General features: G+C 36.9%; 4 protein-coding genes across 6 annotated transcripts; 2 read left to right on the top strand and 2 right to left on the bottom strand.

The window, feature by feature from the left end:
• The first annotated feature begins 4,949 nt into the window (after nt 1-4,949).
• LOC110681523 (small nuclear ribonucleoprotein F) lies at nt 4,950-5,539 on the top strand. The gene is made up of 2 exons (XM_021857492.1): nt 4,950-5,081; nt 5,166-5,539. Exon 2 carries the CDS (start codon nt 5,189-5,191, stop codon nt 5,453-5,455), a length of 267 nt encoding a protein of 88 aa, XP_021713184.1. The 5' UTR covers nt 4,950-5,081; nt 5,166-5,188; the 3' UTR covers nt 5,456-5,539.
• Nucleotides 5,540-5,551: 12 nt separating this feature from the next.
• LOC5576286 (ileal sodium/bile acid cotransporter) lies at nt 5,552-35,693 on the bottom strand. 3 transcript variants are annotated; one of them, XM_001662526.2, is made up of 3 exons: nt 35,092-35,692; nt 18,669-20,036; nt 5,552-5,773 (listed from the first exon to the last, which is right to left on the bottom strand). In XM_001662526.2, exons 2-3 carry the CDS (start codon nt 19,979-19,981, stop codon nt 5,692-5,694), a joined length of 1,395 nt encoding a protein of 464 aa, XP_001662576.2. In that variant the 5' UTR covers nt 19,982-20,036; nt 35,092-35,692; the 3' UTR covers nt 5,552-5,691. The 3 variants fall into 3 exon arrangements, with proteins under 3 accessions (XP_001662576.2, XP_021713182.1, XP_021713183.1); XM_021857490.1 differs by having other exon boundaries at nt 5,623-5,808; nt 35,092-35,693; XM_021857491.1 differs by lacking the exon at nt 5,552-5,773 and having other exon boundaries at nt 18,665-20,036; nt 35,092-35,693.
• A 2,904-nt stretch (nt 35,694-38,597) lies between these two features.
• LOC5576287 (delta(3,5)-Delta(2,4)-dienoyl-CoA isomerase, mitochondrial) lies at nt 38,598-48,692 on the top strand. The gene is made up of 3 exons (XM_001662527.2): nt 38,598-38,859; nt 38,914-38,958; nt 47,762-48,692. The coding sequence occupies exons 1-3, from the start codon at nt 38,811-38,813 to the stop codon at nt 48,619-48,621; spliced, it is 954 nt and encodes a 317-aa protein (XP_001662577.2). The 5' UTR covers nt 38,598-38,810; the 3' UTR covers nt 48,622-48,692.
• Nucleotides 48,693-48,726: 34 nt separating this feature from the next.
• On the bottom strand, nt 48,727-61,708 carry LOC5576288 (transcriptional adapter 1). The gene is made up of 2 exons (XM_001662528.2): nt 60,803-61,708; nt 48,727-48,946 (listed from the first exon to the last, which is right to left on the bottom strand). The coding sequence occupies exons 1-2, from the start codon at nt 61,597-61,599 to the stop codon at nt 48,820-48,822; spliced, it is 924 nt and encodes a 307-aa protein (XP_001662578.1). The 5' UTR covers nt 61,600-61,708; the 3' UTR covers nt 48,727-48,819.
• Between the last annotated feature and the right edge of the window lie 3,750 nt (nt 61,709-65,458).

The raw sequence follows: 65,458 nt of genomic DNA, 5'->3' as shown, positions 1-65,458 counted from the left end.
CCTGATGCAATCCATTTGGATATTTAAAGAGGATTTTATCAAAAAATGTACGACTCTACTAGAAATTCTTCGAGAATTCCTCCGAAAATAACTCTAGATTTTTATCCGGAAATACTTCTGGTATTCTTATGAGAATGCCTCTGGTATTCTTCCAAAAATGACTTGAGATGCTTTCGGAAATCTTTCTGAAATTCTTCAAGAAATTCCACTGAGATTTTTACGCCAATATCTTTGAAATACTCCTGGGACTCTTTCAAAAATCCTGTTGGAGTTTTTTTCGGATATCTTTCTATTCTAAATTTTTCAATAAATTTTGCTGGGATTGTGCTGTAAAACCTGCTAAGATTCATCCAAAAATACGACTGTCATTCTTCCGGATATCATTCAAGAATTCCACCGGAAGTTTTCGTGAGATTCAACCGTAAATCGTTCTGGTATTTTTCAGAAATTCCATTGAGATTCTTAAAAATATCCTTCTGAAAAAATTCTGAGAATTGTTTTGGGATTATAGAAGGATTTCCAGAAGAATTCCAAGGCGATTCACAGAAACATCACTTCTGTATGAAGGATTATCGTTAATATCTGAAATAATCCCATGAGAATTCTAAATCCAAATTACAGTGATATTCAAAAGAATCCCAGAAGTTATTTCGCCAGAATCCCTGAAAGATTTAAAGGATATTCACAGACATCCAGAAGATTTCATGAATATTTTCCAGAATAATTCCGATGTCCAGATGAACTGCAGAAAGATTCATGGAATAATTTCAAACGGGATTTTCGGAATCATTTGAAAGTAACTTTTAGAAGATCCTCAGAAAAAGAAATCAGTAATCAAAGTAATCGAAAAAATCTCATTATTTCAAGCAATGCTCGTTGGTTCATGTCGAAGGATCAACATGTTCGGCTTAACGAATCTTATTTTAAATATTGAATGACACCACATACAATTAAACTAGTATGTGATTACAATTCTGAATCACCGCAAAAAAAAAAATTTAGAATCATAATCCTTCTGAGAGGGATGATGTGGTGGATGCACATTCTAATTAAAATTGTCGTTCAATTATGGCGATAAATTAAAATTGTTATTGTTCCATAAATACTTGTTTATTATAATTACTTGTAAATATTGATACAGCATATAAAAAGACATTGGTCCAGAAATTACTCCAGAATTCTATGGAATTTCCCTCCTGGGATTCTTCCTTAAATCACTTATGAATCCTTTAAAACCTCTCTGGGATTGTTCTGGAAATCTAAAGATTATTTCTGATTTTTCTCTAAGTTCTTCTGGAAATCACAGAATACTTACAGATATCGCTTTTGAACTCATCTAAAAAAATCGTTAGCATTCCGGTACTATATCTGAGATTCTTTCGGATATCCTTTGTGATTCAAATAATGGAAATCAAATTCGAATCGAAATTCTCGAAGATTCTTTCGGAAATTCAATGGAAGATTCTAACAAAAATCCTGATGCAATTCTTCTGGATATTTTTAGAGGATTTTGCCAAAAAATGTACTACGACTCTACTACAAATTCGTCGAGAATTCCTCCGAAAATAACTCTGGCCTTTTTCCGGAAATACTTCTGGGATTATTATGAGAATACCTCTGGTATTCTTCCGGAAATCACCTGAGATGCTTTCGGAATCCCTTTAGAATACTTTCGATGATGCTTCCGAAAATCTTTCTGAAATTATTCTAGAAATGCCACTGAGATTTTTACGTCCATATTCTTGAAATTTGTATGGGACTCTTCCAAAAATCCAGTAGGAAATCTTCCAGATATCTTTCTAGCATTCTTTCGGGAAGCCTTCTGGGATAGTTTCGAAAATCTTTCTGAGGATCCTTCAAATCCTTCTGTTAAGGATTCTTGCAGAAACTCTTCTACCTCTAGACTCTGGGAGTTTCCTGAATTTTTCAAGAAAACTGTTATTATTTCGACTATCTCTCTAGGATTCTTTCGGAAATTCTTCTACAATACCCCCAGATTTCTTTCTGTTATCCTGCTGGAGGACTTCAAAACATCTTTCAAAGATTCTTCCAGAAATTTTACTGGAATTTTTCAAGAAATTCTGCTGGGATTCTTCCGTAAAACCTGCCGAAATTCATCCGGAAAAACGATTGGAATTCTGCTTGAATGATAAGCATTCAAGAATTCCACCGGAAGTTTTTGTGGGATTGAACCGTAAATTGTCCTGGTATTTTGTTTAAATATATTGAGATTCTTAGGGAAAAATATACAGGATTCTTAAAAATATCCTTCTGGAAATTGCTTTGGAATTAAAGGAGGATTTCCGGAAGAATCCCAGGTCGATTTACAGAAGAACCACAGAGAAATCACTAAAATATTATCAGGGAGATTTCTAAAGGAATTATTTTAAGGATTCTCGTATATTCCTGAAACAATCTCAGGAGAATTTCAAATGGATTTTGAATGTTTTTTACAGTGATGTCCAAAAGAATCCCAGAAGTTATTTCGCAAGAACCCCTGAAGATTCAATGAAAAGTCACAGACATCCAGACGATTTCATGAATATTTTCCAGAATAATTACGATGTCCAGAAGAGCTCCAGAAAAATTTACGGAATAATTTCAAATTGAATTTCCAGAACCATTTAAAAGTCACTTTCAAAAGATGCTCAGAAAAAGAAATCAGTAATCAAAGAATCTCATAGGTATTTTTTTAAAGTCCCAGTGACTGTCCGGTAGTTTTCTAGGAGGATTTCCATTTGAAGTAAAGAGGGATTTTCAGAAAATTCTGCCAAGGATTTAAGAAAATTTTCAAGGAAAATCAATGATAAATCACGAAAAAAATCGAAACACTTCCTTATGAATTTCCAGAAGAATCACAGTTTTTTTTTCTCAAAAAATCTTAGAAAAAAATTCTAAAGAATCACGAAGGAATTTTCGGAATAATTCTGGATATACAAAATTATCTCAGGCAGAAACAATAAAATCAATAGCAATAAATCTGTAAGAATATAAGGAGGATTTACAAACAATTACAGAGGAATTTTCGGATGATTTCCATAAATGAAGATTTAAAAAAATCCCCGTCATCTGGAAGATTCTTAGCAGGATTTTCGGAAGTATTCCACAGGGATTTCTGGGAGAATTCCATTGGGATTTACAAAAGAATTCCAGAGGAATTTCCGAAAGAATCCCAAGAATTTGCACGGAAGAAAGTGAAGTGAAATAATAGATTTTTTTGATTATAGTCTCAGGCGTCTTTCCGAGAGTATTCTAGAATAATAGGTATAATCTAAGACATTTTTCGAAAAGAATCTCAAAGGGATTTTGAAGAACTTTCAAAGAGTTTCACGGAAGAAATACTGAAGAATTACGAGGAAAATATCAGAATTTAAATAATAATTTCGTTTATATTTCCAGAAGAAATCCCGAGAAATTTTGTGAGAATTCCCGAACCCAGATTTTTAAAATAGATCCCATTACACTGGAAAGCAATCATTAAATCATTTTCGGCAGAATTCCAGAATTTTACGGCAGAATTCCAGAATTTTACAGCAGAATCCTGAAAGGATTTCCATAATAATCAAAGATGGGTTTCTGGGATAGTCCAATAGGAAGTCCCAAGGAGGTTATTGGAAAAATCAGAGCGATCAAAGAAATAACTACATATAACAATTTCAGAAGGGTTTCTGAAAGAATCTCAGTGAATTTTCAAGATGTCCTCTAGCAACATAACTAATATATACTAATATTTACAACTCAATACTTAATTATAAATTGCGTTAAGGTGATTATAGAACAAAGCCACACCTCAAATTTTCAAAAGCACAAGACTTGAGAACCAAACAGCTCTCACCGTTGAAAATTTATCCCATTAGTCACCAACAGCAAGCAAGCAGATTGATTGGTATTCAACGCAAACTGTTGTTTGATTCTCCAGTCTTGTGCCCTTGTTTGGCTTCGTTTTATAATCACCTTAAGCTGAGTGTACGCCATCCAGTTTGGGGGCGGATTGACGGTATCGAAGTGGATTAAAAACAATTATAGGAGAACGTGTGGAAAATACATATGAACTGCGCAGAATACATCAGACCGATTTAGCATTGCTGCGCACTTCTAAAAGCATTTTATTTTTATTAAAATGTTTGATAATAGTAGAACGACAATGATCATCAGTTGATTTTCCGCTACTGTTTTTTTTTTTAAATCACAATTGTTATTTCTTTCCGTGCACGCGCTCGGTAAATGAATCTGGCCATGGTGCAACAACCGCGCTACATTCGATGAATCCTATGCGACAAAAATTGTCGGCGCTATCCGTCAAATTCGCTCACCAAAGCTATTTTGGTGACTTTAACATCACAGCTAAAGCTATTTTGGTGACTTTAACATCACAGCTATGGTCACATAAATAACACGGCACCGCTCAAACGTCAGATAGTGAACTCGTGCATCGGTCCATTCGGCACCGCTCAAACGTCAAATTAGTGAACCCGTGCATAGGTCCATTGTACATTAATGATTTATTTCATTCACTGAATGGTACGTTCCGGGCGAGGCTTGGGCCCATTCACAAATTTCAAAACGCTTGGAGTGGGTGGGTGTCCGAACGTTGTTACGGCTCATACGAAAATTGTAGAGTATCAAAACAAAAAGCGTCACAAGAGGGTTGGTGGGTGTCTAAAATGGCTAATTTAAGCGTTATGAAATATATGAACAAGCCCCTTCATTATTTTGATAAAATGTTAGTTGAAGCCTTTTGCCCCTGAGAATCCCCATAGGCCAGGAGAAGTGGATGAACTTGTCATTCATTTTTCTGTCAAATCTCATACAAAATCTACTTTTTCTTTGACATAAATTCACTCTAGGTGAACCACTTCCCCTGGCCTATTCCTTTCAGACACTTCTGGTAATTTAAATTCATTTTGAACTTGTGCTTCATCTAACAGGTAGTTCACTAATGAATTTAATTTTGCAAGCAAACTGTCAAAACGTTTTGTTGACATCTTTCGCTGGAGACGCGTTTGTTTCTTTCGTAAATTATTTTTCTCCGAAAATTGCGTGAAATACGTACCTAAAATCGTTGAATTTCATTCCAGTTGGTAAGTGGCTTATAAATATTTTACAGAATATGAGTACCCAATAAAATAACCCATATTTCAACTAAAATTCGCACCCAATTTCAGCTAACCTCAAATCATCCGCCAAAATGACGACGGCTATGCCCATCAACCCGAAGCCGTTCCTAAATGGCCTGACCGGTAAGCCAGTCATCATCAAGCTCAAGTGGGGTCACGAGTACAAAGGATTCCTAGTGTCTGTGGACGGATACATGAACATGCAGCTGGCCAACACCGAAGAGTTCGTCGACGGACAGAACACCGGTCACCTGGGGGAGGTTCTGATCCGGTGTAACAACGTTCTGTACATTCGGGGCATAGACGACGATGACGAGGAAGGCGAAATGAGGGACTAGTAGAGTGTACAAAAGTGAAGCAACTTTAGGTTTAAGGTAACTTACGTGAGTAATAAACCGGAGAAGGAATTTCGGATGATCGAATTGAACATTGGGTTAATTTATATCACAAAAAATATTCTTTTGTTTCCTCTAGAATCGGTACAAAATCGACGTCTTTGATGAAGGTGTTTGTACAGATGCAGAAACGTTTAACAAATAGGTATATTCTAATATCTAGCTGAATCAACAGTTAGTTAGGGGGTTTCATCCTCGGCGGTTGCCAGCGCGTGACGGCTTTGTCCCTTGGGTATCAGTTCATCCTTCCGTACCGAACACCTGGAAAGGAACGTGACATGGAGTGGGAAGATTGACTTCCGGAGAAACACACATGCACATTCAGAGCGGTAATGATTAACGACAACACAATTGACAATGAGTTAATGAGTGATTAATGATTAAATTCAATTTGATCATGATTAACCTTCTTTCTGTCTGTGCCGGAAAAAAGTTACGTTGTCTGTTTCTTGGGGTCAAACATGATTGATTATTCCGAGTGATCCCTCAATTGCTTGTCACTTTCCTTATAGCAAATTTTCTACACAACTCCCTTCATGGGAAGATTGGACGTCTGGCTATTTGCAAAGGAATATGTCAGATAATCTGCCTGCTTTAAAAGCTCATGCTTCGGCCAATTCAGGGTCTAAGCTTGTTATCGCATGTCGAACTCAATTTGAGGAATTGCATTTAGTGAACTCTGTAAACCTTGTATGGGTCCTGGCTATTCTTCCATTGCTGGGAATAAAGTGAATAATGAACTAGCTCGCATTGGAGCATCGCATTACTTCATATGCCTTCAGGCAGCTATTCCAATTTCTATGAGCTGGGTGAAGATTCAGGAATTCTTGGGCGGCAACTCAGCACACGCAAAGCCACCAAAGGTGGCTAAGTATTTAACAAAACTGTCAATTGCAGTCTATTGGTTACAACCTTGACCGGCCACTGTCGACTCAACTATCACATGGGAGCAATTCTCGCTGAAACCAGGCCGCCATCGGCACCCATCGGTAGAATTCCAATTTTATGTCACTGATCGCCAGTTTTCGATAAAACTTAAGGGTGGTTCTTTCGGTTTTTTTTTTCAAATTGGTGGACCCCTCGTACACCAGCTAGCTGAACAGTTTGCGAAAAAGCCCATTTATTGATAAATATAGGGTATTTCTTCACGTGATATGTCTCATATTTCGCTTGGAACACAGCAAACTTAGTGGCATCGTATAGAGAAAGGGTATAGCTTTCATTTAGAGTTAAACAAATTTTGGCGGCAATTTTGAATTTGACCGCCATCTTGAATTTTGTTAGAAAAATCGTTTTTTCACCATTAGCGCACGTTTTGAATTCTGAGATCACCATCAGAAAGCTGAGGAAAAATTGCGTAAGATAGGCTACAGAAACTAGGTGAGCAATGGAATTAACCCTATGAAATGTACGATTTTATAAATCATGTTCTACGATTTTGACGTATATGGCGAGTGCAATCAATGCAAACATTATCTTTTGACCAACAAAGAAACAAGTTTCCAATCGTTGGTGTTTTAAAAGACACGGACACCGTCTTCAGCCATTTAGCTGCACAGACTGTAACTTAACACTTGACAACGGACAAGCATGCTCCAGTGGCACAGCCGAGAAACATTCGTGACGAAAAGTTTCAATGGCTGCAGCGGGAATTGAACCCACACCCCATGACACGGTGCGCTTAAATGCCTGACGACACTAACCGCACGGCCACGAGGCCCACATTGTTTATTCGAGTCAAGTGAAGAATAAGAGTATTATTTTCAGCGAAAAAATCTGGCGGCCATCTTAGATTTTAACGCCATTTTGGTTTTAAGCTGAGAGAGACTCGCGAAGAGGAAAAATATCAACGTCATATGCAGCCCAGATTCCGCTGTCACGAAACGTCAAATGCAGCCCGCCGTGAAAAAGTGAAAAGTATAGGCCAGGGGAAGTGGTTCACCTAGAGTGAATTTATGTCAAAGAAAAAGTAGATTTTGTATGAGATTTGACAGAAAAATGAATGACAAGTTCATCCACTTCTCCTGGCCTATGGACCGATGCACGAGTTCATTATTTTGACGTTTTAGCGGTGCCGAATTCACTGGTTGCTATGGTAGCATAAATAACACGGCACCGCTAAAACGTCAAATAATGAACCCGTGCATTGGTCCATTGTATTTAAAATATATCTCGATTACTTTTTCAAATCGACGTAAGTAACTTTCATACACTGAAACAAGCGTTGCAGTAATGAGAACCATGAACGTGTTTTAAAATTTACTATTCCAACCACGATTGAGCAATAATGAACGCTTTTTATTTGCGTTTTGTTCCCTCTCAATCCAACCGCGTGGATAGCCGAGCGGCTAGCGTTCGCGCTTGACAATCGCCAGATCCTCTGTTCGATTCTGGTCTGCTGCAAGTTTTTAACCACGACATAGTAATTTTTACTATACAAATGGTGCCATGGTAAAATTGAATGCACAAAAAATTCTAAATAAATGCGAATTCAGTCTGCACAAATCAAGTGGCGTTGTATATTTAATTTAACCCTCTGATATAGTATTTTCAACCGCAACGCTGTTCTCAGTGTAAGGTTTTGAGAAAATTAATTAAGAAGAATCACAACAGGTCTTCTAAAACCGTTTTAAAATTAATCACCTCTTTAACATTTTTTCGCCGTGTACATCGCTTAAATTTTGCATACAATCAGCTCGCGTTCAAAAACTAGGTAGTTTTTATTATTTCCCACAAAAATAATTAGAACAAAATGATAAGCCGTTTCATTCAACTACTTTCGACGTTTTTCTACCAGTGTAAAATCGGCTTAAGTAGTGTTTTGTTTCGATTCGTGGTTAAGTCACTTTGTCTCTCCATACAACGTAGCGGTGAAAGTAGCGGTTGGGTTGCGAAAATTGAAGTTCTTACTTACGCCGTTTTGTAATTCCGGAATTAAACGTTCTAAATGTGAAAAATTTAGTTGGGTGAGAGCGGAACTTGTGGAATTTCATCTGCGAAACACGTAGGATCGATAAAGTCAGTTTGTTCACTTTTCTGACTTGAGACTATTTGAATAAGTTTTCGAGATATAATTATTAAAAACCTCAATCAGTGAAGCAGTTTTTGCAAAGATGCTTATAAATCTAAACACAAGACTAGTTATTTGTAATGTCTGCTACGCATGCTGACATGGAATTTCACTCAAAATGCCGTTTATGCTTCGGTGTAATTCAAACGCAATAGTTTTTTGCTGCGGTGGTCATGCGAGAGCTTGAACGGCTTGCTCAAGATTGATGTAAATAATGAGGGGAACAAGAAAAAAACTCAGCAATCGCAGAAAAAGAAGACCGTCTCCGCGAGTCTCGTCTCAGGTTTTAAGTAGTAGAATGAGTTTTGACCTTGTAAGCACTCAGCGTATCGAATTTAGCCTCTAAATAAAAACAATAAAACAAGGTTACGTATACTCTTCTTCTTATTCTTTATTTTCTTGACGTTACGTCCCTACCGGAACCGAGCCTGATATTCAGTTTTATTAGTTATGAATGCAGGTTATTAAATATGAATTTTCTTCGATTTTTAATAACAGAATAATTCTTCAACATATTTTTGTATTCAGTAATAATGAATACACAAATTTAATAAATAAAAACCGTCCAAAAACATTGATTGAAATAAGCAAACATTTTTTACCATATGCATTTTTGTCATTGAATGAAGTTTATAAATTGTAAGTATTGTGGTAATATCTGTAGTTTTAACGTAAAACATTGCTAAAAGCGCATTTATTAAAAATCTAGATCTAAATTTTTTAAGCAAAAAAAAATTTTCTGAACCATAAAGTATTGTTTTTACTACCGCCCAACATACATGTGAAAAATAGCGCTATTGAAATATGGGAAGCAGGCTTTGTTCTAATGTGGACGTAATGCCGAAACGCAGGTGTATTATTTTGAGGTTGGAAAATCTGGTGGCCATCTTGGATTTAGACGCCATCTTAGTTTTTATCAGTTGAATGATTTTTTACCATCTCAGTTAATTGAATTATAAGGCTTCCCTTTAACCCTTTGGGGCCTAATTTTTTCCAAGAACTATTATACAGTTTTTTGAACGCCTTTCAATAGTTTTGGTGCTCAAAATGCTAAACATAACAAGAAAAGATGACAAATATTTTTTGGGAGGTGCTAGGTCTTCCAAACTGCTCTTGAGTTCATAACTTGAAGTCTATGCTTGTAATAACAACCTTGTTCATCATACAAAGTGATGAACTGTAATCTACCGTATATTCTGAACCCTCTGAGTGTTCAGCAAATATTATCAGATCATTTCGAATGTTCTAGATTATCTAACTTGTCGGGATGTTCAGTACATAAGATCTACAACTCGATGAGAGTCAGGATTTAGTGGTAATAAATTAAGAATCACGAAACGAAGCACTTCCGAAACATGGTGTATTCGACAAAGTTTCCAGTCATAATTAGCGACATCTATTAGGAAGCATCCATAAATTATGTCACGTAAAAATATACTATTTTCAACCCCCCTGCTTTTCACCTTTTGTTTGAGAACAATTTGTGAAAACGTCAGTAGAGTCTAAATGCGTAAACGAATAGAAACACGTTTTGAATATGTGTTTGTCGACGAATCTTCTTCTTTTTTCTTGGCATATCGTTCCCACTGGGAGGAAGCTGGCTTCTCAGCTTAGTGTTAGTTTAGCACTTCCACATTTATTACCTGAGATCTTTCTCAGCTAATGACCTTTTTGCATGGATATATCGTGTGGCAGGCATGCGCCCATACTCTGTGCCCAAGGAAGTCAAGACTCTTTCCTTTACGAAAAGATCCGGTAATCGTCATACAAATCTCGAGCTCTACTTCTTTTTTGCAATCGTGCAACATGACTATCCGTGTAGAGGCGTCATTACTGTACTGTCACAGACAAACAGACATAACACTCTTGAGAAGCTCATGGTACATCCGACCGGGAATCGAACCCAGAACCCTCAGCATGGTCATGATGAATACCCGCGTCTTTACAGCTTCGGCTATGGGGGCCCTATATAACCTGGTAGATTATATAACTGAACTCTATTTAGCGAAAAAAAAAACACTGCCACAAGGGCAGATTTGAAGTTCTGAGCTCCAGGATAGTTTGGAAAAGCTTTTGAGGTTCTCAGAGGTCAATAGATTCCGTTTGAGTTGAAAATATTATTATTTGCAGCGTTGCCAGATCTACGGAAATTTCCGTAGATCTACGGAATTGAGCACTTTCTACGGATCCCTAAGATAATTCTACGGAAAATGTATATTTTCTACCGAAAGCTACGGAAATTCTCATTATTCTACGGTAATTTACGTATTTTTCCAACAGAAATCTACGGAATTGCAATGTCGGGGATCTCTCCCCCCCCCCCCCCCGCTTATAACTTTTCGTCTACGGAATGATTTCCAAAGAAATCTGGCATCGCTGATTATTTCTAGCGCAAGCAACTACTGCTGTAAATTTCGAGAATTGAGCTTCGGGATAGTCTGAACGTCGTAGAATATCCCAGGACATGAAAAGGCAAGTAAAGCAGCGTTTTTCTTGACATAATAGGTATGTATTACCAAGTACGAACATCAATTGTATTTACAAAAGGCATTTTAAGCTACTTATATACTAATTATTATATTCGTCAGACTTCTGCATGTTCAGGATGTTCTAGGTTGCCAAGTAGGACATTAAGGCATACACCTAAAATTTTTCGCTGACAGGGAAGTATATTTGCAAGGACTTTTCCGAAGACAGTAAATTTTATTCATTGGTTTTTTTATACAGCCATTTTTCGACTGCGGTCATAAATGACCGTGCCGGCCCCAAAGGGAAAACTTTGATCATTTTAGCGAGAAATTGGGTAAATTGGAGGGCCTGGAATATCACCAACGTTCCTTGAAATAGCCAATTGGTCTGTGAGAAGGTTCAATGAACATGGTAGATTATATAACTTCACTCAGTTTAGAAGGAAATATTACTGGAAAAATAGTAGACTTGAAGTTCTGAAGTCCTGGGGAAATTTTGAAAGATCTGCAATACCTCAATCGTTCCTTGAAACAGCATATTGATCCATGAGAAGGTTCAGTAACATAGTAGATTATATAACTTCACTCAGTTTAGAAAGAAAAATTACTGGAACAAGGGAAGACCTGTAGTTCTGAACTCCAGGGTAATTTGGAGGGCCTGGAATACTCCAAACGTTCCTTGAAATATCTTTTTGATTCGTGAGAAAGCTCAGTGAACATTAAATAACTTCATCGTTTAGTAAGAAAAATTACTAGAACAATTGTAGATCTGAATTTCTGAACTCCGGGGTAATCTGGGTGGCCCGGAATACCCCAAACGTTCCTTGAAACAGCTAATTGATCCGTGAGAAAATTCAGTGAACATGTTAGATTTTATAACTTCACTCAGTTTAGCGAGATAAATTACTTGAACAAGTGCAGACCTGAAGCTCTGAACTCCAGGGTAATTTGGAGGGCCTGGAATATCCCAAACGTTCCTTGAAAGAGCTAATTGATCCATGAGATGGTTTAGTGAGCATGTTAGATTATATAACTTCACTCACTTTAGTGAGATAAATTACTGAAACAAATGTAAACCTGAAGTTACGAACACTAGGGTAATTTGGTAAACGTTCCTTGAATTAGCCTATTGATCCGTGACAAGGTTCAGTAAACTTGGTAAGTTATATATCTTTACTCAGTTTAGCAAGAAAAAATACGGAAATAAGTGTAGACCTGAAGTTCTGAACTCCAGGGTAATTCGGAGCACCTATAATATCCCAAACGTTCCTTGAAACAGCCTATTGATGCATGAGAAGGTTAAGTGATTTTATAAATTCACTCAGTTTAGCGAGATAAATTTCTGGAATAAGTGTAGCCCTGAAGTTCTGAACTCCAGGGTAATTTGGAGGGCCCAGAATACTCCAAACGTTCTTTAAAACATCCTATTGATACGTGCGAAAGTTCAGTGAACATGGTAGATTATATAACTTCACCCAGTTTAGCAAGAAATACTACTGGAATAAATGTAGACATGAAATTCAGATTTCCAGGGTAATTTGGAGGGCCTGGAATACCTCAAACGTTTCTTGAAGTAGCCTTTTGATCCGTGACAAGGTTCAGTAAACATTGTAGATTATATAACATTACTCAGTTTAGCGAGAATAACTGCTGGAACAAGTGTAGACCTGAAGTTCTGAACTCCAGGGTAATTTGGAGGGCCTGGAATATCCCAAACGTTCCTTGAAATAGCTCATGAGATTCTCAGAGGTTGGTAGATTCTATTTGAATTTGTAATGTTATTGTTTTTAACCCAAACAATTACTGTTACGGTTGTAGATTTCAAAGAGTGTGCTTCAGGACAGTTTGGACGTCCTAGAACATCCCAGGACATAGCAAAGCAAGTGAAATAGTGTTTTCGTTAAAAGAGTAATTCTGTATTATCTAGCCTGAACATCATTTATGTTCACAAACAGCATTTCACGCTTCGTATGTACTTATAGTTCAATTTTCCAAACTTCAGGATGTTCAGGATGTTCTAGGTTGTCAATTAGGTCATAAAGGCATATACTTCATATTTTTTTCTGATAAAAGAGTATATTTGGGACAACTTTGCCGAAGACAGTATATGCATTTGTTCATTGGTTCTTTTTTTACAGCCTTTTTTGTACTGTGGTCATATACGACCGCGCCGGCCCCAAAGGGTTAATACAGGGTGTCTACTACCTGTAAAAACCTGGAAAACCTGGAATCATCAGGGAATTTTATTCAATCTGGAAAAAACCTGGAATTCTCAGATAATTTCGGACATATTCAGGGAAATTATTTTGCATCTGTAATACAAGGTAGCATATGTACTTTTCGTGACAGAAAATCATTTCAATCATAAAAATTGTCGGCTGCGCCGCTATCAAGACGCTACTACAAATATACAGTCCTCTTTTTTTTAATGATTTTTATTTATCCAACATAAAACATAAACTTAAGATTGGAAAGTTGGTAAAGGCAAGTACAGTTCCCATTTACAGTTGGGTGTCGTTCATGAGCATATGAAACTTGGTGGAAAACAGTCCAAATTTATTTACAAACATGTTTTTCGACTATTCCACGAGTTCTGAAGGAAATTTCAAGGAATGCTTCAGGTATTCTAGTCATCTTTTCTGAAATACCTTTATGAGCTTCTCCAGGGATGCTGACAGCAATTTTTCAAGGGACGCTTAAATGAATTCCTTCACAAATTTTGTCAACAAAATCGTAGAGCACTGCAACATTATTACCTCCAGTAATTTTCACAAAGATTACTCTGAAAAAAATGACAGCGATTCTTCTATGATTTCCTCCAGATGTTTTTCCACTGATTCATACATCGATTTTTTCCAGTTGTTAGTTTTAGGAGATTCACCACATATTCCTTCTTTTCACAAAGGTTCCAAGGTCATTCCATAGTTTCGATATTTTCGCGAGAAATCCTACAATAATCCCTACGCTGGTTTTTCATTTTTCACATGGATTCTTTAAAAAAATCATCCACGATTTAGAAATTGCTCCAAAAAATAACTCAGGCCTTATTCCGATGAAATTCCTCATTAGGATTCACCACAAATTTCTCTCAGAATATCTCCAGCATTTCATCAAAATGTTGTTGCTGTAGTTCAAACATTTATCTAATATTGTTTCAAATAATATTTCCACACTCCGTGGATTCTTTAAAAATTCAAAGTTCCACATAAGTTAGCTATTCTTACAGGTAATTTTCTAATTATTCATACTTAAATTTCTTCAGGGAGTCATTAGCATTTAATCAATAAAATCCTAAGAGAATTTCATTATCAATGTAGGAGTACTTTCAGAGATCCTCGTAGGAATTCATCAAGGCATACTTAGAACTCACATAAAAATTTTCTTTAGATAATCCACGCGAATTGTTATTAACATTTCCTTCTAAATCCTCGACGTTTCCCTGGAGACATAATCTATAAGACGACTAGATTTTTTTTTAGATTTCTTTGGAAAATTAAAAATAAATAACAGGAATTTCTGAATTGATTTTGAATTTTGACGATGCTCTAAACGGGAATGTCGGAGGAAGTCCTAGGGAAATCAATGGATATATTTCTTGAGAACATGGAACATCCTTTGAAAATGTATCCAAAGGTCTTTGGAGGGTTTCTTGATGGTATCACCGAAGTAGTTCCTATGATTATACTCAGAAAAACTCCAGATTGAATTCTTGAAGGTATCAAAAACTAAATCCTTTGAAGAATTTCTTATAAAGTTTTTGAAAATTCACAAACAAATTCCTGAAAAGATCGTTGAGGTAATATGTGAAAAAAATCCACGGTAAAACTAGCAGTAATACTTGTCGTAATGCCAAGGGACTCCGAAAAGTCTTACAAACTTAGAATCATTCTTAGAGATATGAGGAATTAAAATTTCATGACGTGGTTTATGTTTTTTTTTATTCATAATCCACGTATCGTCTTTTTTCGGTTGATTTTTTCAGGTGAGAGGTATCTAAAATTTTTATTTCCATGACTATCAAACGCTACCAGACTCAATTTCTCCAGGATATCATCATGGAAAAAATACAAAATGCCCTCAAAAGAAATTTTGTGGGTGAATCGCTGATATCCATGATTCAGAACCCCATTCTAGGGGAAATGGTTTTTCCCTTAAGTTCGAATAGACTATTTTCTTCATCTGCTTCTGATGATTGAAGGCACTTTCAAATCATTTGAAAAGAATAATTATTTGCTTGTGAAAATCAAATCAAAATCACCTAATTTTTTTTTTGAGCATTTGTAGAATTTGGAATCGTTTTTTTAAGCCTTTAACTTCAAATGAAAGCTATATCCTTTCTCTATACCAGTGACTCCCAAAGTGGGCGAATTCGCCCCCCTGGGGGCGATTTTCAGGCTCAAGGGGGCGAAAATTTGTAAAACATAATTTGGGGGGCGAAAAATCCAGAAATGGGGCGAAAAAGCTAACATGGGAGCATTTGAAAATAATTCCTCATAACCTTTGGAGGGCACACATCTGAAGGTTAAACAATTTCAAACTTAAATATTTCCAGGGCTATTTTACCTTAGTTCCTTATATCTCTAATCATGGTCATTTTAAAATTATTATAGACAACATCATATGGTTGTCAAACACAAAATATTTGTGTTATACATTGAGCTTTTTAAATATTATGTGAGTTATAAGAATGGTCAGCATTTGAGATTTTCACGCGATTTTGCAGATGCCCAATATAAATAAGGGTCTTTTGACGTTAACTACGTCTTACGGCAATATACTGGGTGTCAATTGAAAATCTAAAATGTTGCGACCGTCACGAAATTATGTAAGATTTTGAATGGTAATAACTCAGCCATTTATCGGTAGATTTTCAATATTTTCCCTCCAATCGGTCGGAAATTTATATAACATTTTTCTCAAATGGAGAAAACTTTTGATTTTTGACGATAGACTGTCGAAAATTGGGAAAATGTCGACTCCTTTTTTACGCAACCAAACTCGTTCATATTGTCTTCCACGATTCCTTTGGGTTTGCTAGTGCACTATAAAAGCAGACCAATTTCTGTTTTTCGCGCATTCTTCTTAATTTGACGTTAACTACATCTTACGGCAATATACTGGGTGTCAATTAAAAATCTAAAATGTTGGGACCGTCACGATATTATGTTAGAGTTTGAACTAGGTAGGCTGCAACTATGAAAATCGACTAAAGTTCAAATGCAAAAAATCACTTGGCGTAGTTAACGTCATGCGGTCGTGTCTTGAACACAACCCCCTCTGATTTTTTTGTATGTGAACTTTAAGGTTTGGAAGTTAATATTTCTGGCATCCAGCTTTTTACAAAAAAAAATCTACAGTATCATTTGTGATGTTTTTAATCATTTTTTAAACAAATTTTGGAAAATTTAGCCTACAAAAATCGCGTTCCAGCGATGCCAAAGACAAAAAAATTCTATTTTCAAATATATTTGAAGAAATTTTAGAGATGCGTTGGATTTATACCTCCAGAACGTCCGAAAAATTCGGGTTTTCTTGGTGCTAGAAAAACACCCTTTTCATAAATTGAATTTATAAATGAGTTGAAAAACATTCTGGATTTTCATATAATTTTCAGGGTTTTTGGATTGGATAAAGAAAAGCGTTAGAAACGTCAGGCATTTATTACTCACAATTTCTGAAAACTATTCTAGTAATTTAAAAAATGGCAGATAAATCACAATTCACGGGGTGAGATCTTTCAAAAACGAACAATTGCGAACAGAATCATTGCAGTTCACCAATATATGACATATTCGAGTGAAAATAAATGCGCTTGCTTGGAAAACATTGCATTTGGTTCAGTTTTGGAGAACTTCGCCCCAACTACGCCACAAGGCGCCTATGAATACATTACATTTGTTAAGTTTAAACTGGACCAAACTTTTACCGACTAAATAAGTAGTCTGTAATGTACGCAAGATATTTTTATAATCGATATTATAATTTACAGCCCAGGTTACCGATATTTAAGAAAATATTTTTAAATGTACATAATAGTTATTGTATTATGATTCTTTGGATATGCTAGTCGAAGACATTTTTTGTCCTTATTAAAATGCTTGAATCACATATCAGGGGGCGATTCCAGATTAATATTGGCCTCAAGGGGGCGAAAGTTGAAAAAGTTTGGGAAGCACTGATACGATGCCACTATGTTTGCTATGTGTTCCAAGCGAAATATAAGACATATCACGTGAAGAAATACCCTATATTTATCAAAAAAATGGGCTTTTTTGCACACTGTTTAGCTAGCTAGCGTACGAGGGGTCCACCAATTTGAGAAAACCGAAAGGACCACCCTTAAGTTTTATCGAAAATTAGCGATCAGTGACATAAAATTGGAATTCTAACGATGGGTGCCGATGGCGGCCTGGTTTCAGCGAGAATTGCTCATTGCATCAACAAAAATGCTTTTTGAGTGGATCGCTAGCAAATCTGTTTTAGCTTATAGAAAAAAATATAAAGTAGACTGCATTCATAATTTACAATGATGATTTTATTAAATAGTTCACTCGTTGAAATTGCCCAATTTCGCGCACTTTTAAAACGCTTTTCCATATTCTACGCAGAAGAATGCCTAATTCCGCGCACTCGCGTAACGTTCAAATTACCATTAATTTTAATGTAAGGCAGCATCCATTCATTACGTAGCGCTAAAATTGCAAATGTTCAACCCATCTTCCCTATTATTTTTCTTCTTCTTGGCATTACGTCCCCACTGGGGCAGAGCCTGCTTCTCAGCTTAGTGTTCTTATGAGCACTTCCACGGTTATTAACTGGGAGCTTTCTTTGCCAAAGTTGCCATTTTCGCATTCGTATATCGTGGGGCAGGTACGATGATACTCTATGCCCAGGAAAGTTATTACGAAATGATCCTGGACCGACCGGGAATCAAACCCAGACACCTCTCAGCTAAGGAAGGCCCCAAATAAAGAACTATTGTTTCTAGAAAACTTCTTAGAGAAATTCACGAAGGAATCTCTCGAGTTTTTTTTGGAGATTGGGTGAACTTTTTTAGCAAATCGAGGATAATTTCAAGGAAGATTTAATGAATAATCTTTTAAGAGATATCTGGAAATGTTTGGAGGTATCTCGAAAAACTGTAAAGAGTCTTAAAATAAGTTTCTCCAATAATTCAATAATACTGAAGAAATTTCTTTAAGTAACTCATGAAGAAACGCTCAATAATATCACAGATAATTACAATTCATAAAAAAACAATTCACAAAGAAATCCTTAAAGAGTACCCTTGAAAAAAGTTTCTGGACATAACTCTGGTGGAATTATTGGAAAAATCCACGAGTGTATTATTGGCCCTTATGTATGCATAGGCAATGTTGCTTTTCTAGTTTTGTTAGAAAAATGATTAAACCATTAGTTATTACTGAACAAACTTAGCAATATGAATGATTATGATTGATGATTATTCACCTTAATGTTTTTGTGAATAATGAATGGCTTTATGATTCATCATACTCATTAATCATGATTAATTTTATGATTAATCATTAACGCTCTGACAAACGCATAAAATGCGGATCTGCAGACGAACAGTCGCAACACTAGACAACAAACTTACCGTTCGCGAAGCTTCAGCACCAGATACAGGGCCATGAGCGGGAATGGAGTCATGATGGCAGCCGACACCGGAACAACCGTAGTAAGATCTGCCTCCGGTTGGGGCAGTGCGAATCGCAACAAAAAGATAGCGATACCGGTATTCTGGATTCCGGTTTCAACCGATATGGCCAGCGCATCGGTGGTAGGCAATCGAGCAATCTTGCTCGCAATGTATCCAAAAATGTAACCGATCCACGGTAGGCCCAATCCGGCTACTATAATTTGCCAGGAGAACAATTCGAACAGGTAGAGGTTCGTAACGATAGCGAAGATAACGATGAACAGGATAAGAATAGCGGCCATGGGTTTCAGAATCCGCACCAGGATGCGAGCCGTCCGGGGACTGTAGCGTTGGATCAGCAGACCGATTCCGAGTGGCACAACCAGGCCAATGGCAAAGGAAGCGATATTGCGATAAGGAACTCCCAGGTTACCTTTGCTGAAGATGGTTTTGCCCAGGGTAAAGATCCACAGGGGCATCATGCCAAACGCAGCGAAAGTGCTGATCGTGGTCATGGCCAACGAGAGATTCAGATTTCCTCCAAGCACCACCGTCCAGATATTCGAGGCACCCCCCGCAGGAGAAACTCCCGTGAAGAAGAGTCCCAACTGCAGCTCGTAACTGTCCGGGAATAGGACATGACCCAATCCGTAGCTCAGCAAAGGCATGAACAGGAACTGTGCGAAGAAGCCAATGATCGGTCCGATTGGCTTCCGGGCGATGACCTTGAGCGTGGGAATGTCCAACGCCGCGCCAAAGTTGATGTACAAGATCGAAACCAAAACGGCCACCGATATCGTGAACACCTTGTCGATGACTCGTTCCTCCCGGATGACCGTTACCGGAAGTTTCTCCTTGGACGTTACCGTTTGGTTGTCTTTCCTCCTCAGTTCCACGTACAAATTGGCCGACCCCAGAAACGATCCCGATACGTTGAACTCACCCTCGTAGATCCCGTTATCCTTTATCTCTACCACCGGAATGCTACCCTGCAGCACGGTGGCCACGTGGCTACGTTCACTCTTCAGTTGAATGTCCGGTTGGTCCTGTAGGTCCTCCGCCGTGAATCCGTCCAAGCGAAGGCTTATGTTCCGAACGGTGTTCATATGTAGCTGCAGTGATGCCGGATCATAGTGGGCCGTCCACAGTGAGTCATCCTTCAACCGTCCGAAGCTGCCGGAAGAATCGATGAGGGCCGCTTTGCAGTAGGCCACCAGCTGGAGGACCACCACGGCCAGGAAGACGACGAAACTAAGCAGCGGGCAAGTCATCGTGGTCCCATGTGCGTCCGAACGGCAACTGAAGGTAACACTGAGTGAGCCTTGTCTGTGGGATAGTGTAGAGAAGAAAACGATGAATGGTCAAGGATCTGAATCAACGGCGGTTTCTAAAGCGTGAAGTGGGGTGAATGATAAGTTTACCTTATCGCAGTCACGTAACAGTTGCATGCAAGGAATCAGTAGAAAGGGATGCGATTCTGATAGTTTCAACTATGTGGGCAATGAAAAAGGATAATGACTAATGACTTATCGTTATCACGCGATCTACCGTTGATTAGAAACCCTTGGAGGCGGAATGAGTTACGAAATCGATACTGGTTTGATGTCTGTTGGCGGTGTGGTGTCTATGGTTTGGGGATTATCGATAAGTGTGGCATTGTTTGCACGGTTGTTGAACGTTAGCCAAACAGTTCAACTACCAATTAAACCCATTCGGACAAAGTGGCCCACTTTTCGGTAAATTAACTAAAAGTTCAAGTGTTGCCTGGTGAATTTAGTCTGGGTTTATGATTACTGTGACTCAAATTCATATTTATGGCAAAAGCTATAAATAATAGGTTTTTGTAGACCAACTTTTGGTTTTTGTAGACCAACTTTTAAAAAATTCGGCGGGCGATAAGCTGCGCTTATGTGCATGTCTTTTTTTAGAGACTTGGTCTCATTTATAACGCAAGTCTCTAAAATATCTCTATTTTTCATGGAAGGTCTCTAACTAAAGTACAGTTACCCCACAGTTATGGATAGCACACAGATATGGATCAGAGTTGGCTTAAACGGATAATATCTCATCAAATAGAGTTGCAATTACGCAAAACACATTTTACCTACATGAACCATAAATCTGTATAGCATCGCAATCAATCACAACATGCCCTAGCATATTTTTCCGTCAGTATGAAATAAAATGTCATCCGTATTCCCAGAAGCGTTGATTCATAACTGTGGGACATTGAAAACCATACCACAGTTATGAATCAACGATAAGGCGATTCCGAAAGAAACGCCAAAACGTATGCTTTCACTAACACACTATTCGTTTAACTCACTGATAGATTGCTTTTATAGTGTTCTGATCCATAATATGAGTCAATTTGATCCATAATAAGGACCTGCCTCTTCCACTGATCCACATCTGTGGGAAGGACAACGTTTGAAATATATATCGAAATCGACACTTTTTCGTAAATAACCGCGAATTTTGATGTGTATTTATTTATTTATTATTTATTCATTTTTAACAAAAATTTGGAAGAGGGAAAAACCCTTTTGAGTGATTTATTTTTCCAAAATACTTCTCAAAAGGGCGCAAAACCTCTTCATCTTTTCGAAATACGTTATAAAATAAGTAAAACTAATACTAAAGGCTCAACCGGAAACAATCCATAACCGAGCCAATATCTTGAAGGAAAAACATCAATCAGCAATAGTTGAGGGACAAATATGTTTCTTGAACTCTGAAAAGAAAATATCAAATAATATAACGAATTTCATTTAAATATTCAAAAATAATTTTCATCATAACAAGAGATTTACTACCAAGAATATCTCGAACCGATGTAGGTACAGAATGATTTAATTTTTGAAAACTATCAATAATTTTTCTCCTTGGCATAACATACGTCTGACAATGAAAAACAATGTGATCAATGTCTTGATAAGATGTACCACATTCACATAGATTAGAATCTACAACATTAATACGAAATAAATGACTATTGCAAATATAATGATTGGACATGAGCCTTGAAATAAGACAAATAAAATTTCTGCCAACAGATAAATTTTTAAACCAGGGTTTTTTATCCACATTTGAACATATGGAATGACACCAACGACCTTTATCACTTGAGTTCCAATCATTTTGCCAAAGGTTGATAGAATATCTTTTTAATTTTGAAAAATATTCTGAATAAAATATGTCACGGTTGAAAATAATGCCACGAGAAGCACCTAGCTTAGCTAAGGAATCGGCTTGTTCGTTACCTAATATTTGACAATGTGCTGGAACCCAGACAAATTTAATGATGAATCCTCGAGAATGCAGATCATATAAAAGCTTGCGCAACATTAAAATTAAATGATGTGATTTGGAATTGAAACTAACGGATTTAATAGCATTTAAGCAGCTCAAGCTATCAGTACATATCATATAAATGTTTGGAGAACATTCCTTGATTAAATTACATGTAAAATATAAAGCACACAATTCGGCTACAAAAATAGAACAAGGAGATTGCAGTTTAAAAAAATGTGTGTTATCAACATGATAAACACCAAAGCCAGAATTATTATTGATAAAAGATCCATCCGTGTAAAACATACATTGAGAATCAAAACCATCAAATTTCCGCTCAAATAATAATTTAGCAAATCGCGAAGACTCATTAATTGGAATTTGTTTTAATTCCATTTGTAAAGATATATCAATTAATGGATGAAAAGAATGAACATTTATATCACAATTATTAAAAATATTGGAATGAAATGGAACAATATTTTCCGTAGAACAATAATCAAATGCTGTTATCATTTTACATGTTGGATTAATTTCTTGTAAATCTTTTAGTATACTGCCCATATTCGCATAACAGTCCCATGTTTATAGGGAATCCCATAGAACATGGGACTGTTATGCGATTATGGGCAGTATAGTAATTATTTGATGATTATTATTAAAACATTGAACTAGGAATTTACAATTTAACTCATTAAAACGAATTTTGAGAGGAACAACTCCCGCTAAAACTTCGACAGATTTAGTATGAGTGGAATTCATTAACTTTAAACAAATCCTTAAACAGCGAATTTGAATTTTTTCAAGTTTTGAAAAATATGTTTGACTAGCACAACCAAAAGTAAAACATCCATACTCCAAAACTGAGCGTATTGTAGTATTGTAAAGAGTTATCATATCAGAAGGATGGGCACCCCACCAAGTGCCAGTAATGATACGAAGAAAATTGATTCGTTTCGAACAAATTTTCTGAATGCATTTGATATGTGAATTCCAGTTCAATTTAGAATCAAACCAAATACCAAGATATTTATACTCATCTACTTGTTCAATTTCAAATCCATTAAGGTATAAATTTACACTTATGGTGGAATATTTACGTGAAAATATAATAAATTTAGTTTTTGGAACTGAAAAAGAGAAACCATTATTAAAAGCCCATAATCCAATATTATCCAAACAAATTTGCATGTAATGTCGAATAATTTCTTTGTTTTTTCCACTAACAGAAATGACCTTATCATCTGCAAATTGATAAAAATAACATCCATTTGGAATTACAGCTGATATATCACTAGTAAATAAATTATATAAAAAAGGACTTAAGCAAGAACCTTGAGGTAGACCAAAATAACTAAAACGGACCATTTTAGAAGATCCATTATGATAAAAATGCATTATTTTGAAAGAAAAAAAATTGTAGAGAAAATTAGATAAAATGGGAGGAATTTTATAATCATTCATTTTTTGAAAAAGTAAATCAATAAGCACAGAATCGTATGCACCGGATACATCCAAAAAAGTGGAAATAACATCCTGTTTTCTATTGAAACATAATTGAACTTGAGATGCTAAAAGTGCTGTGCAGTCACGGGTTCCACGACCTTTTCTGAAACCAAATTGAGAAGTGGATAGAATTTCATTCTTTTCAGCCCATAACTCAAGGCGATTTAGAATCATTCTTTCCATAAGTTTACGAAGGCAAGACAGTAAACTAATTGGTCTACGACTATCAGCCAGCAAGGGATCTTTACCAGGCTTTAGTATACTAACTACTTTAATTGAACGCCATTCTAACGGTAAAATATTTTGCAAAAGAAAACAATTATATATTGAAAGTAAATGAACTTTTCCTTCATATGGTAAACTTTTAAGAACAATAAATTTAACATTATCAATACCCGGAGCAGTATTGTTAGTTATAGATAATGCTAAATCAAACTCATCTATTGAAAATGGAGAACAAAGTTCAGGGAAAAAAATGATGGTCTGCTTGTTTTTAAAATTAATATTACAAGGAACAAAATCAGGACAAATTTTAGATGCAAATTGATTAATCCAACTATCTGAATATTCCAATGTATTGGGAGTAGAATTGTCATGATTTCTTAAATTTTTTGCAACAGTCCACAATTTTGATAAAGAAGTTTCTCTATCAAGATTTTCAATAAAATGTTTCCAATAATTCCTTTTCTTGAATTTAGTAATACGAGTAAACATAGCTTCCTCTCTACAATATAACAAATAGTTTTCTCTAGTACAAGAGCGACGAAATTTTTTAAAAGCATCTGATTTGGTTTTCAAAGCACTAGAACAATCTGCATCCCACCAAAATGTAGGACGCCTATTCTTTTCAATTTTAGAAACTGACTGTTTTTTCTGTGATTTTTGTAAACATTTTACTAAAATTTTTATGAATTGATTATATTTTTCAATTGGAGAACAAAGGTCTTCTAAATGTATCAATGAAGTGGACATCAATTCAGAAAATTTCATCCAATCTACAGTTTTTGAAAAGTCAGGAATGTGAGAATTATTTGAATTTGCACTACATGTTGAACCAGCAACTTGAATAAAGATTGGAAGATGATCGCTTCCATTTGGATCATTTATTGTTTTCCAAGATGATAAGAAAGCTAAATTACTTGAACATAACGATAATTCAATACATGAATTTTGTAATGGTGGCACAGCAACTCTCGTGTATGAACCATCATTTAGAATATTCAAATTGAATTCATCAATAAGATCCATAATTAACAAACCACGACCATCAACTTTATTACTTCCCCAAGAATAATTGTGGGCATTAAAATCACCCAAAATAAAAAAGGGAAAAGGAACATTATCTATAATCATTTTCACTTCAGATATTGAAAAAGACGAATTTGGAGGAGCATATAAACAAATAATACAAAAATTAATATCATTGTGTTTAACAGAAATTATAACATGTTCAAGTTGTATGTTTAATGATAAATTCAAATACTTAAACTCAATGCCACTTCAAATACCAATCAGAACCCCTCCAAATGGAATATCCCTATCTTTCCGAATAATGTTAAAGGATTGAAAACATAAAGCTTTCGAATCAGTTAACCATGTTTCATTCAAACAAAAAATATCAATGTTGTTATTTGCAATCAAAACTTTTAATCTATCTACTTTAGGAATAATGCTTCTGCAATTCCACTGTAAAATATTCAGAGAACTTTTATTATTATAAGCCATTACGAAGAAAATAATGAAGCAATAATTGGTCCGAATGAATTCAATTTATCAAGTATTGAAACTAAAAATGGTAAAATCATTTTTATTATTTTCTTCCAAAAATCACTGAAACCCAATAGTTCTACTAATTCTTCCAAAATACCTAACATTGAATTATCATCTTTACAATTTTTGTTTTCATCTGAAGAATTAGTATTTGCATTAAAATCATTATTTGGTGGATCAAACTCAACACGTTGAAATCCTGGGATTGTATTAGAAGTGGAAGGAATCAAACAAGGAAAATTTTTGTCAAATGATTTTACTTTAGTATTATGACTTTCTAGAGGTTGACTAGATGATTTGAGAATCCTTTTTCTTTTAGGGGGCGGCTTGTAAACAAAATTATCTGAATTTAATGAGTTATCCTGTTCATCATCAAGTAAAGATTCATAAACATTAGGATTTGAAATGTCTTTTGAATTTTTCAAAATCTCTGAATATGAAAATTGATTTCTATTTTTAAGCTTTTGATTATGTTTTGATTGATTACTAATATATACAGGACAATCCTTCAAGGCAATGTGTTTTTGATTACAATAAATACAACATTCTGAATGTTTTTTACAATCGGATGATAAATGGGATTGTGCACATTTCGAACATTTAGGTTTATTCGAGCAAAATTGAATAGTGTGTCCAAAAAGGAGACAACGTTCGCAGTGCATCAATTTAGGATAATAAAGCCTTACTCGAAAAATAACTCCATCAACTTCTAGAAAGTCCGGAATTACTGATCCAGCAAATGTAATCTTAATGCAATTGGAGTGAACATATTGAGTTCCTTTGTCATTTAAAAAAAGCTTAGATAATCTTTGGCAATCTAAAACATTAACAGCCGAAATAGCTTTATTTTTGAATATTCCAATGCCGTGATTTATAATATCATTGCAATCTAAAGTTTCATCATATATAACACCATTGATTTCGCAAAAATCACATGGTGCGTATACACGATAAGAACCAGCAAAAATTTGGGACTCCAAAAGGGAGTTGGCGTCATCGCGAGAACCAAAAACAACTCGTAACTTGTCAAGAGAAACTTTTTTGATTTCTTTGACAGACGAGTATTTTTCATATATTTTAGCCGAAATCAATAAAACATTGATAGGCTTATCTTTTTCTCTAAAAAATACTATGAAGGGGCCAGAAAATGATGTAGGATAAATTTTAATTCGCGTTGGCCTTGTAACAGAAGATGGTCCTGGTGGAGGATCATCTTCTTTTGAGCCAGAATCTTTATCATCCACATCCATAGCCGTGGTAGTAAATATCAATTTAAAAAAAACTAAACTAACAAACGTAACAAACTATAACAAAAATGATACTTATCAAAATTTTGAAAAGTCAACTTGATCCGGGAAAATTTCAACTTCAAAATATCTTGAAATTATTCTCCACGCAATAAAACGTCCAACTTCTCGCGCCACACAAGAAATCTTCTTCTTCCGCGCCACACAGGTTGTCTTCTTCTCGCGCCACACAGGAAATCTTCTTCTTCCGCTCCAAACAGGAAATCTTCTTCTTCCGCGCCACACAGGTTGTCTTCTTCTCGCGCCACACAGGAAAAACTTCTTCTTCTACGCACCACACAGGAATCCAAGTAGCAGGGATCTTGAAAATTTTCTCTTCTGAAAAGGGAAAAATGTCAGCCGATGCAAAAACAACGTCTTACCAGTTCAAGGCCTACTACAGCAATGATTTTTTATGTGTATTCTCGAAAACAACTATATTTTGCATTGCCAGGGAGGTAATGTTTTGTACAACGTCACCATGATTTTTAATCATATTTTATTCTGAAAAATGACCCTTAGTTGATCCATAACTGTGGGGTGACTGTATCTATTTTAACCAAAATTATCTTTAAAGTAATTTTATATCTTATTCTGCTTGCAGTGAATCAGAGACTATTACGTGTCTATTTCACAGATTCTTCTGGAATTTCTTGATAAAAGGCATCAGAAATTCTGCTAGTGATTTCTTTAGAGATTTCTACTGCCATACTTCCAGGGGCTCCCACTAGCTCTCTTCTGATATTTTTCCAGTGATTCATCCACCTATTATCCCAGAAATTCTTCCAGCGATGCTTCAAGGGATGCTTAGTAGAGTTTGCTCCAGGACATACTTCTACCCCCAAAAATTTCCCAAAGACTATCTCATGATTTTGTCTAGATATTTTTTGACAATTCTCCCACCGAATTACCCAGTTGTGTTATTGGAGATATTCCAAATAATCATACATATAGGATATCATAGAATAAAAAAAATCCAGAATGATTAATTCATTGCTAAGCCTACATGCATACTTTGAGTGTTAGAAATGTTGTGTACGCTTGAAAAATAGGAACTTCACCGATCTCATGTCTGATAAAAGAGATCAAATATGAACCAAGAAAACATGTACATAATCTGTGCAAATTATATGGGAGCTCAAAAATCAAGTCAATGAAATACGAATTATGTTAATTATAAATAAATGGAAAACCGAATTTATCACTATACTATTCTAATAATTCGATTTCATTTGTTGATTGGTATTCCACGAAACAGCTTGTCATTATGTTAATTTTGCTGTTAAAGTGGAGAGCTTGTGAATGCAATATCTTTTTAATTTATCAATGAAATCGCAATCGGTTTTCTGTACATCGTTCGACTAATATTGTACAATGTTGTGATAATAAAAAAGCCATCAAACTAGGGTACCGGTACCAATGGTTGTAATGTACCAGTAGATTGGACTATGGAATAAAACGTACATTTTTCGATAAAACCGACATGTTCTATTTTTGGTGGATGGATCGCCTCTAGTTTAGTCGATTCGACAAATTTCAGCTTTTTGTTTTATCAAAAAGTCATATAAATAATTAAGTTAACGAAAAAAAAAAAATGCTCCCTTGTACCAATAGTTACCGTCGTGTTCCAGTAGTGGATCAACGGATGGAAGCAGACTTCAAAATGGATATATAGAAATGAAGAAAAGTCCCAGAGAATGCTTCATTCGGAAGATATTAGTTGCTGTTCCGAGGGAAAAATGTTAAACCTATGTGAAAAATTACCATTTTGTTTAAAATTAATTGTATCATTGTATCACTAGCGCAACTATTGGAACACGTGTACCAACGTAAACGATTACCAGAAGACTGATTTCGGTTTCGCTCAGTTTCCATTTATTGTAAGCAATGAAGAATTTTTTAATATAAATTGCATGTTCATTCACCATTCAGCATTTAATCATGGGAGTATTTATTAGAAAGCAAGATACGAAAATTCGCTAATCCTTTCATAGGTGTTGACTTCATTAGTTTTTTGCAAGGTTATTGACCACCGGTGAGTGTACTTGAAGGATGTTTCGAAGCCGTTTTGCTATGTAATCTGGTATTAAGTTAATAAACAGCATGAATCTCTAAAAAATAGTGGCTCAAGCGATTTTATGTTAAAAAAATAGTTTTATCACTCTTTTTATATTTTTCCCATATAGTAGAGGTTGAAATCTTTCTGCTGACGTCAAAAGATCTCTGTTAAGGCTTTTCGTTTTTTTTGTTTTGATTTTTATAGCTTAGGTAGTCCACTAATGGCACCGGCATCCTAATTAAATTTCACAATAAGGAACAACGTTTAGAACGGTCGATTGTTGATGGTTATCGAAATCAATGATTGTTAGAAATTGGCTAAAAAATTTGACTTTTTTTTATAAAAAAGAAAATATTCTTGGAAAGCATCATCAATCAGAAGCCTGCTGGAAAATGTCAAGTTATTTTTGGAGTAACAATTTTCCAGATGCAATAAAATCATTTTTCTCCGATTTTTTGGAGGAAAATATGTTTAATTTAAAGGAAACTGATATAAGTAGAATTTTAAGGTTTAAAGTACGTCCAGACGAAAATACTGGAATATTAAAAATAACCTACGCCTTCAAAGAGTTGCTTATTTAGTTGGAAGTCACATTTAAAGCACAATAGAAAAACAAATACTTTGTTTTCAGATAACTTCTCAATCACCAAAATTGGCAACACGGAGTAAAAGGATGGTGTATCAGCAAATTTGGCCATAAATGGATATATGACTAGAGTGACCTAGTGTCAGCGTATGCTAGCGAATGGTGGAATATTATTGATTTTTTTAGAGCTCTACCTTTAGTAGAATTCGCTCTAACGAAGGTACGGTGCTGCCATCTGGAAAAAGTTTACTCTATGCGTGAAGCGTCGAAAATTTAACCCGGCAAGGTAAAGGAAGTGAAATTTCAAATGCTTATATAAAATTAATTACAATAGCTATTTAAATTCTTTTCAGTACATGTTGATAGACTATTCATGGGCTACATTATAGACACATTATTTTGATTTTTATATTTTTTCCTCAATATTATGCGGATTCTATAGCTTATCATGAATCTAACCCTGTACACTTAATAGAATTTAATTAAATTTAGTTTTGAATTTTTTAGAAGCATTTGAAAATTGACTTCCTTTGCTTTGCCATGTAAAGAAATCGGAGCTTCACGCATAGGGTCAACTGTGGTAATTGCCTCCGTCATCGCGAATAGTAAAGGATACCAACATACAACTTGTTCATGTTCATTAGGATTTTTGTTATATGCGCATCGTACCTTCGTGCTGTGCGTACACGAATTCTCTCTGCTCTTGGAAGTTTTCTTGAAAACTACCTAAAGCAATGAAACAGTACTTTTCAGTGCTTCTTAAACAGTACACGCTCAAAAAAGAGTTCTGGAAAACGTGAACTGTCAAAAATACACCATGAACTACCACCAATGGACCTATGCACGAGTTCACTAATTTGACGTTTGAGCGGTGTCGTGTTATTTACGTGACCATAGCAACGAGTGAATTCGGCACCGCTCAAACGTCAAATTCGTGAACTCATGCATCGGTCCATGGACCTATGCACGGGTTCATTATTTGACGTTTTAGCGGTGCCGTGTTATTTATGTCACCATGGAAACTAGTGAACAGGCTTGATAGAAACTCCTCTGCGATACAAAGAGGAGGCGATTTTGCCGCTTTTCTGAGGAGAAAAAAAATGAACTCAAAATTTTCAACACAGATCCTCAAGCGGTTCGAGTGCGAGTGCAAAGAAATGCGAGGATTTTTTCAGGTACTCTCTCTTTCTCGTTGCGATGCTCACCCTTACTCACACTGCAAAAGAACTCTTGAGTCTGCCGCCCGAACAAACAGTCCTCGGGGAGTTGTGAGAGCACCCATTTTAGATGGAATTTTACTCTGTTGTGTTTTGTGCTGCATCTTCCTCGCTCATTTTTCGTTGCCTCTCTGCTTAGTATTTTTTCGCTCCCTCACAAAGAGGAAAAGGCAGCACGCTGCTCTAGAGTATGTCACCGAGCTCTGATGATGTTGAGGAGAATTATCAAGCCTGCAGTGAATTCGGCACCGCTCAAACGTCAAATTAGTGAACTTGTGCACACGGTTCATGGTCACATAAACATGATCTAGTTCACGGTGTATTTTTGCTTGTTGACGAGTTCCCGTCTGCTGTTCACGGATACGAGAATAGATTTTTTTCAGTGTACTTTTCAGTACTATTTTCTACTATTGATCCCTTTACGATCCTTCTTTGGACCCGTGCCTTCGATTTTTCGTTGGACCCGTTGGCGAAAGCTAACGGTGGTAATCCTTCTTGGACACCGTCTTGGGAAAAAACCTCTCGAAGGTCACGTCTTCTTTCGTTTATTAATTAAAAATGGTATCAACAACAAACAAAAGGAAGGGTGAATCTCTGAATTCACTACTTCCTTCCAAAAAAGTGGGTTTTAAAACTGTCACTACACGTGGCAAGAATGGAAGAAAGGACGTTTCCCCGTAATGCGAACATTCTTCCAAGGGTGAAATGAATAATTGTATCGAAATGAGCAATCAGTTCGATGCTCTAGACAAATTTTCCGAACACCAAATCGAAGCAGCCTCTATCCCAGTCTCTTTGATTCAAGTGAGGAAGCAAAGAGTGCCGCCTATCGTGGTCAGTTGTTCCGAATTTGGGGGATTTAGGCAGGAGATCTTGAACTCCACTAGGGGAATCAAGGTTTCCTTCCAAATCGCAAAGAAAGGCGACTGTCGCGTTTTGCCGGTAACACTTAAAGATCGCGAACTTCTTCTCAAACATCTTGAAGAGAAGAAGCACAATTTTTTTACTTATGACGACAAAACTGAACGTTTGTTCAAAGTTGTCTTTCACAAACTCCAGTGTTGAAGCCAGGAGCATTGCAATTCCAAAATGTGAAGTAAAATTTGAATCCGTGATTATAGACGATAATCTTAAACTCTTGACCCCTCTTAAAAACGTGAGGAGAAGGCAATTTCAACGCACTCACGATCCTGCTATGAAAATTATATGGCAGGATTTGCAGAAAGAAATCAAGAAACGTTTTGCTCAATAAAGAAACAAAAAATTTGAAAATAAGATTTCTCAATTGGACCCTGGCTCTAAGCCCTTTTGGAAATTATCTAAAATTTTGAAAAAAACTTCAGAAGCCAATACCGGCATTGAAACAGGAAAACAAATTATTACTAATTGCGAAAAAGCACAAAAACTTGTTTTGTAGTTTGAAAGTGCGCACAATTTTTACTAGTCCAATTGAAAATTAAGTTACTCAGGACTTCGAAAATATTCTCAATCAAGATAACGTTTTCGAAAATGCCTGTGAGACTGATTTGGAAGAAGTGAGAACTATTATAAAAAAATTCAAAATTATGAAAGCTCCTGGCGATGATGGAATTTTCTACATCCTCATCAAGAAACTTACAGAAAGTAGCTTATCATTTTTAGTTTAAATGTTTTAAATTAGCATATTTTCCTGACAAATGGAAAAATGCTAAGGTTGTTCCAATTTTAAAACCAGACAAAAATCCTGCAGAAGCTTCTAGCTATCGTCCAATCAGTTTGCTTTCCTCCAAAAGTATACTTTTTGAAAAGGTCATTTTGAACAGAATAATGGCCCACATCAACGAAAATTCAATTTTTGCCAATTAACAGTTCGGATTCCGCCATGGACATTCGACCACTCTACTGGTCTTGCTTTTCTAGACATAGAAAAAGCATTGGACAGTGTTTGGCATGAAGGTTTGATTGCAAAATTAAAAAAGTTTAATTTTCCAACATACATTGTTAAAATAATTCAAAGTTATCTATCAAATCGTACACTTCAGATTAATTATCAGAACTCCAGATCTGAAAGACTTCCTGTAAGAGCTGGTGTTCCCCAAGGCAGCATTTTGGGACCAATATTATACAATACTAGTGGTCCCGGCAAACTTCATCTTGCCATCAAGTAGGCTTTTGAAAATTGCCTGCAATCTCTCAGTAGAAGCATTAACCTAAGAATGCTAATGTCGTTGCAGTTCGTGTGACCAACATCTAGTTTGCTGCGATGTGACAGCGTGAGTTGAGGCCCGGTAAGTGTCAAAGGCCAAAACAAAACATTCTCTGTTGCGTAGGATCGATCGATTTATGAAAAATAACAATTAGAGGTAATAATTAGTTAAATCAATTTTATGACAACAGCGCCACTAGCGTTCTACTACTAATATTTCTATTTATCTCTCATTCAAAATGACAGATCAGTTTTCTCCTTTTTTTTTCAACTATTCCAGAGACTTTCCTGAAGTTTTTCTACGCACGAAAACGTCGCATCTCTTGTCGAATGCAACAGTGGAAGAATTATGTAAATCCGTTGACCCGATCTCAAACCATTTCGTGACATACAAACACCATTTTATTTTTATGTATATAGATTTTCACATCTGACTTACCTGAGTTACCTCAGGGATGTCAAAAATCCTTGTTTGCGGATGACACAGGCCTCTCCGCCAAAGGACGAAGCCTGCGTGTAATCTGTAGTCGATTGCAAAAAAGTTTGGATGTTTTTTCTTCATACTTGCAAAAATGGAAGATTTCTCCTAATGCTTCCAAAACTCAACTAATAATATTCCCACATAAACCAAAAGCTCTTTATTTGAAACCTTCAAGTAGACATGTTGTCACGATGAGAGGGGTTCCAATAAATTGGTCAGATGAAGTTAAGTATCTAGGGCTCATGCTAGATAAGAATTTAACTTTCAAAAATCACATTGAGGGCATTCAAGCCAAATGTAATAAATATGTAAAATGTCTCTATCCACTTATTAATAGAAAATCAAAACTTTGTCTTAAGAACAAGCTTTTGATATTCAAACAAATTTTCAGGCCAGCCATGTTGTATGCTGTACCAATATGGACTAGCTGTTGTAATACCAGGACGAAAGCTCTACAGAGAATTCAAAATAAAATTTTGAAAATGATTCTGAAGCTTCCTCCCTGGTATAGTACCAATGAGTTACATAGAATATCCAATGTTGAAACATTGGAACAAATGTCAAATAAAATAAATTATAATTTCAGGCAAAAATCGTTACAATCTTCTATTGCCACGATTAATGCGTTATATGTTTAGGTTAAGTTAGGTTAAGTATATTCAAAGCGTTTTTTTTCTCTTATAAGCAGGTGAAATCAACTCACCTGTAAAAAATCCGAACTGCTAATGCAAATGAAATGTAATATGTTGTTAACAACATGTTAATAAAATCTTAGATTTTTGTACCAAATTAGGATGACAGTGTAAAACAGAACACCTAGATATAAGAAATAAACGTAATGTTTGGAATGATACTAATAAAAATTTAAAAAAAAAGTCTTACGAAAACTAAACAACCTAGTTTTTAGTTTGAACAAACTGGTCCATAGTTCAAATCTAAGCCAGTTTGTTTGAAAGAAAAACGTAAAAAAAAATAAAAGTAATTATATGGGATATACGTGAAAATTGTATGAATGTATGAATAACGGATTCTGATACCGGCGAAAAAGTGAACTAGTGAGTTGTTTTGGACACTTACAACAGTAACTTAATCTGGTGAGTTCGTTCCTGATTATTTCCTAGGCTATTTGGTAGTAGAAAACTAATCCATCGAGAAATTGAGAACTGATAAGACTATTTTGGTAAAAATGAACTTTGGAAACTTTCAATTGTAAATGAAGAATTGCATTGAAAAAGTAAGCAAGTCTCTAGAAATACATCTGCTACCAGCCCTTATCATAGTCCGATTAACTCGCGTTTAATTCTAATAAACTTTTTGGTAACAAAGCACATACATTACCATTGTGCAACTTGGGGAATCCCCATAAATGCGGTATACCTAATATTATAGTAGAGTAGAATCACAGACAACCGGCCGGCTAACAATTTGCAACAGGCATTGCACGCACATTACCGTCTATTCATCTGTCCTGCGAACGTGACCGCACGACCTACAGCAGGTTGATGGCATCCATATCGGAGGCACTTAATTTAACCCATTCATACGATACGTTGCATCATATTTGGAATCGTGGGTGATTTAGGTCCTGTATATTGCCAGGAATGAAAATGCTATGCAACATGATATTTGCAAAGTGTATTCTGAACAAACATCAAAATTATTTCTCCAGATTTGCTTCAGCGCAATCAGAGTTCATATACATATCAGAGATGACTACCAGACAACGTCGGATGCTCTTCTTATCGCTATGTTGAGCGACTCACATAGGAAATCACACACGGTACGTGCCGTAGATTATTAGTGGTTTATCGTTATCAACAGAACAAATAATTTGTCACTGACCACAGATAAACAAAAAAGTAGTTTTCTACCAGTCACATTTGTCGCCACTAGAAAATTGATCAGAATCTCATCGCAACTTGTTGGTTGAACGGCAGATAAGAGTGCAATGTGCATTGGTGAAATTCCAAAGCCTACTGAGAAATCATAGTACTCACCTGTTGCTCGATGGAAACCGGATAAGCCTACTAGGGGTCCCGGCAATAATAGAAGGCTGTGCAACAGGTTCACAGCAATTGAAACAATCAACTATCTTCACCTTTACTTCTGTACTCGATGTACCCCTTGAATGTTATCTATTGCAGTCTAAGCGCGCTGACCAATGCTTCTTGGCAGACACTTACACTACTTTTGAGCTGATCTCTCAAACTATATTGCACGACTTAGCGTTGTGTGTTGGTTGCACATAAGTAAAAACGACACGTTACATCACTCGCAAGAGTTAAGTACTAGGTATCTAAACTGGATGCATCAGCAGTCTCCGAACTAGTTCACGGATCCGGAATTTATAATCGGAATCAGCGCGAAGATGAACTTATCTGCTGCGTATGACGAAAATTAAACATGTTTCGAGTGATAAAACTTTAAAATGGCGCAACTATTTTGCTTCTAATCTGCCGTACAATCTCGATAAACAAGATGATACCATTTAATCCAACTAGTATCTTGGAATTTTATGTAAATGAAGCAAGGCGCGTACTTATCGTAGTCTGTATGTACGATTCGGCTGTCTAAAGCCAACTAACTGCAACCTGGCCGAATGTGCTGAAGAAATCTCTAATGTTGTTTGGAAGGTATACATGCATACATATAATAGCCTACACTCAGGGATATCGAAATGGGGAAACGATAGTGACAGCAAAATAAAAAGACTATAGGAGCGAGTCATGCACAAGCGAGCGAAATCGATCCGATTTTGGGGAGATAACAGTCAATCGACGAAAAGAAACAGTTTCTCGAAGACAAGAAACAGTTAATCCAAAAAAAGAAACAGCCAATTGAAGGAAAAAAAGCTGTTAATCGAAGAAAAGAAACAATTAAACGAAGCAAAGAAACAATAAATCGAAGAAAGAAACAGTCAAATGAAGAAAAGTAGCAGAAAATTGTAAAAAACAAACAGCCAATCGAAGAAAAGAAACAGTCAGTCGAAAAAAGGAGCAGTAAATCGAAGAAAAGAAACAACCAATAGAAGAAAAGAAACAGTAAATCGAAGGAAAGAAACAGTCAAGTGAAGAAAAAATGAACAGTCTGAAGAAAAGAAACAATAAATCAATCAATCTGCAGTAAAGAAACAGCGAAGAACAGTAAAGAAAACAGTTTATCAATAGAAAAAAAAAAAATCGTAGAAAACAAACAGTCAATCGAAAAAAAAAGAAACCATCATTCGAAAAATAAAATAACAATTGATCAAGGAAAAAAACAGTCAATCGAAAAAAGTCAACTGAAGAAACAAATAATTAATGCACGAATAGAAAGAGTCAACTGAAGAAAAAAACAGTCAATCAAGGCTAAAAAAGCAGTCAATCGAAGAAAAATTAACAGCCAATCGAAGAAAAGGAACAATCAATCTAAGAAAAGAAACAACCAATCGAAATAAACAGTCAACCGTAGCAGATCGAAAGATTCATGAAAAGCAAACTTAGTACTACACCATTTATTTCCACTAGAGTTTGAATCCTTTGACAGATACGTGTATTTCGACCTCAACTGTAAGGCCGTCTTCAGTGCCGTGCACTAAACTCGACTGTAAGTTACAGTTCGACTTACAGTCGAGGTGGAAATACACGTATCTGCCAAAGGATACAAACTCTAGTGGAATTAAATGGTATAGTACTAAATTCGAGTTTCATTTGTTTATCGATATTCCATCAACCTGCTTGAAGATTTATTGACAAAAGATCCAGTTAATCGAAAGAAACAGTCGAAAAACAAATATCTGGAGAAACAGTCAATCAAAAAAAAACAATCATTCCAAAGAAAAAATCAATACAAGGAAACATTCAATATTGAAGAAACAGTCAATTAAAAGAAGAGTCAATCAAAAAAAAAAAACAGTTGAAACAAACAGTCATCGAAAGAAACAGTGAATCGAAAGAGACAGTCAAACGTAAGAAACAGCAATCGAAAAAAACAGTTAATCAAAATAAAGTCAATCTAAAGAAGCATTCTATACGAAGGAATAGTCAATCAAAAAAAAAAACAATTAAAGGAAAGACTACCGAAAAGCTAAACATTACATATAATTTGCAATTGGATTAGATGGACAAATTGATGTGAAGATTTGCGAAAAAGTTACACGTCTTCTCAGTGAGAATCGAACTCACGACTCCCCGATCTCTAGTTGGGGCGCGTTACCACTACGCCATGAGAGGACTCATGAACGCAGAAGTTAACTTGAATTCGATTTCAGCTCAATAATCACGTGGTCCTTTTTCGCAAAGTGCACCTCTTTCGGAAGAATTAGATGCCCATCCAAACACAACGCTTTCTATATATATCCAATGCCTAGCCCGAGAGCGCATTGTTTTTAGGTATAGGAATAGCACACTACACTAGCCAGCAACTGCGCTGGCTGAGGTTTCTATTGTGTGGGCTTCCAATGGGTCGCGACGTTCTCAAACGACCGGTTACGGAATATGAGTCCGTTGCTCGATAAATACTTGTTTTTAATTAAGAATCGTGGTTTACGGCCAACCAGCCGAGTGGAAGTTTAACAACTACCGAAAAGCTAAACATTACATAACTTTTTCGCAAATCTTCACATCAATTTGTCCATCTAATCCAATTGCAAATTATATGTAATGTTTAGCTTTTCGGTAGTTGTTAAACTTCCACTCGGCTGGTTGGCCGTAAACCACGATTCATAATTAAAAACAAGTAAAGGAAAGAGTCAATTCAAAGAAACAGACAGTTCCAAGAAACAGTCAATCCGAAAAAAAGGTCAATCCAAAGAAACAGTCAATCGAAAGAAGTAGTTAATTGTCAGAAACAGTAAATCAAAAATAAATAATGAACCCAAAGAAACAGTCAATCTAAAGACACAGTCAACCCAAAGAAACAATCAATTTAAATAAACAGCCAATCTAAAGAAACAGTCAATCTAAAGGAACCGTCAACCCAAAGAAAAAGATAATCGAAAGAAACAGTAAGGGGTCATCCAAATATGACGTCCATCGTTTGGGGGAGGGGGGTCTATGAAAGTGTGACAGTGCATGTATTATGTATTGGAATAAGCGTGACAGAGGGGGGAGGGGGTCTAGAAATCCTGAAAAACGATGGACGTCATATTTGGATCTTCCCAATAGAAAAAAATCTATCAATCTAAAAAACAGTCAATCGGAAGCAACAGTAAATCCTAAGACACAGACACTAAAAAAGTTTATAGGTGCAAAGAAACAGTCAATCGAAAGCAATAATCAATTGAAAAAAAAAACACTCAAACGAAATAAAACAGGCAGCCAAAACAAATCAGTCAGATTTCAATAATAAGAAGTTCTAAATTTAGTATCATAATATGCTCGGATTTCGCCTGTACTTTTTCATAGGTTGCCTTTCACTGTTCATTCTCTATCTACCATTGCATTCCCTATACTAGACATACTCACACCATACATCTCATCCAATGTTTTTGTACTACTCTGCCTTTACATCAATCTTCACTGCACTTTGCTCGGTCCGCTCGCCCGCATACAGAGACCACCGTCCAAACAGCTTAGTCAGTTATCTACAAGAAGGAAAAGTAGACCTAGACGACTTTCATCATATACAGGCATACGGTCCACGGATCAAAGTCCACTATCTGTGAAGAGTCCATTGGGGAGCTTGCTATTGTATTTTTACTAATTTGTTGCATTTATTTTTCGATTTTGGAGTGAAAATGATGAAAAATTACGTGTCGGCTCTGCAGAAATCAGCAAAAATGTTGGGTAAGCATTGAAATTAGATATATACATTTGTGTGCTAAACAGTTTAATTTTCAGGTCATTCAACAGGCCCCGTATCCGCTTTAGTGAAAAATCAAGCCGGTAAGTCACGTATTTTGTTTGATAGTTTAGATTTAGGGATATTCGAACTTTTAAATTCGACTTCAAAACTTAGAAAAAAGTCAGTATAATTTGTCTTGAGAAAACACCTGAAACACAGAATAGTACCTAATGCAAATTATTGTCATATGACACATTCCACGCACATCTACGCCAAGATATCAAAAATTCAAACTGTGAAATATTTCCAATGCCATGCAGAACATGAAAGAAAATATGTTGAATTGTATAAAAACATAAATTTGATTGAAAATACAGTGAAAAACATACCTAAGTTTATATAATTTATTGGTGAGAAATTGAGTCATTAAGGTGAAGATGAATCGAAGCCAAAGCTCAAATTTTCAAGAGCACGGACTCAATTTCTCACCAATAAATTATATAAACTTTATATCACTTTTCAGGTATGTTTTTCATTGTATTTTCAATCAAATTTATGTTTTTATGTTTTTATGTTTACCTTAAACAACTTTTTTTATAAGAGCCCTGTATCATAGTGTATCAAGTGTAATATGATTGTATTACCCGTTAACTAGAAGGGTATTAGATGGCATTGTTATGTGCGGGTTTAATTTTTTCAAACGAATTTTTGATTCTTTGAAAACGTATTTTTTTCAAATAGTCACATTATTATGGTGTCGCGTTACGAAAATTGCCTTATCTTCGACATTGTAAAATAAATACTTGTTATAGAACTCTTATATTTTGGATTCTCTTCCTACTCGTCAAGATACGTGCTTCCATAAAAAAAGAATTAAAATCGGACCATTCTTCGAAAAGTTAGACAAGGTGCAAAGTTTTGGTGTCGCGTTACGTTAATTTTAGCCGTAAATTTTCAGGATGAAACTACAAATTTCAAAATGCTCGTTCTCAGCAATGCTACAACCGATTTTCGAAATTTTTGATTTTTAGTAGATGGAAATAGTTATACTAGCTTTCAGCGTTGGTGCCACCCCACTAAAACCCTCCCTGTTTTTGTAAAATGTGGGTATGTCTGTTTTCTTTTGTTTTTCACTCAAATCTGATCAAGTAGCTTTGGTTTTTAATGAATTTGTTGGCTAGTGACTCAAATCTTATCAGACAGGTGCCGTTTAGTGCAGAAATAGTCTCTTACATGTTGTGGAATACTTGGCTTCGATGGTAAACAACGTGGTTCTCCAGCGGATAATCCGGAACATCCGTAAAAATAATAAAAATAATCCAAGACAGTTTTTTTTATTGCAAACTCATCAGAACTCCTTATTGAAAAACGCAATAGATTGTTTGAATTGTTCATGGACCTAAGTGATCACGATAATGGCCTCTGAAAGACCCGGAACATCCGTTAAAATGGTCATTTCGTGAAAATCATCCTAGATCACTGCGCTTTTTTTTTCAATACATAACATAAATCAATTTCTAAACATAATGATGATGATTGGGATTGTTCTTGAATATAGGTGGCCACTATAAAGCTCTTAAGAGGATCTGGAGCAACCGTAAAAAAAGGGCATCTCGTAAAAATCAACTTAGACACGTAGTTTTTTTTTTCAAATCTTCTGGATGCTTTGTCATGACATTTATCTATGTTGACATTCATCCTTTACGTTGTATAATAATGAATTTGATTAATTTTGCAATAAACTTTAGTGATCCAGCTGGTCTTTGATTTCAATACAAATTATACTTCTTCTTCTTCTTTCTGGCGTTACGTCCTCACTGGGACAGAGCCTGCTTCTCAGTACTTCCACAATTATTAACTGAGAGCTTTCTTTGCCAAAGCCATTTTCACATTCGTATATTGTGTGGCAGGTACGATTATACTCTATGCCCAGGGAAGTCAAGGAAATTTCCTTTACGAAAATATCCTGGACCGACCGGGAATCGAACCCAGACACCTTCAGCATGGCTTTGCTTTGTAGACTCTAACCACTCGGCTAAGAAAGGCCCCCAATTATACGTGTATTAAATGTTTTATATGTTCTATAATTATGATTTTTTACGTGTTAAAAAAACGCACAGTGGTCTAGGATGATTTTTACGACCAGTTTTGCGGATCTTCCAAAGGGAGTTGTAGTGGTCTTGGAAAAATGTTGCAACTTTCTTCAGGGTTCACACCAATTTTATCATCAAGGTGCTTTTTAGATGGAAAGTTGTCAGATTCGGCTTTTGTTTTAACGTAATTAAAGAAATTTTTAGAACATGATTTCAATTCACGCTCAGTTCGTTCATTATACTCTTCAAATGCGATATCAATGGCAAGATTTATTTGATCGCAAATAATCAAATAATTAATTAAATTTTCATCATTTTTACATTTTTTGTATATTTTATGTGCCTTTTGCAGCTAAATATTGAGAGAAGTTTTGTAGGGTAGGTGTACCAGTTTTGGCCACCCTAAGGAAAAATATCGTTTATACATAAAGCGAACAACCTTTGGTTTCTGTCAATACATCAAACGAAAGCTTTCACTCCATGCTCAGCAGGGAACATATAAAAGCTAATCAGAAACTTTGTTTTTGTATTAACAATTGTGGTGGCAAATACTGGACCACTTGCACTAGTATTCGCCACGATTTAAATATCGGTTCCTGAATTCGCCACTTACGTTGTTTTCTTATGGAGGATGGCGAATCAGGAACAACATGGCAAAAAAAAAGGTACAAATGAGCAACAATTTTATTTTTTGTTTTTTTTTTTCTATTATTTTATGAGAAAATTTTTCGGTTTTCGAGAATTTTTACGTATCATCTTAAAGCAATTTAGCGAACACTTAACAATTGGCAACCATATATGTCGTAAAACGGTATATAATCTGTGGTGGCGAATAACTGGTACATGGCGAATACCGGTGCACCTTCCCTAATCTAAACAAGATTAATCTATCAAATTTGATTTTTTTTTTGATAATGAACCTTAAATCGATCTCCTCATATTAATTTGCATATCTATTTTACCCATCATCAGAACACCAATCAACCGTGTCTAAAATTTAGCTGCAAAACATCCAAGACAAGAAAAAGATTTTGAATAATTCATAAAATCATGTATTTGAAAAGATTTGAGAAATTAATTTAAATAATTTCCAAGCTAAACAGAAAATTTAAACAGTTAGCCTTAGTGTATTCTAACTTCAAGTTGATGGAGTCAACAAGCTAAATACGAGAAGAATCTTCAAACCTTCAAGGGCCGTACGCTGGGCTGGCCTGCTCCAAAACAATGCAATATGGGTATTTTTGGTGTAAGGAAGTAGTCTAGAAGCCAAAAATGATTATTTGAAAATCCAAGATGGCGGCCCGAAATTCAAGATGACGTCGGTTTTTTGATAGTTTAAGCGAAGTATGCACTTCAACAGAAAAGTAATCGCCTATCTCGATGCGTGGAAAATTTCTTGCAAGAAATGGCCAAGAAAAGCATTTTTCTTTGATCGCAGTACCAGCCCACTGATAAGTAGCCATGTTTTTGTAGTGAGCATGAAACTCAAGAGTAATTACTCACTTTGGCCAAATCGAATCAATAATAATTTTCCATTTCATCAAACTGTTTACGAGGCTCATCATAAAAAAAACATTTTCGTTCAGAATCAATATTTCAAGCATTTGCAACTGTGTGTCTGTTTAAATCAGCATAAAGTAGTATTAAACACATTTTCCCCCACACAATTTTTATCGCCATTCTAGAATGTTTGTCCCGAAACGACTAATTGTTTACTAACATTGAACTGTCTTGGGGAACCACTTCCCAGTGGGAACCGAAGATAGTGGCTCGTTTTTTTCCCATGGGGTAGTATTGTGGTGCCAGAAGCCTGCGCAGTACGCAGTCGAAAAGAAATGTCATTTCAAATGGAGCTCACTGTAGAAAATTTCTTGACCATTTCTTCCACAGAAATTTTTACTTTTCTTGAGCGGAACTGCATACTTAGCTTTAGCCCCTAATATGGGTACAGAGGTTACACTAGCATGGGTCACCAATAATAAAAATTTAAATCGTTACGGTATTTTAAAAATATTAAATTTTTAATTTTTTTTCGGAGCGTATTTTATTTTCCGTGTAACTAACGGAAAAACAGGTATGAAATGATTTTAATACCACCAGGCTCTTCTTTTGTGATAGGTTAATTGTAGAAAAATATAAAAGGTACGATTTTTTATATTACACGTTAAATGAAGCCCAGGCATTTGTAGGTTATATAAGAATGCAATTTTTCAAACAATTTCTAAAAATACAAAAAAGTTTCAAAAGTCATAAAAAACTTTTCTTATATGCGTGTTATGAGTCAAGGTAAAAGCCAAAAATAAAATCATTTTGATTTCCGAGCTACGAAAAAATACACAAAATTCCAAAGTGTGTGTACCCCGTCTAAAGGCGGGGTTGGGTATTAGAGGATTAAAATAATTATAACTTACATCCGAATATATCGAGATCGAATCCGAAGGAAATCAATTTGTAATGTTGATCCAGTTTGTTCTTCATCGTTGTCGTCCTCGTCATCCGTTCAAAAGCACAACGTAGTCCGTAGACAAAACATAACTTTTCAAAGAGCTTCTCGAATTTCCTTTCTGAAATCCTTCCAGAAATTGTTAAATGGTGAACAGGGATTGAATCCTGAGAAAATTGAGAGAATCTCTCACGTATCGCTCTCTGTAACTATCATAACATGCTGCACATTATGAGAGACTGTTTATCGTATACTGCTACAAGTTTGATCAGATTGGGGGGATAGTAGTGCATGACAAAACCCCTCTAAACATGCTCCAAGCCTGAGGGCTAAACTAGCCTATGTCTTGGCTATATACCAAAAATATGGACTCAAGTTCGGGTCGTCTTTATTCCTAAAGCAGGGAAAAAAGACAAAACAAATCCAAAATCGTTTAGACCAATAAGTCTAACATCAACAATTCTTAAAATCATGGAAAAGATAATAGACGAATACATAAAGTCAAAATACTTACAAACAAATCCTATCAGTAAATATCAATTTGCTTATCAACCCAATAAGTCTACAGTCACAGCTCTTAATGAACTGGTTACAAAAATAGAATCCACGCTTCACAGGAAAGAAATAGCTCTTATGGCATTTCTGGATGTTGAAGGTGCGTTTGATAATGCGTCTTATAAATCTATTGAAAATTGTATGGTGAAAAGGCAATTCGATCGTTGTATCAAAATATGGATTATGAAAATGTTGAATGATAGAGAAGTATCTGCTGAATTGGGAGAATCTTCAATAACAATAAAAACCACTAAGGGATGTCCTCAAGGAGGTGTATTATCCCCTTTGTTGTGGTCGCTTGTTGTTGATGATCTCCTCATTAAACTAGTAGAAAAAGGCTTCGAAGTTATTGGGTTTGCAGATGATGTGGTAATAATAGTTCGTGGAAAGTTTGATAATATAATCACTGACAGAATGCAATCAGCATTGAACTGTACTTGGCAGTGGTGTCAACATGAAGGGTTGAACATTAACCCATCAAAAACAGTTTTGGTGCCGTTTACTCGCAGAAGAAAGATTACTTTAAAAAATTTGACTATAAACGGATGTATTTTACAATATTCTTCCAATGTTAAATATCTAGGAGTAATACTAGATAGTACTCTCAATTGGAACTTACACTTAGAGCAGGTAATACTCAAAGCCACAAATGCTCTATGGGTGAGTAAAAAAACTTTTGGTAAAAAATGGGGACTGAAACCAAAAATGATTAATTGGATCTATACGGTTATAGTACGACCCAGAATAGTTTATGCTTCACTAGTTTGGTGGACAAAAACAAAACAACATATGGCCCAGAGAAAGCTTGGAAAGTTGCAACGCTTAGCCTGCATGGCCATAACAGGAGCAATGCACAGTACACCATCAAAAGCCTTGGAAGCAGCTCTTTATAAACTTCCGCTACATCAATATATACAGAAGGAAGCTGAAAAGAGTGCTCTAAGGCTGAAAAGAACTCATACATTTTTAGAAGGCAATCTTTTCGGGCATCTCAGTATACTGAAAGATTTTCCAATAAATCCATTGGTAGTAATGAACGAAGACTGGATGGAAAATAGGATGAACTTAGATATACCATATAACGTGGTTGAAACAAACCGCCAAGTATGGGAATCAGGGGGTCCGAATATCTCACCAGGATCGATAATTTTCTACACTGATGGCTCAAAAATGAATGATAAAACCGGGGCTGGAATTACAGGACCAGGTATTGATATTTCAATACCAATGGGAAGATGGACCACTGTTTTCCTTGCAGAAATTTATGCCATTCTAGAATGTGCATCTTTGTGTCTGAGAAGGAAATACAGGTATGCACGGATTTGCATATTTTCAGATAGCCAAGCGGCGCTGAAAGCTTTAAAATCATTCACAAGCCAATCAAAACTGGTATGGGAATGCATAACACTGCTAAAGCAATTGTCCGTTAAGAACCAGGTTAATTTATACTGGGTACCAGGCCATTGTGGAATTGAAGGTAATGAAAAAGCGGATTTACTTGCAAGGAGAGGGTCAAGTGTCCAGTTCATAGGACCAGAACCCTTCTGCGGTGTATCCAAATGTTTAATACAAATGGAATTGAAACAATGGGAGGATCAAATGATACAGTCAAACTGGATTGCAACAGAAACCTTAAGGCAATCAAAACTGTTCATAACTCCAAATAAAAACGTTACGGAAAAACTTTTAAGTTTAAACAAAAAATCTTTAAGCATACTTATTGGACTTCTCACAGGACATTGTCCGACAAGATATCATTTGAATAAAATCAATCGATGTCAAACTGGTGTCTGTCGGTTTTGTGACTGTGAAATAGAGACCTCACAACATTTGCTCTGTGACTGTCCAGCGTTATATGTACGTAGAAGACAATATTTCAATAAGGGCATTTTAAGCCCTTTTGAAATTTGGTTAGAAAATCCCAATCTGGTTATTGGTTTCATTCTAAGAATCATACCGGATTGGAGTACTTCACATCATCAGTCAACGGCATTTACCCCAAATGGTAATTCGTCGTCCTGAAAGAATGCAAATTAAATAGGGGTATACCACAATAGATCAAACTCATGGTCGCAGTGGTTTTAATCCCAACACCAAAAAAAAAAAAAAAGCCTGAGGGCACTATTGCTATTGGAAGTTCGTAGATTGTTTATCGTGCCAGTAAAGAAAAACCCCTATCCCCAACGGTAAACAAGCGAGAAAAATGGATTTTATCATAGCTCTCTCTTTGGGGCTCTCGCTCGCTGCTTCCATTTATCAGACTTGTTACACCTTGCGATACAATGACGATCGTGGACCGCAACAGATGGGATGTTTTTCTTTGCTTGCTTTGATCGTGCTTCATACTCAAATGAGAGCGAATCCTGCAATGCCTGATGGTGAACATTGAACACAAATCTGAGAAGCGCGCTCTGCCCCAAACATAACGACAGAAATGAGAGGAGGAATATGCAAGTGTAGGGGAATTCGGGGTAAAACCGACACCCTAAGCTTATTGATAAAATTTGTGTACTTTCGCTTGTTAAACGAACCTAAAATTGTTGTAGAATCACATATTGGTTATAAATCTATCAATCCTTGCGATCGCTGGATGATATATTGAGGTTATATAGTGATTTAAATCAAATTGATATTTCATCATTTTCAGGTGAGACAATTGAGAATGCGGGTAAGATCGACACCCTGTTGGGGTAAAACCGACACATGCACTTTGAATAGAGTTTATGCGTTGTGAACATCACCATCACGTGGCATATTAAAAAGAATGCTTTAAGCATAACTTTAGACTTTTATGACCCCTTCCTCTAAAGGATTATACACATATTACGTAAATTATTGAGGAGAGGCTGAAGATTCACTAAATATATGTGAAAATTTCAAATGTCACATGCTAAGATTATAAAATTGGGGTGAATACGCATGGATATGATTAATTTGTGTTCATGGAATGTTTACGAAGATGAAGTTGTGGCGAATGATTGGTTTTAAAAATAAATACTGTTTATTTTAACAAGACAGAAAAGTGTTTTTTTTTTCAGTTGTTGAAAACTGTCGAACCGTTGTAAATAAACAATAGGATTAATTTGTGAAAACATTTCAAATTCTATTTATTCTTCGATTTCAAATGAGACAAATTTCTCCAAGCTTTATCGAATAAGTTGAAACGTGAAACATGAAAATATATTTTTTTATTACTTAATGATAGCTTGTGGCAAGTCATATAGTGTCGTATTTTACATGTTAACAAGTTCGCCATCCATGAACTTCACTGGAATTTGAAAATAAAGACTCCCATAAATTACGGAGGAAGTGTTCCGACGAGAAAGATTCCCTGAAGGTAGATTATGAAGCAAAGAGAGGTGTCGATTTTACCCCAAATGAAAGTGTCGATCTTACCCCGAGTGGATATTTATTTTTCAATGGCGTTTTCAGCTATCGAAAAACCAAAAATTAGATTCTCCTTCATGTTGTATGAACGTAATAATAGTAAATGATGATGTAGACGCAGAAAAAATAATGATATTTTAAAAATTTCACACGCGAAATAGTTAAAGAATAACAGCGAAATATTGCAACTGCTGTTGCTTCTATGTTATCCAATATGATTTTGTTGTTTATTTTGGCAGTTTATTGGTAGAGTCAGCTGTAATGTCATCCGAACCACAACATTTCACAAGTAAGGATAGAGCGTGGTGGAAATTGCATGAAAATCTGCTCAAAACATGAAAAATTGAAGGGTGTCGATCTTACCCACAGTGTCGGTTTTACCCTGATTTCCCCTACACATTTAATGCTTTCCTTATTTCTTTCCAGTTCGTTCGCTATGTTCCGCCGCCAACAAGTACAACTTCGAAACCCTGAAGCTGTCCACGCCGCAACCGTTCGTGGTCCACGTGGAACTGAACCGTCCGGATCGGTTGAACGCCTTCAACAAGCGCATGTGGATCGAGCTGGGCCAATGCTTCAGCCAACTGCACGACGATCCGGATTGTCGGGCCATTGTCTTGTCCGGTGGCAGTGCCAAGCACTTCACCGCGGGAATCGACCTTTTGGACATGATGAAACTAGGGCAACAGTTGGGAGAGATCGAAGACATCGGGCGGAAAGCTAGGTTGTTCGAAGGACTGATAAAGCTGTATCAGGACTCGATCAGTTCGTTGGAACGGTGCTACAAACCGGTGATTGCGGCGATTCACACGGCTTGTGTTGGCGCAGGAGTGGATCTGATTACAGCGGCCGATGTACGGTACTGCACACGTGATGCCTGGTTCCAGGTGAAAGAAGTGGACATCGGAATGGCAGCGGACGTGGGAACGTTGCAGCGATTGCCGAAGGTGATTGGCAGTCAGAGCTTGGCCCGGGAGCTTTGTCTGACGGCCAGGAAATTCAAAAGCGACGAAGCACATGCTTGCGGATTGGTTTCAAGTGTGTTCGAGTCACGTGAGGAGATGCTGAAAAAGGCAATCGAGCTGGCAACGCAGATTGCGAGCAAGAGTCCGATTGCGGTGCAGGGAACAAAGAAGAATATGGTCTATTCGTTGGATCACACCAACCAGGAAGGGTTGGATCAAATCCGAGAGATGAATATGGCCAATTTGCAAAGCGAGGACTTTATCAATGCCGTGATGGCCCAGCAGAGCAAGGATGAGATGCCGGTATTTTCTAAACTGTAGATAAGTTATGTAGGTAGAAGTGCTTGCGACTGTTTTTCATATAATGGTGATTCATATATTGATTTACCGGCTTTCTTTTCTGCTCTTTTGATATCATATCCGAAATTCCGTTAAATGTCTATTTTAATTACAAGCTAATTAAATTTAAATGACTTAACACAAAGAGGCAACATTACTTACCGCACAAGATCTAACTATTCAAGAGAGCAAACTCGATATTCGTTCCATGTTCATCGAATACACGGAATGCGATGGAATGATGTTCCTGTTGAGCAGCGTCTTGTAAACGTCGTAGACCGTGATCTTCTTGATTTGGTTTGGATAACTGAAAATAAAATAGTTATTAACCTTAGTATGAAATTAGGACACATTAGGTTTTATTAGATCATTTAAACAGCTCGCAAAAATCAGTGTGTTAACCGATTTCAGATCTATTTGGCATATAATGAAAGACACACATCTAGTTTCAGAAACCCTCCGGAAGATTTGGATTTGGTCACTCGGGCCACCGAAAATCTGCTACAAGTGGAAAAAATCCCTTTAGAGACCTTAATTTTGACAATCAGTAAATTTCGCAACCAATCGAGTAATCTCAACCGTCCATTTCAATAGATATTCACGTTGACTATGAATAGTTTTAGTTTTAGTTTTGTGTATTCACGTCAGTGCTATTCGGTAGATGAATATTTTTGCATAAACATTTTCTGAAATAGGGAACATTTTACCGGAGGGCATTCACTGAAATTTTCGGTCTAGTATGGTCCATGCGGATTCGGGTTCATGAGGTTTCGAAATGTGGCCAATCTGAACAATTTCTTTTTCCTCGGTATTATGACAGAAAAGCTAATATATGACGTCCAAATCTTAAGATTTACGGTTTTGACGTAGAACTACGTCTTCTTCTCTATACAGGAGTGAAATTGGAATTTCAAAACCAAGAGTGTTACGTTGGCATGAAATATTTTAAACGTTTATAACTTTTTGCTGGCTTAGCGAAATTCCTTGATTAGCACCTCAGTCGATAGACAAGGCATCAAAGATTCATGTCGTTAACTTACTGAATCCCAGATACCTGCACACAAAGTTTAATAACTGGTGTATAACAAAACGTAGATTTCAAGCAAATCTATAAATAGGAATGCTAGAGAAAAGTTGACGCCATTTGCTTTTCACTCTCCGCTTGGATCGCATCTCAGCAAGCAACAGATCGGCTTGCTCTGACCGGGCGTGCTTCTCAGGCACAGACATCGATAGCGAAGGACCCCCCGCTTGTCTTGCTTCGCTCAAACCAAACTGTCGAGCGAGCGAGAGAAGATGCCGTCTGAAGCCAGAGCAGGCCCATGGCACGGGACGACTAGCGTAGTCAACATCTCCATGTGTTTACTCATTTTCGGGTAATTTGAATCGAGAGTGCAATCAGAATGTGAAGTTTTGTTTGATGTTTATGATCCATAATCGAGCAAGTGTCGCAATGCAAGTGTCGCCATAAAATCACTAATTGCTTCAAGGCTTGCAGGATGCCTTTTAATATTTGCTCTCCTTCCAAAACTATCGAAATGTTGAATGTGCTTCAACTTTTTGGCACATTATTAGCTGATCAAAAATTGATAATCAAACCATAGCAAACAATTAAACAAAACAATGGTCTTTAATTTCACAGTTCTTACAACTGACAGTGGGCGCCCGGGACATCCTGCACTGAAACAAGCGTTGAAGTAATGAGAACCATGAACAAGTTTTTAAATTTACTATTTCAATCACGATTGAGCTATCAAGAACGCTTTTTATTTGCGTGTTTGTCCCTCTAAATCCAACCGCATCGATAGCCGAGCGGTAAGCGCTCGCGCTTGACAATCGCAAGATCCTCGGTTCGAATCTGGCTTGCTGCAAGTTTTTAACCATGGTATAGTAATTTTAACTGTCGTAATGGTACCATGGTAAAATTGAATGCTCAAAATATTTGAAATAAATGCAAATTTAGTCTGCACAAATCAAGTGGCGTTGTGTATTTAATTTAACCCTCTAATATAGTATTTTCAACTGCAACGCTGCACAGTATTTCGATAGGCCGAAATCGTGAACTTAATTCAGTAGCACTCTTAAACGTGATTTTTCTGGAACGGTGTCTTCGGACGAAAATTTTCTAAAAATATAGCGCATATATTGACGGTAAATGTTAGTTCGCAACTTTGCCGTAGGCGGCGCTTTAAAATTAAAATTTCTGAAATGACGATCTTTAAATAGGGTGTCTTCGGCAAAGTTGTAGATAATTTAAATACAAACAACTTTGCCGAAGACACCTAGTCTGTATCTAGTCACATTTCCAAAATATGGAGGTATTTTATGAACGACCCCCAAAAAACAGTTTTTCTTGAATATTATGAAAATGTGAGGTTTTCGGTAGCAACATTGTTCTGCAAAATTGTGTAAACAGTTAAAATGAATCATTTTCTCGAAGACACTAAGGTTCTAAAATGTAAGGGAAAGGAATTATAGTAATTTAAGTGCAAATATCAGTCACTTTTCGGGGTCGTTTATTTTTTCGGGTGGCAAGTGGTGGCAGATGAAACCCATTGGGATTAAAAATATATCATAAATAGTTTTCAATGTCGATAGTGCCATGATTATCCACGAGTATCCCTTCCTGTTAAGGGGGCAGGATTCGTCATTGATTTCGGAATTTTCAAAAGCAGTTTTTTCGTTCAAAATCCAAAAAAAATACACGAAAATGTGTTCACTGTATTCTATTCTCCAACCGAAACACAGTGAACGCATTTTCATCGAATAATTTTTAGATTTGGACAGAAAAACTGCTTGTGATTTGGAATGGTAAATATGAATATATGTTTTGCATGTTGTGTGCAATGTTTGATGCAGAAATGAAAAAATAAAGCAGCTGCCACTAATTGAACACTTCGAAAAAGCGGCTTGCAACGAACAATCTCCGATCTACATTAGAACGATTTAACAAACAAACATTGGTTATTTGGAAGAGAAATGGTTTTTGTTGATTGACATTTTCAGGGCTGTTACAAAAATCTTAAAATCGTATCCGCGAAAATCGCGACTTCAAAAATTCGATCCGCGTCTAGGAACTCCGATCCGCGCCAAAAAACAAAATTCTGTTTCATTGAATTCTTTAATACTCATTATAAATATTGCGTAAACGTGCTTGATCAAAAACTAGTTTTTAGTGGTACTAAATGATTATTTTCGCGTTATCTTAAAGTATCTACCACTGAGCAAGACAAGTTGTTATATGCATTTCTGTCAACACTAAGGGTAGAGTTAAATGATAAAATATTTTAATCTACTCCAGTTGCGTCACTAGCAGGAAAAAAGGTAAAAAGCGGAAAAATCCAATAATTCGAGTTTTTCATGGAGAAAATCGTATTCAACAATATCACTCGAAATTTATTTATCATCAACATTTCAATATATTTTTTGTAGAAAATGGTGCTATTTAATATATGTTAGTGTCACTACAACCAGAGAGGAGGCATAGTTTGCAACTATACTTAACACAATGCGATATGATCTTTGCATACAATAGAAGATGCAAAATGTAGTTATTAATGATAACTTAAAAAAAACATACACAGTAATTTTTAGAAGCATACAAAATCGAGAGCGGACAGGAGAGATGAGGACAGTTAAACAATAACTTTAGAATGCATGGCCATTCATTTATGCTTATTCTGCGCGGCGTGTGATTCGAGACGAGTCGCTCTCATCTAGGGTGACGTGAGACGACTAATGTTAAACAAATGGGAGCGAGTCGACAATTGTCACCTCATTCGACTCGTCTCACATCACACGCCGCGCAGAATAAGTACGATTGTATGGGAACTGTTTTTATTTTTATAAAACTTCAAGTCTTAATACTTAATCAATTTGAGATAAAAAGACAAGATTGTTTTAATAATTTAATATTTAAAAAAAAAATGTTTTTATGGAAATTGTTACATTTTTTTCGAGACCGTAAAACGGGGTATCTTTGATAATGCGGGTAACTTTGATAGTGCGTTGCCCACCACATACTAAACCAAATATCATACTATATGTTAATTGGTTAAGTAAAACGAATGCAAAACTAAAGAATATTAGTATGACACTTCATGTAAGAGCTGTTTTCATTAGAATTGAGAACATTTGAGGCTTTTTATTCGAATTTAAAAAAAATGAAACGATTTTAGCATTTTTGAATTGCTTACAAACAATCTGTTCTACGGTCACTATTTGATGTAGTTTTGAATAGTTGGTCACTTATATTTGACAGCCTAGTTATCATAGAACTTGAGTATGGTATCAAATCTCTTAGCGAAAAGCATTTTCATAAACTGGCTAGAGGTATACAATGCCCTATAAATGTTACAAATTTCATTCAATTTTGTTCGATTTATACTCCATTATGATTCTACCCCATTACCCCGAATGCCATTCCCCAGAATGCCACCACCCCGAATTCCATTACCCCCAATGTACCATTACCCCGAATTCCATCACCCCGAATGCTTTTTCCCCGAATTTGCAATTATCTTCACATGATGATATTGATGACATTTCCCCATGATATTGGAATTCGGGGTAATGTCATTCGGGGTGATGGATCATTCGGGGTTTTGGAATTCGGGGTAATGGCGTTCGGGTTAATGGCATTCGGGGTAATGGGATTCGGGGTAATGGGGTAGAATCTCCATTATCAAAGTTACCCCAAAACAGAAAGCCGACTTTTGATTATATGAAAAATTATATATCCATTCAAAATAAATCTTTCGGCAATCTATCAACTGCAATCGATATCTAGGATGCCAGTACTTATTTTAAAAATATAAACTATAATTCTTTAAAACATCATGCATAAATATTCAAGTTTTCTTCGAAAAAAAAACTATCAAAGTTACCCCGTTTTACGGTAATATTTATTAGTCTTTGGCAGTACATTGGACTATACATTTAAAAATCTCTCGACGTTTGACACAAAATGTTCAACTCTATATGTCCATCTCTGAGCCACCTAAAAATCAATTTTGATGAAATTTTAACAAGATCTTATTTATATATTAAAAAACAAATGGTTTGTTTTTGTACAAGTTAGGAACAAAGGCTACTTTTTTAGCAGTTTGAGTTGATGTTGAGTTGATTTATGCAAAAAACGCAAATCGGTCAAAAGTCGACATGGGACTGTTATGCGATTATGGGCAGATAAGACCTAGGTGAAATCGCTCAAAATGACAGTCGTTTTTATATCATGCAGCTGATTGTGCAGTGTGATTTTTTGAATTTTTCTTCACTCATCGGTATTCAACAGTTTTCTCCAAAGTAACAAATTTATAAATGATCCATTTTTTATTACAAAATTGTTGCTGAACAAAAAATTACCAAGCAAAACTTTTATTTTGAGCGATCTCACCAGGTGCTAACTTTTTAACCGGTGTGTTGTGGTGATTCAATCGCTGCACAGAGTGTCCGCATATTATCCGTACAAGGCTTTGAAGGCATGCATTTATGTAGTCCAGCTGAACAAATTTAGCATACCAACACGGTTTAATATTTTGACATATTATATTCATGATTTTTAGCGGATGAGAAATGTACTTCAAACTTACTGGATTTGAATGGTATATTTTTTTATTTCCAGTTTATCTTAAAGTCAAGAACCCATAGATCGCCGTCAATAGAATAGAATTTTAGATTAGGGTCATTAAGAATTTAAGTCTCTTGATTGACTCGCGACTCTCAAGAAAAATGACTCCAAATAAAATGAAAATGATTTACAAATAAATCGTTACTGCTTTTTTAATTTCCCTGAACAGTATTTTTTATATCAGTGACTACCTATACTAATTGAAATTTACTGCTCTCAAGGAGAAGACTTTAATTTTCTGTTTTAAATGGAAATTTCCCAATTATGAAATCACGACTGTATGTATATAACTGCAATTTTTGCCGCATGATTTGGGAAATCCGCGATTTTCGCGACAGAATTTTATTCACCCGCGATTTTCGCGCTTGGCTGGCCAAATCCGCTACAAATCCGCGAAAATCGCGAAATCCGCGAGAATCGCGAAATCCGCGAGAATCGCGAAATTCGCGCCTGTTGTAACAGCCCTGCATTTTAAGTGTTTTTAAATTGAAGTAAATTTAAACAATTGACAGTCGGTATATTTTATGGCTTCAGTGCTTTCATAGTGAATAACAGTTTAGCAAACATCAGAGAATGTCTATTTCTGAACAATCAACGAACTCTATGTCTAACATTCTGATAGAAGTGATTTCTTTTGTGACAATTTGCAAGCGACAGTGAAACTTTGTTTAATAACATGATTTATCATAATATGATGGTTTTTTTTTGTTAAGAATTAAATATTAAGAATGCGCAGTAAAATAATGTGTTTTCATTAGTCAGAGTAGAGAATTCTTTATTTAAGTGAACCAGCCTCGGGCTGAATTTCCCCATAATAAAGAGTCAATTAAATAATTAATTTAAGTGAAACATTGTGTGCATTCAATGTGACAGTTATAAATGATAGCCTTTTTGTCTTGCTTTTTGTAGAATTAATTTCAATGATATAATGTGTCAACTTAATTTGTAGAAAAAAGAAATCCATATTATGACTTTCCAAATACAGTTTCTTAAATAATCAAAATAGGTTGAGAAACATGTATGCTGAACTAACAAAAGGAGAAACATAAATCAATAAACTATAATAATCTCAAAGAAAGTTGTGCTCATATATTGAACATTAAAAGACAGGTGGTGGAATAGCTTATTCCAAATTACTATTAATAATCATGATAATAAGAAGATGTAATGACAGAGTGCAGTCCCAGTATTCCTGAGTCTGAATGGATAGCAAAAATACTCTTCATTGTACATCAATGCATATTTATATCAATTGAGAAAATAAGAACACGGAGAACACCAGCTTAAAGAATACACTAAGTCATTTAATTTGATTATTATTTTATCTCTATGTAAGAGACTTTTGGCTCAGGGCTAATTAATCTCTGAGTTTTCATATAATTTAAATGGAAAAAGAGTACATTTCAGTAAATTTATAAGAATTTAACATCGATTTTCTTGACTGCTATAATTTTCAGCGCTTTTGTTTGTATTAATGGTCAAATAAACAATTATTTCTATCTGCGCACTTGTGACTCTTCGTCAAACGATATATTCTTCATTGGGCCACTAGTTCTCAATAAATAGTCTGTGTTTGTAGCTGAAGCCGGTGTAAATTGTCGTTATTTATTGATGGTCCATCATTACAATTCCAAATGACTATTGCGATTGTACTCGTTTAATATTTTATTTCATATTTCATTTGGTATTTTCTAGGAAAATGTTACATTGTTTTCAATGTATATACAAGCAGTTATACAGAGTTTATTTACTTAAAAACATACTCAGCAGCTAAGGATTCGGAAGAATGACATTGAACATGTAAAATCAAGATTAGAAAAAAATGTTAATACTGAGCTGAAGAAGAATTAATATATAACATAGATTTTTGCCGTAATCGTTATAACAAAAATAATATGAAATTAGTACTTTAATGCGGATGCAGGAGTATATTGAAAATAATTATAAGTACGATGCGTGATATGAGGTTAATTCGTCAATTAATTTTGGTGTACAAAAATTACTATGGTCTTACTTTGCAAATGGCAGATAGGGATATAAAAGTTCGGTCCATTTCAATAATGAAATGAAGGAATATTGTGAACTTTCCAGTTCCAGCTTTTAATAAATAGTAGAGAGTTAAAGGAATACTAAATGTAATTCCGGTCTGCTTCTCCGAAAGAAACAAAGAGGATAGTCATCCTGGTCTATTTCTGAAAAAAAGAACGTAGGAAGATTGTGGAAGTTCGGCCCATGAAGATATGAAGGAATAACACAAATCGTCCGGTCCGCTCTTTGTCAAACAGCAGAGAGTAAAGGGAACACCTGATTCCTGTCTACTTCTCCATAAGAAACGAAGAGGATAGAAATCCTGGTCCGTTTCTATAACAAGAACGTAGGGAGATCTTGAAAATTCGGGCCATTTCTAGGAAGAAATGAAGGAATAACACTAATCGTCCGGCCCGTTCAGTAGAGTAGAGAGTGAAGAGAACATTTTGAATGATTCTGGTCTACTTCTCCATAAGAAATGTAGAGGATAAAATAATGCTGGTCCATTTCTGGAAAAAGAACGTCGGGTGTTCGTGAATATTCGGTCATGCTCATAAGAGATCCGTAGGAATAACACGTATCATCCAGTCCGTTACTTAAAAAAAAAACATGTTAAAATTGCTACTGTTCAGTCTTACATGAAACGTAGAGGATGACAATCCTGGTCCGTTTTGAGAGTTATCTTCACTGGGTCATGATATACTTCGAAAAAACACAGCATGGCGATAGGCGAACGATTACGACCTATGATAGATACGCAGTGTCAAACACGATGAAGAAAATCAGAATGGTAATGGTTATTGATCCTAAGGAAATGAAAAAGAATGTCCATGGCAGACTGAAGTTGGAGATACAACTCAAATTGACATACAAAATCAGAGTTATCAATCTAGAAATTAGGTCAACTTATTATTTCACTTTTATTAAAGACAAGGAGAGATGTAGTAGGTAGGGACATAGAAGTCTCTAGGTTGCGAGCACGGTAAAAAAACAAGGTATGGACCGATGCATGAGTTCACTATCTGACGTTTGAGCGGTGCCGTGTTATTTACGTGACCATGGCAACTAATGAATTCGGCACCGCTAAAACGTCAAATTAGTGAACTCGTGCACAGGTCCATTTACGTGACCATGGAAACGAGTGAATTCGGCTCCGCTCAAACGTCAAATTAGTGAACTCGTGCATAGGTCCATGGACCGATGCACGAGTTCACTAATGTGACATTTGAGGGGTGCCGAATTCACTCGTTGTCATGGTCACTTAAATAACACAACACCGCTCAAACGTCAAATAGAGAACTCGTGCATCGGTCCATTATACTCCGAAAAATGACATTTGGCAGTGACGTCATTCCTATCGCAAACTCGAACGAGTGCAAAAGAAAGCAAGGCCTGCTCTCCTTTACTATTCTCAAAGCCTCATGCTTGACGATAGGAATGACGACACATGTTTTGATGGAAAATCGTTGTTTACACGTGGGAATAGCCTACATTGTTGTGTCTACCGTGGTTGCGAGAATAATAAATGTCGCTCTTGTTCCGAACAGCATAAAAGTAAGACTTCTCGCATAATCTGAGATAACGCCCTAAAAGCCATTGGTAACCATTTCTCGCATAACTTATGATCTCGCCCTAAAAGCCATTGGTAACCATGTGTGTAGCTCGTTGTTTCTGAGCATTTGAATAGATTTACACGTTATTTAACAACTCTATGATGAAGAAAGGATCATTCTCTACCTGCCGGTGGTGTTGGTTTGGATGCTTATTCATTTATTTGCTCATAAACAACGAGCTACACACGTGGTTACCAATGGCTTTTTGGGCGTTATCTCAGATTATGCGAGATTTGTGTAGCTCGTTGTTTCTGAGCAAATGAATGAATAAACATCCAAATCAACATCACTGGCAGGTAGAGAATGATCATTTCTTCACCATAGCGGTGTTAAATAACGTGTAACTCCATTCAAATGCTTAGAAACAACGAGCTACACACATGGTTACCAATGGCTTTTAGGGCGAGATCATAAGTTATGCGAGACTTGTTTTGGCGTCTCTACAAAGAGGAAGTAGTCCACAGGAGAATTTGCGGTCGAACTGTGAACGCGGTCGGGTGAGTCATTCTCGCTTTGTGGTTCACCGCTTGTTTGCGTTCACTCAGCCATCGTCATCGCCGCCGCAAATTTCATCGACAGAGCATCAGGTGCTAATCAAAGAATTTCGTTAAGCCAGCAAAAAGTTATAAGAGTTTAAAATATTGCACTAACATAACGCCCTTGGTTTTGAAATTCCAATTTTACTCCTGTGTAGAGAATTGTTATTTTAGTATCAAACTGAGTGGCATAATCAAATGCAAACGCATTCATTTTCCGGTGGTTAGTGCCTGTGCTTTTACTGTTCATAAGTCGCAAGGTGGAACTTTCCCCGAGGTCGTGTACGACTATGACAAAAGCCAGGGTCAGCTATTGGTACATGTCGGTTTGTCGCGGGTTACTTCACTGCAAGGACTATTTTTGTTAAACTCTACCAATTCTTTCAAGTTCCATCACGCCAAAGGCAGCAATTCTCCCAAGATGGTTAACTTGATAAACGAGCTGCAGCGCTTGGGCAATCATCAATTACGGACGCGTGGAGATGAACGGCGTGAAATACTGGACCATTGCGGCCCTGCCTGCACATTGATGAGTATCAATGTACACAGCCTAAATGCTCATGCAATGAATATTGCTACAGTCCAAATTCTGTAGAATTCCTTGCACCGTGTGAGACATGGCTAGACAGATCACTCCTCCGTTGACATGGCTGGCTACAGTTGCATAACCAGTTCAAACGCTCAGGCGTGAGAGCTGGAGGTGTGGCGATTTACCAGAAGGATATGGTCTTCAACGTAGCTGTTTCTCACACAATAAGCTTGTTTTTGTATATCGTATATATTGTAGGGTTTCTTCAGAAACCTCTAAGGACTGTTCATTTTATAAAGTGGACACCTTGTACATGCAATATATTTTTAATTTATTAATAAAATCGCAATCGGTTTTCTGTACATCGTTCGACTAGTATTGTACAATGTTGTGGTAATAAAAAAGTTACCAAAATAATAAAATTTCACACTTATAAGGTATTACGTTTAGAATGGTCGATTTTCTGAGGTTATCAAAATCAATGATTATATGAATTTGGCTGGAAAATTCGACATTCTATATTTTTTATTTAAAAAAAGACTTGTTTTTCGAAAGCATCATCAATCAGAAGCCTGTTAAAAAATATCTAGTGATTTTTGGAACAACCATTTTTCAGATATCATTAAAACATTTTTCATCGATTTTTTTCAAAGAAATATATTTCAAATTTAAGTGGACAAATACGAGGAGAATTTTTAGGTTTAAAATACGTCCTGGCGAAAGTACTAATATAGTATTATTATGAATAGTTACCTACGCCTTCATATATTTGGTTATTTGGTCCCCACGTCAAATTTAAAGCACAATAGAAAAACTAAAGCTTTATTTTTAGAAGACCTCTGAAAGCTCAATAACAATCATCAAAATTGGGAACACTGTTTCACTGGAATTGAATTTATTTTCCATGTATTATTTTCAAAATTTGTTATTCTGAGATTACCTATCAAAATATTTGGAGAAAAACGATTACAATTTGGTCTGGATCGATAAATATGCGAAAATGATTTTGAAAGTATGGGATTTTTTAATAAAAACGACCATAAAGAGTAAAATTTGTACCTAAGAATGTGATTAAAAGTCAAGATTTGGCTCTCTTTCATACAAATATAGTTTCTTCAGTAATCTAAACCAATTTTTAACACACTTTTTACTTTGCTTTTTTGCTGAGAGTAAAAAAATGCTGCAACAGCAAATTGGGCCAAAAGAAATAAATCATTAAAATGACCTAATGTCAGAAAATGGTGGAATATTATTGATGCTTTTGAAGCTCTGCCTTTAGTAGAATAGTAAAAGATACCAACATACAAGTTGTTCATAAAAATTAGGCCTTTTTTCATGCGAATAATAATTCTTAACTTTGACGAACAGTTTTTCTTTGGAGTTTTGGGAAAAAACTATTTAGATCTTCAACCAAAAGCATTTTGTAAGTTGTTATATTTTCATAACATTGTAGAATACTAGTTGAACGATGCGTAGAAAATCGATTGCGATTTTACCAAAAAATAACAAAGATATAGCATAAACAAGGTGTCCACTTTGTAAAATGAACAGTCCTTAGATTTTGTCAGAAGGATTCACTGCAAGCAGAATCAAGAAAAAGTGACTAAAATAGAGACCAACTCCGTAAAAAAGACCTGCTAAAAACCCTGAAGTAAGGCGCTTCAATGGAACTTTCTCCAGATTTAGCAGGTTCTTGTTGGTGATGAACTCCGAATCTCTCACAGGATATCTGAATGTGTGCCTTTCATTTAGGCCAAACAAAAGTGAAAATGGACAACTTACTTTTGTTAAGGACTAAGCAAGGTTAACATTATTGTTGGCTACTTACGGTTCCCCACAGGACGCCAGAAACAGCGACTCGCCGGGCGGTGGCTTCAGATAGCACACGGTCGTGATTTCCTTGTCCAGCTCCATCGGTTCGTCGTCGATCTTCGCCTTGGTCACCGTGTTCCGATTGAACGGATGCGCCACCGGGTGCCCGATGTCGTACGCAAACGTCCCATTGGCCGTCGTCCGGAAGTGCTTCCGCTTGGTAATGACCGCCGTCAGAATGTTTTTCAGCAGCACTTGCACCGCGTGGACAATCAATTCCACGGCATTCTCGTCCACATTCAGGAGACCGTTTTCCCAGGCGCCTACAAGCAATCGGCCCAGAACGAGACCATTGTCCGGGAGGAACAGCTCCTGGGCAGCATACCGAATTGTGGGAATCGTTGCACTCTGACTGGCCACCTGCTCGTAATCCACCAGTTCCTTCGGAATGAAATCGTGTACCGTGGCCGGTTCGAAAGTGGCCCGATCCGTCGACGACTTAGATGACCTCTTCCGCTTCTTAGAGCTTCCACTCTTGCTGCCATGGCTGGACTCTGTCCCATAGCTATTAATACTTTGCGGTGGTGAAACGGCGTCGATTTTGTTTAGAATCGCCAACAGGAACCGGTTGTGCAGGTGCATCTGATCCGAGCTGAACAACTTTCGGCACTCAAGATCGAACTCTTCCTTCAGGGTTTTCTTGCGGAACCACAGCTTCATGTTGGCCAAATAGAGCGGCCATTTTTCCCCGAGGGCCAGCATCAAGGTTTGTTTGGCCGTCAGAACCGGATCCACTTCCTCCGCCGAGGTCATTTTTGCACACTTTTTTGAAATTTTAACAACAGAATTAAATAACTACCAAACTCACTGAACTACTCTAAACAAAAAGTGTTTGGAAGATGAAACAGAGAAACAAACAAGATCAAAACAGGCGAATTTTTTGACAGCCGTAGCACGACGCACCCTCTGGTGGCGACTAGCTGGTACTAATTTAGTACAACTGTTCAGGGGGTAGGAAACTGAACTAGGCTTCTTGCGTGACAATTCTAAAGGGCCAATGATTAAAATGTGAATAAATAGATTCTTCACGGAGAAATATTTTTACCTAATTTTTGAGTTTACTTTACCCAAAATTAAATATATCGATTATAGTTTTAACCCAAAATCTCTGGGTTTTCTCTTTCTCCCACACGAATGTTGTCAAATATAGAGAGAGCTGCATATACCCAATGGGGGTTGTTCGTGCATACCACGAAGCTAAGCTATACGCCACCTGTATGTGAGCAACACCACCACATCAAGTCGGCACACCCCTGTTCATCGAGTGAGATAAACGCCCAAAACGTAGGTGAAGCTCATCATGGCGAACAACCTTCTTCCGGGACACCTAATATAAAAGGGGAATAGCAAAGCGACATCGGTCTCTTTCTCGCCGCGAAGCACCATCTCGACGCCATCACCGCAAGTGGATCAGAACGCCATACAAGCAGCAAAGTTTTGTGAAATCTCTAATTAAAATGTGAAATTGAATTTGACGAATTGAAAACTATTAGTGAAATAATATTTAGAACAATAAAATAATTATTAGTATTTGGACAATAAATAAAGTAGTGTTTCGCAATAAGTGTGATCGTGAATTGAATCCGCTATTCAAAAATCAAGAAACTACTGTGGCAATACTTTCTGGGAAGATCCGTTTCCGTTGCTGCTCGCTGTGCTCTCGACATATGGTCCTTCGAGCCGGATAGCGTCGAAACTCCGCTAGTCCGACAGTCCTGCGCCTGTGAGTAACCAAGCTACCGCCATTGTGAAGCTGCTGGTGAATTCCAGAAAGTTCTACCGTGAAACCGCCATCTTTCGAATCAACCGTTCCGTCGAAGAAGCACTCCTTCCGGAACCATTCTCGGCCGTACGTCCGGCCGACCCGTAGAACTGCTACGTAACCAATACAAGGCAAATTCATTGCCTCTAGGAGGTAATTGTAATTCCTATTCCGCTATTATTCGTTTTGTGTGGGTTACGCTGGTCTATAATTTACAGATCCACTTCGTGACGTCATCATGTCTACCGATCGCAAAATCAAGTCCCTAAAGGTGCGGCAGAGGAGCATAATTACATCGCTTAACCTCATCAGAATCTTCGTCGATGGATACGATGAGGAACACCAGGCCGACGAAGTGCCCGTCCGGCTGGAACACCTAACGAAACTGTGGTCAGACTACAATGAAGTCCAGAGCGAGCTCGAGATGGTAGACGAAGCTGCTTTGGAAACTCTTCTCGACGAGCGGTCAAAGCTGGAGACCGCCTACTATCGCATCAAAGGTTTTCTACTGGCCCACAATAAACACGCACTCAACGAAAGTCTCTCTCCGATCAATCAAGCACCACCTCAAGCCTTCCCGTCTGCATCGCAAGTGCGATTACCGGACGTTAAACTTCCGGTGTTCGATGGCAAGCTGGAAAATTGGCTCAATTTCCACGACTTGTTCGTATCGCTGGTTCACTCGTCCACCGCTCTGTCCAACATACAGAAATTCTACTATTTGAGGTCGTCACTAGCAAACGAGGCGCTACAGCTTATTCAGTCCATCCCAATCAGTGCCATTAATTATCCGGTGGCATGGAACCTTCTGCTGGACCATTTCCAGAACACCGATCGGCTGAAGCAAAACTATGTGGACGCTCTCTTCGAATTTGCCGCACTCAAACGAGAATCAGCAACCGAACTCCACAGCTTGGCGGAGAAATTCGAGGCAAATGTTCGGATCCTCAAACAACTGGGAGAACATACTGAATATTGGGACATCCTCCTAATACGTATGCTAAGCACGCGCCTAGATCCAACTACCAGGAGAGATTGGGAAGATTACGCCACTTCGCAGAACGCCATCACTTTCAAGGATCTAACATCCTTCCTTCAACGACGTGTCACGGTTCTGCAGTCGATTCAACCGTCAAATATTAACTACATTCAGCCAGTAAGTCAACCAAGAAAACCTGTACAACGATCCGTATCGAGTCTCGGAGCGAACCATCTCTACCCACGGAAGTGCATAATCTGTTCAGACCACCACCCGCTCTACGTCTGCGAAGCTTTCTCTAAGCTAACCATTGAGCAAAAGCAAGACCAAGTAAACCGCCATCAGCTTTGCCGTAACTGTATGCAACAAGGACACTTGGTAAAGGATTGCACTTCATCGTCAACCTGCCGAAAATGCCGTGGACGACATCACACCCAACTCTGTTCGACTGATGCTTCAGCGAAATTGCAATCCATCACACCACCAGAATCGAACCCGACGGCATCTACATCAACGAGCAACTATTCATTCACTTCTGCATCTGCTATCACCGAAACCATAAGCTGCGCTACTGCTGGCGACCCACAGAAGACAATTCTCCTTGCTACTGCAATCATCAACATAATCGACGACGACGGCACACAACATGTCGCCCGCGCGCTCCTTGACTCAGGGAGCGAATGCTGCTTCATCACTGAACGCTTGTCTCAACGCATCAAGGCTCCGCGGAAGAAAGTTCATCTCCCTATCACCGGCATCGGCCAAGCAACCACCCACGCACGGCAAAAGTTTCTCTCTCGCATTCGTTCTCGAGTTGGCGAGTACTCCACCAACGTCGAGTTCCTCGTTCTGCCAAGCGTAACAATAGACCTACCAGCCACGTCCGTCGATTCTTCGACCTGGAACATGCCACCCGGCATTCAACTTGCTGATCCATCATTCGCCGATACCAACCCTGTGGACGTCATAATTGGAGCAGAAATCTTCTTTGAGCTATTCCGCAATCCTGGTCGAATACCTCTTGGCGACAACCAACCAGTACTCATCAACTCGGTCTTCGGCTGGGTGGTATGTGGTAAATCAACGGCCCGTCCATCCACACCTATCGTCGCACACTTCGCTACCATCGCAGCATGTTCGACCGACAGACCAGCATACGAAAAACAAAATCCAACTACCGATCAACAGCGAACACACAAACATTACGTCCAAAACCAGCGAGATACATCTGTAATCAACACGCGAGTCATCAATGAACTCCATTCATCATCATCTCGAATACACCACACTCCAGAGCAATCTCCAACCGTACCGCATTCCATTCAACCGAACCAAACAATCGTTCAGTCACCACAACGTTTGTGTAACCGCACACCCAATCTTCGCTTGCATCACAATCTGCTGGAACAACATTCCTGCGGTTCGATTGCACACTGCCAATCTCAGCTCGGATTTCAACGCTGCTCGACAAACATCCATCCGACTGTTTTTCGGCAAACATCTACCCAGACTGTCATCAATTTCCATCAACGAACTCCGAACTACAATCATTATGCGAGTATCACCATGTCGTCTGCATCACTCGAATCATCAAACCAGCAATTCATCGGCCAGTGCAAATCGCATTCTCAGCTAGTTTTCCGAATGGCCAAAACATCGTCTCAATGGTGGTCGTTCATAGGGGCCAGCATTTACATCAATCGTGACGCCTACTTTTCCGTCGAAGATCGTAGGATTCATTCAGCATCAACGACTGATCACCAACAACCATGGACAAATCGAACCATCATTCAAACGACCACCGACCGAGGACCTAACACCAAAACTCCTTCGCCGAAGTCATCATACAAACAAACACCACACCATCCATC

Source organism: Aedes aegypti, chromosome 1 (genome assembly GCF_002204515.2).
Source record: "Aedes aegypti strain LVP_AGWG chromosome 1, AaegL5.0 Primary Assembly, whole genome shotgun sequence".
Lineage (NCBI taxonomy): Eukaryota > Metazoa > Arthropoda > Insecta > Diptera > Culicidae > Aedes > Aedes aegypti.
This window is presented reverse-complemented; position numbering and strand designations above follow the sequence as displayed.

What these genes read in the sequence shown, in the direction of transcription:
- LOC110681523 (XM_021857492.1), top strand. Translation starts at nt 5,189, where the DNA reads ATGACGACGGCTATGCCCATCAACCCGAAGCCGTTCCTAAATGGCCTG.
- LOC5576286 (XM_001662526.2), bottom strand. Translation starts at nt 19,981, where the DNA reads ATGACTTGCCCGCTGCTTAGTTTCGTCGTCTTCCTGGCCGTGGTGGTC. An exon ending in GTGCTGAAGCTTCGCGAACG is followed by an intron (nt 5,774 to 18,668) that starts GTAAGTTTGTTG and finishes GTTCCTTTCCAG; the next exon opens with GTGTTCGGTACGGAAGGATG.
- LOC5576287 (XM_001662527.2), top strand. Translation starts at nt 38,811, where the DNA reads ATGATGAAAAATTACGTGTCGGCTCTGCAGAAATCAGCAAAAATGTTG. An exon ending in GAAATCAGCAAAAATGTTGG is followed by an intron (nt 38,860 to 38,913) that starts GTAAGCATTGAA and finishes TTTAATTTTCAG; the next exon opens with GTCATTCAACAGGCCCCGTA. An exon ending in TTTAGTGAAAAATCAAGCCG is followed by an intron (nt 38,959 to 47,761) that starts GTAAGTCACGTA and finishes ATTTCTTTCCAG; the next exon opens with TTCGTTCGCTATGTTCCGCC.
- LOC5576288 (XM_001662528.2), bottom strand. Translation starts at nt 61,599, where the DNA reads ATGACCTCGGCGGAGGAAGTGGATCCGGTTCTGACGGCCAAACAAACC. An exon ending in CTGGCGTCCTGTGGGGAACC is followed by an intron (nt 48,947 to 60,802) that starts GTAAGTAGCCAA and finishes TTTTATTTTCAG; the next exon opens with TTATCCAAACCAAATCAAGA.